The 66,831-nt window shown below is 40.7% G+C and overlaps 1 protein-coding gene across 2 annotated transcripts; it reads right to left on the bottom strand.

Annotated features, from left to right (window-relative positions):
- Positions 1-28,531: 28,531 nt before the first annotated feature.
- On the bottom strand, positions 28,532-65,831 carry wnt7bb (wingless-type MMTV integration site family, member 7Bb). 2 transcript variants are annotated; one of them, XM_051382358.1, is made up of 4 exons: positions 65,141-65,831; positions 58,015-58,241; positions 39,890-40,161; positions 28,532-35,321 (listed from the first exon to the last, which is right to left on the bottom strand). In XM_051382358.1, the coding sequence occupies exons 1-4, from the start codon at positions 65,209-65,211 to the stop codon at positions 34,842-34,844; spliced, it is 1,050 nt and encodes a 349-aa protein (XP_051238318.1). In that variant the 5' UTR covers positions 65,212-65,831; the 3' UTR covers positions 28,532-34,841. The 2 variants fall into 2 exon arrangements, with proteins under 2 accessions (XP_051238318.1, XP_051238316.1); XM_051382356.1 differs by lacking the exon at positions 65,141-65,831 and adding an exon at positions 62,518-63,014.
- Positions 65,832-66,831: the final 1,000 nt, after the last annotated feature.

Below are 66,831 nucleotides of genomic sequence, written 5' to 3'. Positions count from 1 at the left end.
TGCCAGCGGTTGTAAAGAAACTCATAAATGATATTAACTATGTATAAACAATTTTGATTAGTTACTCATGCTTTAAATGAGCTTTCATTTGGATTTGTACTATTTGATTGTTGCTTTAAATCAAGATGGTTTTGAAACCATCCAACTGCAACACTACACACACACACACACACACACACACACACACACACACACACACACACACACACACTACACTGTATGAAAATGCTGTCTATGTTTAAGAAAACATACAGTTTTTCTCCACTCCTGCCAGGTGTTTGAAGCTCCTTCAGCACTCTTGTAATGTTTAACTAGCTATTGTGACTCTTTTAGACTTGAGGGTGGTCATGGAGGGGTGCAAATTCATGAGCTGGGAAATACACACACACGCATTACACATACATGTATGCTGGATGATACTCGCACTCATATAACATGCACACACACTCCTTACTCTAACATCCCTGAGGGATTAGTAATAGTTTCTTGGCAATGAGCCTGGTTTCTAGCACCACTCATCGTTGGGATCCCATGTCGAGGGGATTTTCACTTCACCTCACAGTGTTTTTCTTGCACTAAATTCATATGTTTTCATCTTGACAGCACATGTTAAAAAAAGAATGATCATTGTTATCACGGTAAAACATAAGAAGAGTTCAAGAGGGGACCACATGTTTGTCTAGCTGTGGTTATAAATCGTGGGTTTTGTATTTTGGATGCGTGCATCCATGCTGCTTTCACAACATATCCACTAATGGTTTTATAGTCAGCAGTCGCCATGGCAGCACTGGAAGCCAAGAGAAGTGCACCCTAGGAGGACAATTTGAGTGTGTTGAGTGTCTTCAGGATTAGGACCACAGGGCCATTTTTCATTTCACCTTTGGGACACTGAACAAGGGAGTAATGGGGAGCAATGCCTCTCCCAGCATCTAATCTCCCTTCAGCACTTGAGGCCAAGCAGCACAGTGGGAGGATAGTGTGTGTGTGTGTGTGTGTGTGGGTCTGGGCATGAGTGTGTGTGTGTATTTGTATGAGAGTGAGTAAGGACCACATGATGCATGCTAACAAGTGCAGCCACAGAATATTAATCACAAAGTCCTTAGTCTCACCAGTGCTTTGGCTGAGGAGAGTATCAGCATTCATGACATGTCTACACTTGAACAGTAACACACAACCTGCTACCTTAACTCACTTCATTAGTTTGTATGTTTTCAAGCTGAGAAACACTGTCCCAAAAAATATATTTTTGGAAATTTATTTTCATAAAAGGTAATTACAACCTTGTTGTCAACATGGATCTTCTCATATTTGTATCCATTATGACTATTGGTCATACTCTACTCCTTCTTTAGAGAGATTTAGTACACATGAACTCTGGTAAGAATGACACTAAATGTGGCATAAACCCCCCAGGAATCCCTCTCCAGTGTTGCGCAAGTTCATACTTTACAAGAGATAGCTCAAAGTTCAGTTCACATAGATTAAAATGACCTAGATCCACAATGTACAGACATATAATTAATTTGTGTTTTTTAACACTTTGTTTTTAAAATGAATCTAAATTAATGTTTTAAATTTGACAGCATTTGACATGAAACTGGGGTGGCCAGACATGTTTTAGCCACCCTTATCGAGCCACCTCTGACTACTTCATGTTCATATTTCAATTTTACATTTTGAACTTGCCAGCTGACTTATCTGCTGCGTGTGCGCAAGCTGGTTTACTTACATTTGTGAGGGATAGACGATTACCTAACTTATGCACATATAGAGAAGGAGGAGCTAATGTTAGAAAATGGTTTGTATCATCCTGGTTTCCAAACTGCAACAAAAGAACACACAATGGAGTTTTTAGCCACTGCCAATATATGAAAGGGGAAAACCAGTTTTGGGTAATTGGGTAAACTGCTACATAGTATTGTGATGATTTACAAAACAGAAAGAAATGAAGTTCATGATTCTCTGATAATTCCTCTTTTCCTGAATGGGTTCACAATATTATTCAAATGAAACAGTCTGTCAACAGAAAGTCACCCTTTCTCAAACTGCCCAGGACTCATAGACATAATACACCTGTGACAAAGGGTCACACTTGACATTGATTGCTTTTTATGGGGACAAAGGCTTGTTGGCAGCTAGTCATCTACAACAAAGATAAGTAAAATGTTATCGTAACCAACAGTCAAAATGGACAAAAATATGAGAAAAACACGCAGATTGAAAAATATCAGAAGAGTAAAGAAGCTGCATTTTTTTAAATGGAAATTTACACTGCAGCTAGAGATATTTTCCATCACGACAGTGGTGGTGATGCATTTGTGGTGAAACATCTTAGGCACGGTTAGGATTAGCAACCCAAAGGACACTTTATCAGCCTGAAGGCAATTTATCATGCTTTATCTACTTTAAAAACATGGGGGCACCCCCCCCCCGAGTGCATCACATACTCTCCTCACCTGTCATAAAGCCTAACAATAGAATGGCACGGATGCACGTTGTCTGCAACTTTCTCAGTAAGTTACATAAAAACACTTTCTAACTAGAAAGGCTGTTGTGTCACCGTTAAAATCCAATATGGATGTCACTGCTGACGTCTTCAAGTATACACTACTGAACAAACTCTCCCCCAAGGGAGGTAGACTTATGGAGGAGACTCAGCTACCACTTTCTAGTGTGTTGTATCTCCAGCCAGGCGGACTGAGTGGTTACCTGGGAGAGAGAAGAGCAGAGCACACAAACACATACAAATACACTTGCATGCACACACATATACACAAACACGACCATGCTCATCATGTTTAATGGTTTCTGTGGAAAGCTGCCAAACTCACTGATGATCTTTCTCTTCTTCTCCTCCTTACTCCCTCTATTCCTCCCACTTTCTTGTCTCTTTCCCTCTTCCCTCTTACCGTCTCTCTCCATCCCTCTTTCTCTCTTTTTCGAACAGCACAGGCTCTTAACCCCCCCACCACCACCAAATTTACCACTACCGTCCTTTTGAAGGAAACAACCCAACATAGAAAAGAGACATAAAATGTCTGTAAAGTAATCTGTCATGATACATGGTGTGCCACACACAGGCCTGGAGACACAGTACCATCATCTTCCCCATTACCTAAAAGCACTTCACTCCATTTTATTCCTTGAAAAAAAAATATTTAAACACAGAGGTCGTGACTAAGGTTATTACAACAGGCTTTCACAGAAAGCAATTTGGTTGGGGGGGAGGGTCAGGAATGTGAGGGAGTGTCTTCAAATTGATAAAAGTTTGTCTTAGGCCATTCTGCCCACGCGTCAGATGGACTTGTACTTTACTGTTCTACGTTCTCTTTTCTGCAAAGTGATGTTTTAAGATGCAGAAGATAGCATACAGTGATGTGGTGGGTGGGTGAGACTGATGTCATCATGAAGCCTTTAATGGGTGCACCTCCGACGGTGCAGATCAGTGCATAAAGCATTAGTATATGTGATGTAATATCCATATTTGCATGAGAAGTAGTATCAGTGCGTACATGGATACTCCTTTAACACCTTTGTCAGTGATTTAACACAATATGACAAAGTAGATGCAGACCAGAAGCAATTGTGCAAGATTTTACATTGATTCATTATCTGTGTGAACTGCTGCATCATGGAACACAAAACAGGCCCATGATGCTAGGCTGAGAAAAGCTGGTCAAATGTAATCTTGTGTGAAATAGAACAATAGTTCAAGAGATCATTGCCTTTCGCAAAAAGTAACCGTGGTGGATGGGTGTGGGTGTGCAGTGTGTCCAACTTGTCTAGTCACAAACCTGCAATTAATGTTCGATTTTTATTATCTGTAACCAGTGTTTTAGTTACCTAACTGTGAGCATACTTAAACCAAAAGTTACTTGCCATTATCTTTCCCTAACCTTAACCGTATCCTAGCTGCCATAAGCAGATATTGTAGAAAATGAGCATAAAACATTGGCAGAAACCTTTTGTTTTCAGTTGTTGCTGTGAAGCCGCTCTTTTGGATTGCTAACTCAGCCTGTAAAAAAAACTAAAATCGCCCAGAGGGTTTACCCTCATTAATCACCTCTGATTACCAGTTCTTTGAAGTTACATTAAATTCTTCTTTAAAATGTGTTTTCACATTCCCTGGTCTGCATTCATACTCTACAGAACATGGACGCTGCCCAGTACTCTGCAGATGTGGACTATTAAGTTACTTCACTGGAGCAGCTCAGGACTGGCGCCTTACTGGAGTAAGTTTTGATCACTGTTTTTCTGTAGATTTCATCCACAAATGTCAAATCCCAGACTAACACCATCTTGTGTGAACACGATGGGAAGATCACAGTTCTTCTTCCATCCAGCCTTCCCCTTGATGCCCATTCAGTTTTTGCTGTTTGGAACTGCCAAGAAGCTTTGTTTCAGTTTCAACTCATTTGATACTTTGGACAAGATGACAAAGCTGATGCTTACAAAAGTTCAGTGCTGTAACATTACATTAGTGACTGAGAGCTGCAAGGTTTCAGATGACAGATGTGAGCCTGTTTGTCACTTGAAGATTTTTCCATCCTTGGTGTGCACTTGCAAACACCCCATCCCTAACAATCAATGCTTATGTTTCATAATTTGCATTGCAGTCAAGAATGTGAAGATCTTGACATGCAGCAGGTTTTTTCCTTGTGGAGATCAGTTAAGTGAATGGTTGGGGATGACGCAGAATAAACTAAATCAGATGTATGTGGTTTTGATCTGGAAGCTGAAGGGGAGCAACATCGAATACTTCCTCTCCTCATTGTAATACATGGATCTTGCCTTTCACAATATATTATGCCCAGACACAACGGAAAAACAGGCCATATAACAGATCCTTTGATAGCATTATTAAGAAAAAACGGCATTGTTGTTTCACTGCTGCAACACATCTGTCTACTTCCCTTCACCTCCAGATGTTTCTTGTTTTAGACTGCATGGAGTTTCTACATCCGTCAACATTTTTTACCATAAAAATGACTTTTTGATCTTGAGTCTTTGGTCTCACATCATGCAATTCTTGATAATGAATTTCATATTAGACCATACCAATTGTCCAGACTGTCATGGCCACATTGTGTTTTCTTCGGGTTTTCTCATCTCTCTGATTTGTGCATCCTTGTCTCCTCTCTCCTTAATGCTCCTACCTGTGACCCTGAAATCAATCCCAGTGTGCCATCTTGAAGACATATCAACTCCTAAATTGCATCTGGAGGAGAAGGAAGGCTTGCTAGAGCAGCTACGAGCAAGGATACACAGGTGAAGCAGCGGTGCCAGAGAATTGTGATTGGGGGAGCTTCGAGGGGGGCTGGATTGTTTACACCAGGTCCAAATGAATTCTGATGTAACAAACAAGAACAAATAATGTTACTACAGAAAAACACGATTCAGTGATCCTGGGATAATAATTAAAATACATGTAAGGCCTATTACATTTTTAACGCAAGAACAAATAATTCTGTACCAGCTGTAGCTAGCCAAAGTCACACAGCACGTGACAGAAGTAGCAGTTCGCTCAGACAGTGACAAGCTGTCTATACCATGGACAGCGACGTTTGCATACATGACAACCAGTCATAAATAAAAAAAGGAAATGTAGCACTAGTGCCACGTTCTTATGTGAGTTCCCTGATTAATACATGTATTCTTTAATATTAAAACAATAGCCTTCTGTTAATGTTGCATAATGCCTGTTGCTGTGATTTACAGCTTAGTCAATCACCGACATACTACTCACTTTGTTGTTTTGATGCCAGCTCCTAATCTGTGGCCTGTAGATCATTGGACAGGGTTTTCATGAGGTTGAATATGCTTTCCAGCATAGTGACATGAAGAACTGTGAGCATTTGCCTGGTTGCTCGCATCTGTGGTAGTGAGAGCTGTTATGACAAATATGTCAGTCCGATGCCTTTATATATGTATATGTTATTGTTTTATTCCATGCATATTTTTCATCACAAAATTGTGGTTGGGTAGGGTGGCTCAAGGGGGCTCAGCTTGTTTTCAGCACCTGTGACAAATAAAAGAGGCGTGACATACAGCTGGAATACACAAACCATGACAGGAGCACTCTACATGTATTGATGTATTGATAAGCTGTATTAGTTACTGAAGATGATCAAACTTTCTGCCCTTCACTGTTTGTCTAACCACATTCCTTAATGACATATTAGAATTTTGAATAAAGTATCTATCTAATCTAATCATTCACCTTCATACAAGTAGTTACAATGGTAATGGCCAAAAAAACTCCTCAAATATGGACACACCCATAATAATAGATGATGAATTAACAGTGTTATGATTGTTTATTCCAGCATATATTTAATCCACCAGTTAGCATGTTTTAGTGAGAAATAATAACAATTAAAATGGTCCGCCTCTCATTCCCACGGTCTTCATCCACTTACAACAGAGTATGGATTATATTGATGCCAAAGGAAGACTGTGGACATATGACACACTTTTTCTTGTGCTTCTAGAGTTACGTGTTGTTACGGACATGTAACGATTGTTAAAATGTCATATAGAGGGCAGTTTAGACAAAGAAAGTATAGAACACAATGAAAAGCTAATATTTGTATATACAAAAGTGCAATAAACTGAGATTTATTTTTTAAATTAAAAAAATGTATGACATAAGACTACATTCTTGTCCATTATGCAACGTTGTCAATTGAACTGAAAGTAAATATATAACAATTGTTATTAACACTATTATGCTTATCTGACAGAGATATTGAAATACAATCTAAAATATAAGAAAACATTGGGAAGATGGTGTAGCTGTCCAGTTGTTGAGACTGAAGCAAGGACACCACATTTTGCTAAATGCCTGTTGCCTTGACTCCACTTCCTCCGCTTGCATCTCTGAGGGAGGGAATAGGATGAGGAGGCGATGAAGAATCAAGGTTGTTAAAACTGGGAAATGAGAAGGGATTGATCTCTGAGGAGCTATGACTGAGCATCCACGGTAACAGCCTTCATGGAAGTCTTTTGCTCACCGATATCAGTTATTTGATTAGACGCTGCATTTGATCGGACTCAGCGCCGTTTAATATGATTGTAATTTAGTCAGAGACAATAGACAGTCTGTCATCAAGAAACATTCAGTCACATGAGGCTGAGCCTGAGTGGGGTTTGATACAGAGTAACATAATTTAAATTTTCTCTGAAACATCTAGCCTAATAAATATTTTCTATTTTGCAGAAGACACCACAGTCATATTCTGGGTTATACAATACTGATTTTACAATCACAATATCAATAAATACAAGGGCAAATGAACAAATAATATGAATGCATTCTGCCAGGAGAAATGATTCCTGTGCCTCTTGTGTCAAGCACTGCAAGGTTTCCTTTATTTATTCTGTATGTTATAACCCAGCTGTCAGATCAATTGTAACTGCAATCTGCCCATCACAATAATCCAGGTTTTTGTTCATATTTGTTAAACAGGTAACAGGCTGCTGCTTTGGCACTAGTAACTATGTCTTTGTTAATTTTACTATAGTTCTAATGTGCACAGACAATAACTCCAATAAAAATCTCTACAGCTGTTAAAGTCGACTGATCACAGCTGAATCAGCTGTCGCCATCATCAGAAACGGACTTTGCTTGACGTGATCTGCCTGTCAGTCTCTCTGTTAGACTTTGTTTTGTTTGTTTTCCCTGTCTTCAGGATTACCTGCCTGCCATCTCAAGTCTGTCTTAATTTGGATTTTGCTGAGGCTTATTCTTTTTCCACAGTGTGACTTCTGGTCCTACTTTAAGTATTTCATTTTGAATTAGTCAAGGTGGCGTTTGGTTATCTAAGCTCTCAGGGCTGTTTCACAAAACCTAGATATCCTCGCTGAGTTTAGCCACGACTCGGTTTCACGAAAGTGGCACCTATGTTACCGTGGAGTGTTATTCTGTGCAGTTAGCCTGCTCCAGACCTGGCTTGATTAATTGTGGTGCTTTATCTGTTTAGTCAGCAGTAACTACAATCAGAAACCAATGTGTTTTTTACAAGTCGGCTACATATTATCATTATTTTAACAATGAAATACCACAGGTGGGACTACTGTTTAGAAATCATTTGGATGGTTAAATGGCCTGTTCCGGTGTTAATGGTGACTTTCCCCTCTCCCCCTAGCGTCCCAGGTGGAAAACCAAGCTTGCAACTTTGGGACTACCGTCCCGTTAAGTTGGAAATAGAAAGTATCGTGAGAAGTGAGAACGAGCAAGAAACACGAACTGCTTTATGGCAATTCCACATAAACGCACACACCCCCCTCAATACCGGTTAGCCACGCCGGCTATAAGAACAAGCGACGATGAATGCATTACCCACCTCGGTAGACATTGCTCCACACGAAAAAGTTGCCCAGCAACAAATGCACATCAGCAGCGGTAAAAAGGGGGAGGAGGGTGCCACAAGTGAGTTTTTTTATGACAGTGTTTTAAAAAATACGTCCCAGAGCTGTAGGGGGAGCTCGTTGAGAAAACATGCAATGACAAAAGTGAAAACCAGCAAAGAAATGGCTAGAGTTCCCCTTTAAGTAGCCTACTGTTATTATTATATTATATATAATACATATATAACATATTTACCTCCATATTAACCTCCACTGCTCACTTAAGGCAAATGTACAACTGTTAATTTGTGCAAAGGACAAGCAATTTGCATAAGCTTCCATTATGTAAAATATGTTAATATGTATTGATTTCAGATCAGTAAATCTGTGATCAACCTTGTGGTCTGTTGAAGAAGCCGTGAATTTATCCAAATAACCTGGTTTCACCTAGCTGCACATCCTCAGCCGGGCTTAGCCTTCGTGAAACCCATTCAGCCCGGATGCACTGACTAGGCTAGGTCAAGTCTCACTTCTTTAGTTATCCTGGATTTCTCAATTCTGCTTTTGTGTACAATTTTATAACTTGTACAAAAACCTTACTTTATTCACTGATTTGGGTGAAACTGGATCATATGTATGAAATATATATATATAATTGTTTTGTTTTCCCTTTTTTCCCGTTTTACAGTGATCTGCAAGGTAAAAATGACTGTTTTGTCAATGAAGTCTGGGGGGTAATAGCACCCATTTGTTTTGGTTTGAGCTGATAGGGCTGTACTGCGACATCTAGTGTCAATGAAAGTCGTATGGAACCTTTAAAAGTCCAGTGTGTAACATTTAAGAGGATCTATTGACAGGAATAGAATACAGTATTCATAGGTATGTCTTCATTTGTGTAATCTTAATATAAGACTTGTTGTGTCTTCATTACCTTAGAATAAGTTGTGTTCCTCTACAGAGGGAGTGGGTCCTCAGAGTCTGCCATGTTTAACAGCCATGTTTCTACAGTAGCACAGCATACCAAACACAGACTCTAGATAAGGCCTTTCCCGTTTTTTTTTTTTTGCAAATGAATTTTGTGGCCACGGTAGTTTCTCCTACACACTTGGAAGGGAAGGGTGAGATGTAGGGTATTCAGTTGGCTGCAATCTGCAGCCTCACTGCGAGATGCCATTAAATCCTAGACACTGGGCCTTTAACATGTACATGCATAGGTAATCGCCAGTGACCTTTTATATTATACCAAAATAACAAACCTGCATCTTATAAGTCATGGTAGCCTTCAGTATAATTCTCCCATTCAATTGAGGCATTGAGTCTACAACTTTACAAGATTCATCTAGACTTAGGAGAAACTACCGGTTGGGTAAAAGCTGGGGAATGTGTCCTTGGCCAGGTCATGGGTTTCCCCGACCTCATCAACCTGTCTGGAGTGGACACTTCTTCACCTCCGCCTCCTCCTGCTTCACAGAGCCCCGGGGCTCCCAACAACACATAGGATTAATCCATATAATAAAGCAGGTGGCTGAATAGGTTTTGTGGAGAGCAGAAAGGAGGTAATGCTCTGTGTTTTCTAAATGGGGGAGCAGAGGGCCTTTCAGAGGGAAAACATGCTGATTACTGTATTGTAAAATGGCTTTTGATTCCCCCTGCCTGCCTTAATCCTCAGGACACAACAGTGGCCCTGTCTCGCACCAATGGCAATTGAGCCTCTAAGGAGACTTGTATTACAAGCAAGCAGGGTTTAATTGTGAACTCGATCAGTTATTAAAGAAGCCAGGGCCTGCTGAATTGGAGACTGGTGGGCCAGTCCTCCACTGCTTTTGACCGTTGTGCCTCTTTCTTCCTAGACTGTGGTTCGCATTTTGTTGTTTGCAATGCATAGGCCTGGGATGAATACAGGCTACCCACTATAGAGTTCTTTATTTTCCCCTCTTCCCTCTAAGTTTTTCCTCCTCCTCTCCTACTGGCTTCCAGGGAATGCAATTAAAGTGGGGAATTTTATGGGAGGATGGAGCAGTGGTGAGGAGTGGAGGGGGAACAGGCCAGCAAGGCTATTATTCGTCCCGTAGAGTTGAATGGCTGGCCCCCCTTAGCGAACACAAAAGGAGTGGTCACAGCCGAACTGGAGAGTGGCCCCATCTGAAGAATGGTGGCCATCAGTAGTGGCTGGTCCCTGTGGCTGGTCCCTGCTGGCTTCACGTCTAAGGATGTTCACACTGAAAAAACTTTTGGTCTCAATAATGACATATTTCTTTATTTTTAATATAAAAAAAAAAGAATAAAGTAAAAGACTTATTGGAAAGACCAATTTTTTTATTTTATTTATTTTTTGTTTTTTGGATGGGCTCACCACATTTAATTGTCACTATTCTGGAAGAGTTGGCAAATGCGTGTAGCTAATCAATCGTTCAATTATGTTTTATCTGTATTATTGTGAAATAAATATCTTTGAGTTATGGACAGTTGTTGGGATAAAACATGCATACCGTTAATGTCATTTTTAACTATTTTCCACATTTTTATAGATTAAACCATTAGTTCCCAACCTGGGGTCAGGAATCCCCATTGTTCTGTTTCCTAAATTTCTACGTAATTATTGTATTTTTTTCCTTTGTAAAATCTGAGATACTTTCACCTGTTCACGCCCATAAAAATCTACAAAACATGAATTAGAAACTCATGGTCATGGTCAAAATGAAGAAAAACAACACCAGAAAAACAACATTGTTCATATGTTTAAACACCTAAAATTAACTGCTACTGTACTTTTTGTGGTCATGTGAATTATGACTTGTTTGTAAAGAGTGTGATGTTACATTGCTGTAAAATTGCAAAACATCTTGTGGAGGTGGTCAGTGTGGATGGTTAGGTCAACATATTCTATGACTTTGACATGGGAAACGGGTTGCTTCCTGTTTCCTACAGTCTGTTTTGTTTTCTTTAAACCATTATCATTATTATCTCCTAACCATTATCACAAATGTCTAAACCTAACCAAAGTTGTAGTGGTGGTCATGCATTTTGGAAGGACCTCATCCTGAGAATAGCACTCATATGCATTGACAAGACAAATTACCTATTTTTTCATTTAATTTAGGAGATTTGTTGAAAAGAGCACAAAAGGAATACAACAAAACACACTCACCCTTTATTCACTGTACTGCACCTGCAAATGTACAGTAACAGCACAAGTGGGTATATAACATGACCTGAGTCTAATTTCTTAGCTCTTGTTTCCTATTATGGGTGAACAAGCCAAAGCTTTGTGAACAATGATAGAAAGAGACAACATCAAAAACTAATCAAAAATGTTAGTGTATAATGACACTATCCACAACAGAGCAGGAAAAGTGAAAATTCAGTAAATTTTTTCTGGCTTTTTATGCCTTTATGTATTTGTATGTACATATGTATATGTATATGTATGACAGTTTAAGCCTACATGGGGCAAATACTCTACCAGGTGAGCTACTGGGCACACCAATATACAGATGTTTCTTTTACACTGTACCACATTTCACACAGACCTAAAACAGAACACCCGTCCAACGCTTGATTTTTACCACAGCATTCCTTGCTATCCATCGCCTTGTTCTTCATCACCAGACAATGGTGAATTGAGGGCACCCTGGGTAGGCCAGCCTCTGTTAGCCTGTAAGCTCTGTGCCAATATGGGTAAATAGGGGCTCTTTAATATCCGCCAGAGGGCTGAGGGGTGGGAGTGAGGTCAGGGTATGGAGCTCACTGAACTGGCAGCCTTGCAGCCCATTGTTGCTGTTTGTTAACAGGTGTGTGTGTTTAAATGGGAGTCTTTCAGTGGAACTGCTACACGAGCCCATGGGGCCTGAGCACCTCTCACCCCCACACAGTGTTCTCATCAATGACAGCTTTTCAGCAGCCCTGGGTAGGAGGAGGAGGAGGAGGAGGAGGAGGAGGAGGAGAAGGAAAGGAGGACGATGAGGCTCACTGAGAGATTAAAAGTGAGAGGACAGACTGCACTATACAGTATGCGAAGCAGGTACATTACAGTCAGGGAGACTGAATTTCAAGTTGTATGGGAGAAATAGAAATATGCAGATGACTACAGCTCCATACACACAAGTACACATCTGTTTGTACATAATGCACACACTCAATCCACTGAAGGAATTATGAAACATTTTGGAAATGTGTTTGTCTACTTTCTTTAAGATGAGAAGATTAAGATCCACCTCACATCTGTGTGCTAAGTACACAGCCAGAGTCAGGACATGTTTAGCCTTGCTTAGTATAAAGATTAGTGACAGGGGGGATCAGCTAGCCTGTCTCTGTTAAAACATTTTTTTTAAATGCTACTATCAGTATGTCTAAAGCTCACTAATTAACATATTGTGTTAGTTCCCTTTAAATAAACAGAAATGAAATAACTATAACTACTAACTCACATAATATTTTTCTTCATGTCAAGAGATTGTGTTTATCTCAGCAGTGAGAAGGGAACAGGGGCCAGCTGGGCCTGTAGTTACAGAGCTACGCACTGTAGCCTCACAAGGGGACAGGTAGTAGAGGGGTGCTACCTTACCAATCAGGATTGGCTGCCACATTACAGAATGGTCGCTGTGGCACACACTACATTTCCCAGAGTTCATCACCACTCAGACAGGAGTAGGTGCTTAAGCCATCTAATAGAGGAAGTACTGAAGAACTGGAGGGAAAGCCGAACATAAGAGGCAGAAGGACAGAGAGTAGATGGCTGGAAGAAGCTTGGAAAAGAGCCTTGGAGGAGAACAAGTACGTTCAGGAAAGTACTTTAATTTCACTGATTAAAGGAGAAGAATACACAGTAAAAATTACATTTTATGTTGAAGGCTGTTTTGGAACCGTGTTAGGTTTAAAGAACCCTTTTTCCTCCTCCAGGTGTTTTAACTTAGAACTTGTATTTTGTTTTAGTTGAAGAGTATAACTTTCTGATCAAAGAATAAAATATAAAAATTTTTGAACGAGTTTTACAGCACTGTCCCACCCTAGCCTGCCCTGGTGACCTCTCACGACATTACAACACTTACTCATAGAACTGGAGTTACATCCATGTAACTACTTACTATATTTTGTACATACTAAGCCCTCTAACAAATGGAGGTGAACCACCGGAGGCGAACGCCCTTAATCCACTGGTTGCATAGAAACATGAAACATGAAGAGTGAGCACTACACTTCAGTGATAAAGCAGTCCTGTCACTGTGAACTGGGTTGGGGCGATCAGTTTTACCCACAGGAACAAGGCTACATTTAGAGTATCAAAATGGTGGTGATACTTGATACGCATACACATCATGTATCAGTCATGTACCAAGATGAATATTTACGCATAACCATAATGTTAAAAGTTGGATTGGACAGCTGGATTCAGATGTAATGTTTTTAAGAGTGGCAGGGGTCACATAATTATCTTTTCTTTATTTGGGGAATACTTCATCTGATTGCTGAGATCAGGAAAGGTGTCAGCATCCAAAGCAGAGACGCACCGTGGTTTTGAAGAAGGTTTGTATTTTTTCCTCATTTATGAAAAGAATCTTTTCAATCTCTTTAGTCTTCTCAGACTGGAACAAAGATCCAAGAACATCTTGATGTCATCACTTAAGAAGACTGGTTCTTCATCATTCAAATAGTGCCATGCAACTCAACCCCTTCTCTTGGTGCTTTCGACAAATCTGCCTTAAATGTGATCAGGCTGGATGTGGGTGTGTGCTAGTAGGCTTTATTATCAGTACAACTATAATGTACAAGTATAATGTTAACACTCTCCTGAGTTATTTAACCTGTTGTGTGAAGTCCAGTGTGTAATATTTAACATTTATATATAGGTATGTTACAACCTCTTGAAAATAAGAATCATTGTTTTTTTGTTTCCTTAGAATGAGCTGTTTTTTAACTATAGAGAGAGTGGGTCCTCTTTAAGAGTGAGTCCGCCACATTGAACCGCCATGTTAGTAGCCCAGAACAGACAAATGAAACAGAAAAGGCTTTTTGTATTCTTTAACAGCCACTGTAGTTTCTCCTACACATTTGGGAACAGTAGGGTGAAGCGAGGGTGCTGTATCCAGCAGCTACAACGCTAGATGCCACTAAAACCTATGCACTGGTCCTTTAAATAATACAATGTTAGTGTTAAATTTTCACTCTGTTAACTTAACTAGGGCAATAGCCAATTTAACACCAATTCTATAGAGGAACACCCTTTGAACTGAACTGAACTGGTGGTCGGAAGTGTCCCTGTTAATATTAATCTCATCTCACTCTCAGAAAGAAGAAGAAACAAGCATATATCCCAAAAGGTTAAACTCTCAACTTGCTGCCTGTTCACAAAGGATTTGATCTTTACATCTTTGTTACTCTTCTGTTGACACTTTAGAAAACTGTTTTGCAGTCGGCTAGCCATCACATTTTCCTTCCCATGTCACCCCTGCCTGTGACACACCGAGGCCCATGAAAAAAAGGTCAAGTCTTACGCATTTTCACCACGCGCGTATCAGGAAAAATCGTTACCCTGCGGCTGTGGAGGTTTAAAAACAGAGGGCAGTGAGTCTCCCCCGCTAAATTGGGCTGCGTGTTGAGGATTACTATACTGAGAGAGAGAGAGAGAGAGAGAGAGAGAGAGAGAGAGAGAGAGAGGCAGACAGAAGGAAAGGGAGAGGTAAAGCTGTGTGAACGATAACCTCGCCACACTGCTCCATGGAACCCTGCCCTGTTAATAGTTTCCACCATGGGCGAGTGAGGAGGAGACCGAGAGAAAATGGAGGGAAAGGAGGAGGAGAGGAGGGAGAGGGGGAGCAGTGGAAGATGCTTCCTGTGTGGCTGGATGGGTGCTGGCCACACCACGGAGAAGGAAGCAGCCTTGGGCACTGTGGAAGAAGTGATGAAAGATGCACTTTCCTCCTCATGCAAATAAAAACTTTGGTTTATTGTCTCGTCAACATGCTGCAGCTATATGCCTTCACTGGATACTATGATTATGGTAGTTTCTTATAGAAAGTGTGTTACATAAACATGTACATGGAACTTTATTTTCTTTGCACAGGAAGTAAAGTTATTTTTTAATTACCCTGTAGTCTTTGAAGCTTAGAATGTGAGCCAACAATTGGAACTACTGTTTGTTTTTAGATTTAGATTGGATCGTGCCGGGTCTACCTTGGACTGGTTTGGCCTGGCCTGGTCTGAGTAGAGCTGATTGGTTTCCAGGCTCTGTTTCTCACCACATGTCAATAAAAGATCAGTCTTTCAACAAGGTCCAATCCCACCTCAAAGTAGTTAGATGCTCAGTTGTCTCAACAGATTAGAAATAGAAGACAGACGGTATTGTTGAGTCTGGATATTATACCTTTGTTTCCAGTTTTCAGTCGTAACTATGTTTGACTGATATTTGTTCTTTGTGTGTGTTCTCTCTTATGATTTTATGAATGTTATGACTTCTACATCTGCTCGCTTTCTTTATTTCTCTCAAAATTAATTTGATGGATATGATTGCCCTGTATTGGCTTTGACTATACACTCTATAGTAAATAGTCCATTAGATTAGATTAGATCAGAATATATTACAGTACAGTGGATTTACATATTATGTTTAAAACACAGCATATTATCCTGTGACACAATACATGTGAGACAAACACCTTAAATACAAAAGTACTGCGGTCCATGTAATCCAAAGTGAAGTAACCGTCCTTCTTCAACTCTCCCACTGCACTCTAGTGAATTATGGAGCCAGGCACTCCTGTTCTCAGGTGGTGAGATATGATTTTGAAGCCCATGAGACTAAAACAAACTTCTGAGGCCTGCACCGCCCAAGCCACCACAGGCCTTGGCACTGTCAGGCCTCAGTGGCAGAACAGTAGTATGTACTGTAGTAAAAGGCAGCTGTGCATTACAGATTATACGTGTCGGGATGGCCCTGCTGATACGGCGGGTTGAGAAGGCCGTCTGCTCTCTCCCTCTGGGAGATCCTGACCCCAGGCAAAAATGAAGCGTAGCGGTGTTTTCCTCTATAGGGGAGAGCAGCCGTGACATGTTAAGCGCTTCAACCGAAATAGAGAAGAGTATATTTAGGGTGAGTCAACATCTCCAGAAAACAGTCCCCCATGCTTGAGTTAGCAAGCCACAAGGGTCTTTAACATCTGTATTGTAAACTATAGGAGGGAATAATTCCGGAAAATGCTAGAGGAAACAAAGACAGGGAATCAAATGAGCATTATACAGGACTGTACATAGTACTGCCCTTTATAGAAATGACCAGCTGTAGACATTTAAGTTGTCTGTTTACGCTTGTGCAAGGAGTGAGTAGTTTTTTTGCTAACAGCCGTTGTCAGACTGTATTGAATTTTGTTAGCTGGTGCATTATATTATGCATGACGAATACCTGTTGCTGTGCTTGTGTTAAAAGCTGTGCAATAATCAATATTTCTATATTTAAAATGGATCAAATAACATAATAAAGTGCAATGTTTACAGTGTTTTCATCCAATTGGCCAACGAAATCAGTTCAAGCTGGTTTAAAGCTGACTTTCTTTGCTGATTTAAGGAACAACTTAGCATTTTTTTTCCGCATAAACGTTCATTCTTGACCTTGGGGACATGTATCTGTGGTAAAAATATTCTAAATTGACACCTAAGCAGAGTAGTGATATATAGTATATTATAGAATATTTAATCACAAAATACATTTTCATGTGTTTTATTGAACCACAAAGTAGACTATAATAGATACAGGGGACTATCATCAGATGCAAGTGTCAATGTAAAAAGCTGAACATTAATCAGTGTCAGTCACTTTTAATTCCACACAGCATGTTCATTCAACTCCCAACTGTATGAAATCTCAGGATTCCATTTCTCAGGGAAGACAAGTTGCATTATTATAAAATTGGTCACACATCATTTGTCAGTGAGCAGATCATTTGAAAACAATAATCCTATGACAGAGATTGGTTGGATGGAGTAGCCACATAGAAGGGGGTCAGAGAGACCTTGCACTGACCCCTGTGACTGATGTGCATCTGGATCATGTGCCTTCATCTGGGAAAAATGTGTGTAACTATTGTGATGCAGAAAAACACATCTTTGAACTTCCCTTCACTCAGAAGTGCATGCTGAAAACAAGAAGAGGGCTTCCAAAAAAGACATGCACTTGAGGAGTAGCGGGAACACAGATTGACAGTCTTTGGTTTGGTGTGTGTTTTTCTAGAGCATCTGTCTTCCTGCTCTGGCTCAAAGAGACAAGCCGGAGGAAGCGTTTTGCTCCTCTCCAAGGCCTTGAATGTGGGGAGGAAATCATCCGCACATTGCGTGAGACCCGACCGTTGTTCGCTGGTGTCTGTGACAGCACTCATCAGCGCGGCATTAATTAAGGCTAAATACAAAGCATAAACAATAAACATGTGACCACAAAAGCCACAACTACCTCCCATACCAATTCAGAGCCTCGCCAAAGAAAGTAAATACAATAATCCTTTCAAGATTTGTTTCCCCCCCCAACCAGCCAGAGAGCCCCCCTATATGAGGACTTAAGTGAAATGCATTATTCAACAGATAGGAGCGTAAGGATGTCATTCATTGGAATCAAGCAGACCAGCATTAGATCATATTTCACATGGCAGCTTGGCAGGATCTGACTGCAGATGTGCAACTTGGCATATCATGTCATTTCTAAAATAACCTGTTTTTGAGTGCTGTGGGTCTGGGTCCATGTCTGAGTTTTGCTGGAGCACCCGTTGGAACTGATTTGTACGTGTTTATGGAGAACTGTGTTTAAATGGTTCTGCCTGTGTGTGTGTGTGTGTGTGTGTGTATGTGTGTGTGGTTGAATGGGAGTAAGTGAGTGCGTGCAGAGGGGGGATGGTTGAGGGGACAGCTGTAACGGAATCACTTCATAAGTGAAATACCACTCCCTGTACAATAGCCAGCCACAAACCAGAGCTGTGGTGTAAATGTTTTTCCAACATGGCATGGATCTATCCCTGCATACTGAGATTAAAAAATGCATTTTTCACTTCCTTCAAATGAAAAACCAAAGAAGGTTATGACTGGTACACTCAGAGCTTGGGGTTTCAGATGCACTTCATGCAAACAATTTTGAACAATGTTGGCTGTTTCCAATGCAGGAGTATTGTTAGCATTGCTAGAGCTTGAGTTGATGATCACATTAGTCTTCCCCACTGTTTCACCGTTTCATTTTGGAGACAAGTTTACCAAGACAGGCTTCAGAATGCCTGTGTCAATGAAGACAGTCTATTGAGGGGCAGATAAAGGGTGCTAAAATGCATTCGTTCTACATAGTTTCACATGCTGAGAGCTATTTTGCATCCTCCTGAAGAGTTAAGATTCAATAGCCTCTGACCCTGAATTTGTAGAATGGCTTCATTGAGGAGGCCAAGGGAATGAACTACATTCCAGGGGCCTGCTGGGAGAAAACAAGATGGCCGTGTGTGACATGTGGCTTTGTTAACGGGCGAGGGATGTCTCTCATGGCCATCAGGGTGTCAGAACTGGTTACCTCTAATCGTGCCTGATAGGCAGAGAGGGCCAGGGCACAACCACAGGGCCTCGTGATTCAAATCACAACCGCTTACAAAAACGCACCATGACCACACATTGACAGATTAACATTCCGCATGTTTAACTCATATCTCAGGAGCTGTGAACAAGCGGTGGCAAACTCCCTCCCAGATTCCAGATCACATTGTTCGACCTTTTTTCCCTCGCACCCTCCGTGATGTGAACCTGAGGGAACGCAGCATTGGAATGTCCGAGATGGAATTCCTCTGAATGGCCGTTTGACCTGACTCACCACTTAGTGTCAGCACAAGGAACACACTCAATCATTAACAACTGGACCATGGTGACCGCTGACTAGAATGGTTGTTGTGACCCAGGCCTCATGACTGGCAGGGCCACTTACATACACAGGCAGGGAAATCCTATGGCCCTGGTTTCACCATTAGCCATGACCTTCCTATTACAATGATGGAAAGGAAGCTTGGGAGGTATTTTGTTTAAGTTGTCCGCTGCTAGTAAAGGAACGAGTTATCACCATGGTAATGATCTGTTGGGTTCTGGTGTGATAAATAGTGTTTGTAACTTAAGAAACAGCTCTACAATTTCTAAGTGTCTGTGTTGTGCAAACTATGTAACTACTGTAGGAATGCACCAATTCTACTTTTCCTTTCCCACATACCGTTTCTGTTTCAAAGTATTACCAAATACTGATCCAATACAGTTCATTCTTTATCACAAATACAAACTCTATATACCTCATTGAGTTGAACTTGTTGGGATCATCAGTGTAGGTGACATGTGGCCGAGCATAGTACTCCTAAAAGCACTAGAAAGTCAGAGGACTATGACTCAAATAATGTAACTAATAGAAGAAATACTAAACACTCAAACTGTATTGAGGAGCACCAATATCGATCTTTTGAGTTAGATCATTGGATCCTACGTGTAACTTATTCACAAATCGAGTAATTCTCCTTGGTCCTTCAGCTCTATATTTCCAGTCCCTGCCCATTTGAGTTCATGTCAGCTACAACGGATTTCAATACTGACCACTTTTCACAGCGGAAAAAATGTCCATACCGACTTCTCAAATTACTCCTGCAACATAATCCAGTTCTCCACTCTCCATCTGAATGCTCAGTGTGCTCCAAACAGTAATATTTTCACCCAAAATATGGCTAAATACAGTACACAACGTCCAAGCTTTTTCTCTTTATAACGTTACAGCTCATTTCCCGCTGTGATGAAAAACATTTGTACGTCTCAAAATATTAAGATTACTGATCACACTGGAGGCCATACCAGAACCCTCATTCACAAAACACAGCTTGAAACAAAGTCAACAACAAAGCCATGAAAGTATGAAAAATATGAAAAAAAAATGCCATACAGCTTTGATAACTCAAATCCTTGTAACAAATTCCACGTGTTTATGCAGCAACTAATTATATTGACCACTAAAAGCATTCTTTAACCCACAAGCAGTGTCCAAATGTAAAATGCATGGCACTTGGACAATCTTCAAAAGAATAGTTAAGCTGTGACATTTGTAATTCTTATTTAACCAGTTCAGAAGGCCTGTGTGGGCTAATAAGTTAAGTTCTTAGCCTCACACATGATCTTTTGCAACTTTTGACATTATTAAAATAAATCTAAAACAAATCAGAGTTGAATTGATGTGAAAAACCAAGCTGATTTACACTGTGTACTGAAAATATATTGCAGTCTGGTTGGAATGTAAGCAGGTAGACCTTAAATCTGCAACTGCCTCAAACAAATGACAGTGGAAGCAGCATCTGGTGGAGTATAGCACACGTGGCTGCCAACACTGTGAGGCCTCCCTTCACCACTTTGACCACATGTGGCTCCCCTATAGTTCTTCTGGCCAGAACCATAATAGTATGCCATATCACTGTTTCATGTGATACATCCACCAGTGTCTTTTTGCAAAATGCACAAGGTCTTTATGTGGATTGGGAGTGATAGTGGGTTAGTTCTAGACATAAGACTCTTTCCATGAGGGTCGCGGTGGTGCACCTGTTTATCCAAAGCCCAGAAAATGTCAGAGCTACTGTGGTAGATGATGCCTTGTCTTTTCGAGTCAGAGCGAGTGTCAGTGAGTGTCGGAGACATCTCATTGCTTCGCCAAAATTGCAGAGCAGAGTTTTGCTCTCCACACGAAAACATGCCCTGTTGGTTTCATTTGATATCTGATCACAGATTATGTTCCCCAGTCATAATTAGGAAATATCTCTTTCAAACATTTTGTGCCAGCAACATTATATTATGGTTAAAGGAAACCATTCCTGCAATGTCAAAACAGCAGCCCTGAAAAAAATACGTCAGTTTTGAAAAATGTACTCAAGTGTTCAGTCACACTAGAGGCTTGTGTTTTTTTCTATGAGCACCCAATTAGTTTAACCAGCGCTTGTCAACAGCCAAACCAGCAAATAACTTACTGCAACATATTTGAAACCAAATGTGAGCGAGCTACCACAACAACCCTAACAAAACCAAGCTCTTCACAGGCAGGGGGCTGTAAATGAGTCCAAATAATGACACAACGCCACCCAGAAACAGCTGTTGGGGAATGATGGGAAAGGAAAGTGGACTGACAGGGAAGTGGGGACGCATGTGGGGTCCTTTTCAGGGCTGGGGAGGAGGAACCTGTGAAAGGGCCTGCCACATGGGAGAAAGGAGCCTCTCATGGCCCATTGTGCATGAATGCTCCAACCTCTAGACCTGTCTCTCCAGCTCCAGCCATCAGCCCCCCTCCTGACCGTTACCCAGGCTTGGCAGCTCTCACCCATTAGGAATGTTTGTGTTTGTTTGTGTACCTCTTTCACTTTCTTTCATCTCTGTTGTGATCCATTTGACACTTCACAGACATCAGACCTGCAAACCTTTCCATATAGCTAACCATACATCATTTTATATTGAGAAAGGAAGAAAACTCCCTTAAATCTCAAATTCAGACACACACACATACCAGTGGTAATAATAGCGTTTCAATCAAGTTCAACAAGTGAGTGAATTAAAGATACTTGTTTATTTTACCATGATATGTGATGATTAAGTCTTGACAGAAAGTCTTTGGTGCTCAAACTCTACAATATGAACCTGCTAAGACTGTCATGGGGATGGGGAGGTGGCGGTTGCATGAATGAACTGAAGCCATAGAGAGCAAATCATGTTTTTAAAAAGACAGCAGAAAGACGTTTGGGTAATGATGCAGGTGTTTCAATGTGCTATTGAACAGACGTGGCCAGCTGAAGAGAACAGGTGACATCTCCACTGACAGCCCCTGATAATGACAGCAAGGAAATTATGCATGAGCCTATATGCAAAAGAACTGTTTTCCTGACTGAACTTCCGCTATGCAGTCCCTCCACAAAGTTGCGATCTCAACAATCTCGACATATTCGAGCAATCCCAGGGAATTCCGCACAACCTTGTGTCCAATCACTGTCCAATTTGACCAATCATTGTAGTTTCCTGCAAGTTTCACCAATCATAGCAGTCCCCTGAGCCAAACGTTGAGCCAAACATCAACTATTTGTGCAATTTTCACTTTCTCCTACACTTTCATTGCAACAAAAAGCCAACTGCCATCGCAACATGCACTGTAATCCTTTGTTTTGCATTAATTTGATAATACTGTTGCGGTAGTGATGCATAAATGCCTCGTGCATAAAGCAGAAGCATCAGCGTTATATCATACGCAGTGCAGACAGTGCGTCATTCTGAGCCAAACAGTAGTCTGCTACACAACACTAGAGCAACAGACTTTTAGTCTTGTCCAGCACCATGGCTAAATAAACAAGTGACCAAACAAACTTCCTGGGGAAAAGTGCAGTGCTAACATCAGTTTTCAGGCATTTTTTTAATTTATTGGTTTATTTTAGAGGGGGGGCATTGGACATTAATAAACTTTGCTGTTAATTAACCTGTTACATGGAAAAGTTAACCAGTATGCTATTTTTTATCTTTAGTCCCTGGACAAATGTTACAAAGTTGTTACAAATGTTATCTGACTTGTCAGGTTGTCTGACCGCTCATGTTTCTTGCCATGTTGAATGTTGCAATGTCACTGTGTTCACAGATCTCAGTAGTTACATTCCAGAGTATAATGTTATCTTAACTGACCGAAATGATAGCCAAAACTATGTTACTAAGAACCAATTTGTCAAAAACAGTAGTTATCCTTTGAGTTAAGTAGGGAGAGAGCATGACTCCAGTGGATACGCAGGTTTGTAAGTCACATATTGCTGTGGCAAGCTTGAAAACTTTAGCTCTGTAGAGCTGAATACTACACTTGTGTTCCTTTACAATTACATCAGCACCTTGCAAATGCTAAATTCCTTAGTTTGAGGTAACATACTATACCTTTGGCAGTAATTCAATATCACATGGAAACCATGAAATTAACTGCACTGGTTCTTTAATTACATATGGCCACCCCCTACCTATCTTATGAATCTATGTTCATCAGATTCAGTTTCATGCAGACTCAGCTTGACTTTGATAATTAAGTCTTCAATACTCTGTCTTGGCATTGCAGCTGTGCAGCACTTCCACCACAGGACCTCTAAAGTACTAAGTGTTGAGCTTGCAGATTGTTTTGCTTTTACATCCAGCCTCTAATCTGCAAGATTTATACCTCGTCCCACCCCTGTATTTAACAGACTTCCTAATAACTCACCTCATACATTTAGAACATTTATTATCCCCACATATCAGCATACAACAGGACCTACTGAGATGTCAGCTTCAAACTGAAAACATGAGGAGGTTGCCATGGTGACTGCCATCATTCATATTCCTCTCAGACCAACTCCGCTTCAAGCTGTGTTCTCTATTTATTCTTCAGCCAGATCTAAAGATCTCTCTGAAGGAACTTCAAGTAGCATATTTTAGGAAAGAGAAAAGAAGGCATATGACCCAAGAACAGGATTACTGCGGGTCACAAATCACAGTTTGTTTAGCTGTGAAGTTGCTGTCAAAATTAGCCAATCCCGATGCAAGCAAGCACACCCAGGAAGTCCAGGTCATCCACACCATAGAGTTTCATCCATGCTGTCATGGACCCCGACAACCACAGCACGTCAACCAGTAGTCTGAGGCAGGCTTTGGGGTCAACTCACTGCCCGTGGCTCAGCGCAGCAGCACAAGTGTCTGGTCAGACCCGCTGGTCAGGCACCACGCCCTGCCAACAACCACTGTCTGACAGCTGCTGTTGCCTCACCAACCTGTGCGCATGGGAAAAGTCCACAGAAAGACAAGCAGACAGTTGGGACATGACAGGACAGGAGTGTCTGTGTGCCCCACCACTTTGACTCCAGGTGGAGCAGGCAGTAATTTTAAATGGCCTGAGTGATGAGAGGTGTAACTGCAGGTCGCAGGCCAGAAAACTGGCAGGAGTTAAAAATGGATTTTACTGCTGCTCCAAGACAGACCTAATAGCACTTCCCAGTGAGGTATAATGCGTTTATGTATTTGTGGATTTCATTTTATTGCAATTCAGCTCAATAAAACTGAGAAATGTAAGGGTAGAAGTTTTCTTTGGAAGGATGATATACAGGTCCATATGTAGAAACCATGATACTCAGAATTAGAAACATATTAATTTTTCCTTTGCTTTCTGCCCAAGCCCACTAATTGATAGAACATATCCGAATACTGGTAAGGTGATCCCAAAATGAACATGCTTGGGCAACTATTATTTCAAACCACATTTCATTTCATATGTTGTGTATGGCTAATGAAAATCATCACTGAGCAAATTCAAAGTAAAGAATTTATCCTACCAATCTTTCAAAACATAAAACAAACATTTTGTTTTGCTAATGTAAGAACATAAATTTGATTTGTTGTGTTACAGAATTCAAAGCAAAAGATCTGATTAATATAATAAAATGAACTATTTTGCTCTGATGAGATTTACAACACATATGGCACTTCAGAGTTGTGTTATATTCTCCCACCCACAGAAGTTAATTGTTTAAAAAAGCTAGAGTTATTCACAGACTGGCTTGAAAATATAATTTAGATGAACTATAAATAATTCTAAAGACCAAGTTCTGGCTTTAGGCATAACCTGTACCCTGGTTCTAAGAAGCACCATTGAATTGAATTACTTTGTGGTAGCACACAGCTTTCTGCATCCCAAGAAATATTGTGCTGTTTTAGTGCCAGTGTGGTTCCTACTCAACGAGTTGACACTTGCACTGCAAATAAAATTATTACTCACATTGCTGACAGAAACTGACTAATGGGACATGCTTCAAATGTATCTTTCCAGTGTACTGATTATACTCAAGCAATGTTGTGTACCTAGCTATAAAACAGCTGTAAAAACATTTAAAATATAAAAGGAAATATAAAAGTTAATTCCAAATGATTTAAGTGAATTCAAATAATTTAAGAAATGCAATGTTTGAGCCCTTGGCAGTTTGAAAATGACGTATCTATTTTTTGATGAATAGTTGATACAACATTTGTTGTTAATAAAGCAGTAGTTGGACATGTTGGGAAATACAGTATGCTTATTCACTTTCTTGCTGAGAGTTAGCTGAGAAGATAAATACCACCCCTATATCATTCTGTACAATATAAGCCTACAGCAAGCAGCTGGTTAGCTTAGCTTAGCACAAAGACTGGAAGCAGAGAGAAACAGCTAGCCTGGCTCTGTCCAAATGTGACAACAATCTACCCGCCAGCACCTCTAAACCTCATTAATTTTATGTTATGTTAATCCAAAACATGATAAAGGCCAAGACATTCTAACCTACCATTAAATTCCAATAGTTTTACAGATTAAATAAACAAGATATAACGTGTTCAAAAGGGAATTTAGAACTCTAGGTGCTGGTTGGTTACCTTCAGACAGAGCTAGGCTAGCTGTGTCCAGTTTTTATGCTAAGCTAACTGGCAGCTGACTGTATATTTAACGGCAGATATGACAGCCGTATTGGCCTTTACACATAACTCTCAACAAAAAAGCATATAAGAGTAAAATGTATTACTGTTGTTTTCTATTGGTTTAACAGTATGGCTGACTAGACAGGTCATTTAGGGAAAAAAACAGGAAGGTTTTCCCGTGGCCCAGAGGCTGGATCTCCTCTCTAGACCTTCTCCCTGGTAACTCTGGTAGGGTATTAAGAGAAGGAGAGGAGCTTGGAAGAGGACTGTCAGTGCCAGAGCTTTGCCTTAAACAAAGACATGTGTTACCAAAGGGATGTCAGCCTGCCCACTCCCCAGCACTGTGTAACTCAATCTCCCCACATCTCATCCACTGAGGGGGGTTCTTAGGAAGAAAGGGTTAAGTATGTTGATCAAAGGCTCAATGATGGACCAAAGGACTTCTCTAGATCATCAGTGTGACCTCGGTGCATCCATCAGCCATTAGGACGTCAGGGCTGCAGCAAGGCAAGGCCCAGTTGGTGTGGAGGCAGTGGAGGGGGGCAGCGGGGAGCTGAGGGTCTTTTGGAGCTGGGGTGCTGACGGGCCTATGTGGTAGATGGGGAGCTGGTGGGGGAAATGGGACCCACAGAGACAAGAAAAAGAGGGGAAAAACTGGGAGGAGGGTTGGCGGATTAAAGCCCCAACCAGCCTTTAACTTCTCCCAAACCACATGGAGCTGGTGTCCAATGCCCTACATATTCAAAGGCATGTACACTAGCCCACTTCCAGCCGGTGACACAGATGGAGACAGAAATATACAAGCGCTGGGCAACCAGTTTCTCTGATGTTGCTTTCCATGCGGTGCACTCTGCTGACAGACTGAGTTAGCCATCAACTCTCTGAGCAGGAGATGGACAAGTTCACTTGCGTTAAGCAAACTTTGTCACCATGCTGCTCATCATTACCTGCCACAAACATTTAAAATTTGACACAGCCGTAAAAGCCATTAAAAGTAGTAAGATAATTTTGGTTGAACAACAGGACCCAGTGTTTTGTGCAGTGCACTTAGCTACATGTTGAGTTGGAGCTGTTTGTGTGTTGTTCCGGTGACCTTCCATCCCCATGGAAAAACAAGATTCAGCAGAACTTTCCATGTATATGACCCACATCATGGAACCTCTTCACCTCCACCACTGCTCTTTCCACAGGCTAGACAGGGAAGGATGATACACTGTCACTGAATCTCACTGGCACTGGCTGTGTTCCTAGACTATTCTCTGGACCTGACTGTCAGTCTTTAGTGGAGAAAAAGAGTAATCGACTTTTTGCTGCTGCCACAACTCGCTGATTTACAGTAGCAAACTAACTCTGCTCAATCAAAGACTTCTCAGTGAGCTTAGAGTTGGAGTAAAGTTACTCGAGGTGAGAAAATTATTTCAAGACTGATTTTCTGAGCCTGTTGTTGACATTTGCGTGCTGTGTAAGTTAACCAAAATATTAAAAATGCCAATATTTTCCAAATGGCAGCTGTAGAGTGTCAAGTTATGTGGTCTCAGCTGTGTAGCATATTGATGTTGTTTTATCAGAACAGATCATTTAGAGTACAGCACTTTCTGAGTTTCTATAGTTTGGAGTAAATTATTTAGCAATTTTAGTAAGTTAATTTATTTATTTTTTGCAGCATTATAATTAAATGTCAAATTCAATTTGCTAGAAAGATGAATCATGGTTTAAAAAGATGAATTGCTGAGCAATTAACTGTAAAACTTCATGCTGTGTCCTTGGAAATACTTTACCAACAGGCCATGGAAAATGTATTTCCAAGATATTATTTTTCATGCGATCATCTTCGTGAAAATTGTAATTTACTTCATCCAGAATGTTTGTCTTCTGCTTCGTCTCATAGAGGGTGAGGGGTGAAGTGCTAAGAAAAGGGCCCTTAAGGGTCTTGTAGCTTTTCCCTAGGTGGAGTCTGCTTTTAGAACCCCGACCTCACTTCATGAAAACAAAAAGTGAGGAGAAAAATAACCTCAAGGAGAAGCCGTGGCCTAGCCAACCACTGGACACTGAGCAGCACAAAAGCGCGTGTGGGCTGTCCTCGAACTCCCTTCGCCAAATGTCTCCACGTAGAAACCCACTTCCCATAGAGATGTGTCTGTCTCACACACCGACTGGTAGACGCAAACACACACACCTATCGTACATAAATAAGTGGCATGCATACAGAAGCAAGAAGTGAGGTGAGCAGACAAATAAATGCTTAGTGCTCTTTAAATCTACAGAACGAGCTGTGCTTACACATCAACACAGACACAAATTCAGAAGTGCCTGGGGTTAGACCCATCCCATCGTCTCAGACTGCTGATGCTGTCCTTACTGTAGCTGTGAGGCCTGAGGGCGTCACCGCATAAGTATTAACCTCGCTCATATTTTACAAGCACCGCTTACTGCCCCAGTCCAACATAAACAGGTGTGAACGCCAAATTGGGCGTCATTGCTCCCCAGGCTAATGTCTTGTCTGCTTATATATATAGTCAGAACTTTCACTTTGCTATCTGTGAATCTAAAGTTATTTACAGTGTCTGTAATAAACATTTTTGAACCTGTTCAGTCAGAACCATATGTACAAGAAAAGCTGCTTTTGTCTTTAAACAGTTGTGTGGGTAAGGGATTTTAGATTAAAACTGTATTGCATCATTCCTCTTTTTTTCTCTCCTTTTCATTTAATCATCATGCACAGTCTTTGCTATTAAGTCTGACAGTTGATTTCAGTTCAGTTTATTGTGCTCTGCATGTTATTTTGACACTGAAGATATTCTGGAAAAAAAAGCCTCTCGGGTCTCTACTGTCTGTGCAGAAGAGACAACACACAGTTCTGCAAAAACCCCAAGCATGCATCAGAAAGAGAGACCCACGCTGGCATATTATTTGCACAATACAGTTGCAGATGGATGAAGGCAGTCAGGTAGTGTTCAGAGTCCTCAGTCTGGGGTCTTGACGATCCCCACTTTGCCTTGTGGTCTATGATGTCACACAGGGCTCTGGCTTTGAATGGCCATGTGTTCCTCACCACTAATATCAAACAGATGATGAGAAACCTCCAAATGATGGTCTTTCACTAAGACAAGCAGTCAAAACAAAGTTAAAGGAACACAGAAAAACACCAAGCGATCACATGAAAAAAATGACTATACATTATACCGCAACACAGCCTTAATTGCTGCAGGCTGTGTTGCGGGCAGCATTAAACTTTATTGTGTGCTCTTCTGCTTTCTTGAGAACTTTAACATTTTAAACCTGCATTATCACAAAGACTGAATGCATTTCCATGTTGAGGGCTGCTAAAATCTTCAGCACAGTAGTACTTCCATGTTTGTGTCACCTTAACCAAAGCCTTTACATCCTGGAATAACAAACAAGACTTAAAGGATTGCCCCAGAATAATTCATGATCCATGGGACTGTTAAATATCCTTTTCCTCGACTGAGCAGAAGTCTGTTATTGAAGTGCGGCGTCTGGAAAACAACAATCCTTTTCTTCTCACTTTGTATCTGGCTATTCTCAAGCATCAGCTCAGAAGACCTCTGACTCCTCGATTTTTTATTTCATCCCTTCATTTGGGTAATTTATTTTTTTGCCACCCTTGCTTCTCTTCTCCCACTCTCACAGATGTGTCTTATCTCTGAGAGGCCAAGCTTCTGATCTGAACGTTGCTGTTTCATTTTGCCAAAGTTACAAATTACAAGAGCAGGCAGAATGTTGGAGCTAATTCAAAGGAATTTGGGAGGGCTTTTGTCACTTCACAAAACAGGGAAGGAAATTAGAAAAAATGACTTGCCATAAAGAAATGTTGCTCTGAACAAGCACAAAACAATCCCAACTAAAACTTTTATATTTGCCCTTGGCTAAGATCCATTCAATTACACAGACAGCCATTATAAATTCTCTTTACTGCAAATAGTAAAAGATTTTGTCAGCCAAAGAAGGAAATCACTCAGGGGGATCGACCTGTTCTGAGCTACTTTATCGGTTCAAATCATTTTACCATCACTTGTATACACAAACTCCCACTGTTCTGTCTTTCCTGTTCTCTTCAATCTGTGTAAATGAAAACTGGCAGTCTCATGACTATTTCACATCCTTTCTCGAGTCTGTTGAAGCTACCCTGGTTTCCCAAAGCATTAAAGACTCTGATATGTCTTGCCAGTGAACTCTGAATAGCAGGATCATATGATACATTTGCATATGGTTAATGCGGGGCCTTGGCAGACTTAAGCTACATCTTTAACAGTGATGTCAGTGGTCATGTTACCTTACGACTATATTTCCTCCCAACTGGACCCTGAATTGGAAAAGTGGCTGCGTCGCTCCTAGTGTGAATTAGACCAGAAGCATTATCTTGCAGAATATATCCCAATGAACTAATGATCCCGACACCCAAACAGTAGCTGCTTTAGAAGAAGGCACACACAGCCGACTCTGTTTTTCTATCTCATATTTTTAATGACAAAATGTTTGTCAAAAAACAAATGGATTTATTTTTCTCAATCCGGGGCATAGTATGGGGAGCTTATGCGGTTCCGGTCCCCAGGGCTTCAGACAACTAACAAAACACATCTTACTTCTGCTCTGCTGCCTGCCTACAATGCTTTTCACATACAGGAGGACAAGTGGGAGCGTCCAGCAAATGAATGAAATAGCATGGCTCTCTTTCACAGAGCCACTTCATAGAAAGAGCTGGATGGAACCACTGACAGTGATCATGTCCAAAATGGTCATTTATAAATGATATAAATAATTTTAAGTATCAGATTTTGAAATCCGTCACTGCCTCAAAAAATGCAGACATCTATCAACTATATGCTTTTTATTTTTCTGTGATCAGCAACATTAACAATAAAAGTCAATGAAAAGTTGGAGAGTACCACAGAATAAATCACAAGCTGGAAAGAGTAAAAATGGTGAATTAACTGTCATAAAATTATTCCTAAACTGAAAACTGTTTTACCATATCTTCTGCCATGCTTTACAATTAGTCCCTAACTTGGTTCGACAGCTGCTCCTACTTATATAGTGTACCCACTCTTTCTCCAAACCACTCTCAATTAGCTCCCCTCCTAAATAACCATTCTTTTCACATGCAGTTTCCGGCTACACATGCACCTCCTTGTTTCATCAAGCCATCCCATCCATCTCAAAAACACCCTCACAAAAGAACTACACTCTTGTTTGTGTGTCTAAAAACAAGAGGCACACTGAGCCACTTCCTATTCACATCAGGTCATTTGCATGAAGGTCCTCTTCCCATTTAATGACTCCAAACGGCTCTGCCAACACAGAAAGTGTGAGGAGAGGCTCGAGTGTTCGGTTATTCTGTCATCCTAAATCTTCATTCACTTTATCCTGAGTATCATGGATTGTACCACATCGTGCTTTCAGAATACACTTCTAATATCATCTGCCGTTCCAACCAAAACAGAAAATAAACATGCAAAGTGATGAGTTAAATAGTTACTTGGGGTGTCACAGGTGGCTGTGACCACCCAAGTAAGACAGTCCCAATTACCCTGAAAAAACAGCATGAGTGCTTTTCATTCTTACACAAAAACCAATTGCAACTTGATGAATCACATTTTGCATGGTTACTGGGGATTTATTTTGTGGGGGGCATTGCTTTTTTCATTTTTAACGGAAAAACTTTTTTCCATAATCCTTGTAACTTCGTGCTTTTTCCCCTCTCGTTCTGTGTTTCTGATCACATTTCTGCTTGACACAGACATGGAGAAGAAGCTCCTTTCCATGCTGGGAGAAATAATTGACTTATGTTCCATGCGTGCCACAATCAAGACAGAAGACCACAGCATACGACGAAAATGTGCTGTGTACAAAATAACGTCAAAGTCAGCACACTGCTTGATTTATTTATTTTTGATTTTTAATGATTTATGCTTCCTAATGCATTTGCCAGTTACTATATTAAGCGTGGTTGGAATGTTTGAAAAACAGACCTCTACATAAAGTTTGGCATCAAATCTGGACACACACAATGACCAGATTTAATGTGTGTGTTTTCTTCAAAGGGAGGGAATTTATGAAAATAATAGCTTTGGATATTTGTTGGAACAGTCAACATGGGCAACTGAACACTGAACAGGAACATTCTTGTACTAACATGCATTGAGCAAAAAAATGAAGAATGCAGATTCCTCACTCAGGGTTCAAGAATAGGCTGTATGTTTCATAATACAGATCATTATTAAATTAAAGACACATCAGCTTTTTATGTGTGAAAATGTATTTGCATCCTTGTCAAATGAAATGCCTCCAGTTGGAGTTATTTTAATCTATTTCAGAAGATAATATAAATGTCAGAATGAAGCTGTATGCTAGATATGTTATATCAATAAGTTACTTTAACTGAGTAAATATGTAAATCTATTAACATGAAACTGTGTTTGATCCATCTGAGTAGCACCTCTACTGAAATAAAATAAGACTGATGCACATAATTCGATTAATTATGCAAAGTGAAAGACTAGGCTACCTCAGTCTCTAAATCTCTAAAATGTATGGGTATTGTTAATGTGCAAAAGTTATAATACATTCTAAACCTATTAATTAATATGTAAACCAAAATATAAACTGGCCTATATAGTCTGTAAACTCACATGACCTCGAAAAATATGGTATTAAAGCTGAATAGACGACAAGAACATGAATATGTCAACAAAAAGTGGTTATAACAAAGTGCAACAAAGCACTGCACATTCTCAGCCCAAAGCAAAGTGTTAGACTACGATTTATGATGTATGAATTCAATGAATAAATCTGAAATTTGCTTAATTACTTTCTTGCTGACAGTTTGATGAGAAAATACCGCTCTCATGTTTGGGCATCAAATTTGGAGGCGGCAATTAGCTTAGCTTAGCAGAGTGAAACAGCTACCATGACTCTCTCCAAAGTTCAAAAATACATCAACCAACACCCCTAAGGCTTAATTCACATCTGTCAAATCACAGAAATAAACATAAATATATAAAGGGTAATATATGGTTGTCGGGCAGTTATGCTGTAACATAATAATTTATTAGAGAACAACATCAGGGAGCACTGACTTATCACCAGCAACCAGTGGAGGTGCTGCACAGAGATATTGTTGTTTGTCAAGAAACACATACAGCAACTCATTTTTATAGTTTTGGCTATCATTCCTATCAATTATGATAACACTATCCGTACCACGTTCATAGAAATGATCTGGGAATGCTGAGACATAGCTAAAAGGAGGTTAGCTGAAGTTATAAAAGGTGAACAGTCATATTTTTGCCCAAACTGTCTGTTCATCACAGACTTGTCCATCACAGTTGACAGACATTTTTCATCATTTGAATTCTTTTGTTTTGCCCTGTCCGAGTTTATTGTATCACTTTATTCCCAGATTTCAGCAATTACTTGGGTGAGTACAAGTTTATTATAGCTGACAGAAATATTGTACAAAACTCCTAAAATAGGAGAACTTTAATGTTGTGGCAGAACAGAGCTACTATAGGAGCAAATTTCCCCTATAGCCCTAATGAGAACAAACAAGAGTTAGCCATCAGACGCAAGTTAGCCTTGTGTTCTGTGAAAAAAAATATTCTTTGAACTACAAACTCTTGATCGGCATAACAGACAAAATAATAATCTCTTGTATAGGTTTTGTTACCTCTGCTATTATATGCATGGGTGTGTAGTTGTAACTAATCATCACTCCACTGATCACAGCTTAACAAATATTTAGAAAATAACAATTTTAGTGTCTCTCTTAAAACTTAAGACAGACTGCAGGTTCAACTTCAACTGATATTTTAGCAATGAACTGCCAAACTGAGTCAAATGGGAGTTTATTTAGTTCTCATGAGTGGTATCTGAATAGAAAATATCAGTGCAGCACTCAACAACACATCCAGCAATATATCAGTTTCATGTTTAATTAGTCGAGGAAGGATCTCTGCAGTTAAATGATTATTCTTGCTACTGTCTATAAACTGAAATGGTAAAAGCATCCAAATAGATGTTACTGCTCAGGGGAAAAGGACTGCAAACAAACTATGCTACAGTAAAATGGAACCAAGGTGTTTGAATGTGAAACACACTGTAATGATGTTTTTTTGTTGTCAACACACCAGTAGAAATGAAACCTTTTTTTTTCTTTTTAAGAAAAGGTTAGGTGGTTTAGGGATTGGGGGGTCATTTTCTAATAGACACACATCTTCAGTCCTCTTCAGTCAGTTCTAAAAAGTATTTTTCTTTACACTTAGTACAAAAAAGACATCTCTACCCGTTAGTGCTTCGTTTTAAGATACTATAACATAAATAAACAATTTATTTTCAGTGTTCAGAACAGACAGTTCCAGTGTGACTGGAAAACTAACATACTCCACCATATTCCAGTTGGCAGCAGAGGGTTTAACAGAGTTCTCCACTCAGATTTTGGCGCACCCCGACGCACAATACTTACAAAATGTTCTTCATTTCTACAAACCTCCAACATAAGCCCCAGCCAATTTGCAGGGTCATGCATGTCAAGATTCACTTTTGCTCCCCTTTAGTGAAAATACAACAAAACCCTTAAAAGTTTTCAATAAAAGACTTGACAAATCTCTTCCAGTCACAACCTCATCAGCTGCTGTCATTTTGATCAACTCCCAGGCTACTGTGTTTCCTCTCCATGCACGAGTCTCTTGTGAATTTAACAATTACAAATCCCAGAGTGCAAAGCACAGTTCCCAACAAGGACCTCATTCATTACCTGTAGTCACAACTTTACTGTGGATACATCAGTATATGAGCACAATCTCTATGTGACAGTACAGTCTGGGGTATTACCTACTGATATTTAGCATTTACTTTCTGAAAAGAAATTAGATAGATTCTGCTGTGCAAAACGATGCCATGAAGAGCTGATAGTGTAAATTCCATTCCTTTATTTCAAAATCTTTCACTGGTCCAGGTCACACTTTCATCTTGCTCGCTCGAGTCTTCCTCATTCAGCTAGTCCTTGGTGCCTCCTCGCGTCCTTATTTGCAGGTAAACACCTCCGTCCTCTCACTGCACGTGTTGCACTTGACGAAGCAGCACCATTGGAACTTACAATTGCACTGCCAAACTTTGGTGTACTGGTGTGTATTGTAGCCCCGCCCGCAGCACATAAGGTCGCAGCCGTCTGTATGTGGCGAGGTGCGGTTGCACAGGCGTCCCTGGGTGCCCACGCTCCCCGTGGCTGCGTCCTCCTCGCAGTAGTTGGGTGACCTCTCGATGTAGACAAGGTCTGTCTCCATGGGCTTGCGGTAGCCCTGAGTCTGCTTCACCTTGAGGTGGGTGGGCTGGCGGAGTCGGCTAGCCCGGACTACCTCCACGTGCACAGCTTCGTTATACTTGTCCTTGAGTACGTAGCCAATCTCTCGGAACTTTGGAAGTGTAGTCCAACAGGTCTTGGTGGTGCAGGAGCCCGAGACGCCGTGGCACTTGCACTCTAGCTTCATCCTTTCTTCTAGTACCTGGAGAGTAATAGAGAAAACAAAACAGTTGTAGAACTGCACCAAATATAGACATACAATTTGACTCCTAAAAAGATCTGTTCTCCTCATAAAGAATATTTTCTCAATAACCTGTAGTGTGATCAGGCCATTCACAGTTTTGGATTTATTTGTCCAGATTTTGACACACCCCAATAGAATTAGGGCTGAATAATAATGGTAAAAAGACCATACTGCGATTATTTTGGCAGATATTGTGATTTCAATAATATTGCAATTAATTGTTCAGGCCTAGACACAATGGAGATACATTTAATTTTGAGCATGTGTAAGTAAATTAAGAAACAATGTTACATAGTTTGAGTGAAGAGGACACTAAACATTCACAAATAAGCAAGTTTTACCCAGATGCTGGCTGAATGCTAGTTTTGTGTTGTACCACTATGTAAGTGGAAACAAATGCAGAATAGAGCTCAACTAGACGTTGATAGTTGAAGATGTTTACTTGATTTTTTTGTATAATCTATGACGCCAATGGGGTATTTTATATCTGTCTTAGTAAGTGGTGATTGTGCTGTTGGCTCATACTGTAAATTCATTATGCCACAGGTACTTTGATTTGTGTTGCCAATCTGACTTGAGTACAGAGTGACAGATCTCTGTGAAGTAGACAAATCCAAGCATATCAGCATTTTGAGTCATGGATGACATGCAGTTTCATGTCCTGAAGGAGGGAATAAATTGCACTTACTGGTAATATTCCATCCTGTAATTTTGTCTACCTTCCCTAAACCACATCAATGACAGGGGGAATTAAAAACATGGATCTCATACAGCTATCAATCACCTTGGATAATTTGAATCTAGAATATTGTGTCATTAAATGTGTTGCACATGCAGTACAAAACAAAGACAAACTCAATTAATTGTTTACAGCTGAACAAGAGACTTGAGGTTTATTTGACTGCTTAAACAATATTGTGATAAATAGAAGAAAATAATGTTGCCACATGCTTGAAAGTAGATTACAGTTATAGATTCAGATGCTTTTAGTCAAAGAGTCATTTTAAATGCAATAATGTGAATTTTTTTTAGTCATGCCCATACTCAGACTTGGACTTAATTTCTCTTTGCGTTTATCTCCAACATATGGTGCACAGGGCAGAATGTATTTTCTTTGCTGCCTAATCCTCGGGCATATGGGAAATATTGTGCGCTGTCGTCAGTATTTAAGTATCAATCCTTTGCCCCATGGGACTAAGAAACTGAAAAACCTCAAAATAAAAACTATGCCCTCTTCATTTTCGGCTGAACTTTTCTGAAAGGCAAAGGAACTGTGGAAAGAGGGGCTGGACTCTGAATGGGTCACATTAACACATCTGTAATAGCCCTGACATGACTTGCTTGAACGAAGCATGTGTCGTTGTTGTATAAGATGTAAGTTTGGTTGGCAGGGCAATTTTCCAGTGCAGCTTTTTTCCTGGCACCTCAGCATCATTTCTATCAGACACTTACGAAATGTACACAAGAGAGTTGTTCAATATCTCTGTCTGTTACGTATTTGAGTTTCCCCGATTTGGCGGCATTTGATTGAAAAAACACGAGCACCCCCGGACTTCAAAAAGACGGGGTCAGTAATCAATCTCGCCTCGGATGTTGATTCAGTATGAGGATTTCCAAAAATGTATAGCACAAAAACCACAAGGAATGCCTGGCATAAGGAGTCTGACAGATGCATGGAAACATTTACTTAAACTGTGTCCATCAAAGCCTCCGATCTGTTACTAATTAGTCCAATATGACCAGATTCCCATCAAAAGATCACTTGTCGAACACATAGCCCCGACGCAAGATGAAAGAGATCTGGTGATTCACTGGGTGTTGTTTTACATTCGGTTTAGTCACAGAATCTATTATAATTATAGTTTTCTGTTCCAATGATGCTTCTTATCAGTCATTAGAAAACAATCCCAGCTGGATCCCACTGGACACCCCACATCCTCCCTCATCAGAATCAGGATAATTTTTATCAGCGCATTTATCTTAAATATATTTGTGCTCAGAGACAATTTTTTTATACAAACTTTTATGGCACGTGCTGGCAACGAACTGACCTCACCTGCATTCGGCAGGGGTAACAAACAAGATCTATAAAACATAGGCGTTAACTATTTTTTACAATAAAGAAAGCCCAGCAGAAAAGGGAAGCTAATCTTCTGCATAAAAACAACATTGTGTTCTGATTAATAGTAATAATAATCTTTATTGTCAACAAATGTGAAAATTTGCTTTTGGCTTCATAAGTTGGTTAAAACGCATCATAGTAAATCACAATACAAATTAATAAATAAAACAACATGATGAACATGGTCTCCGTATAAGAGGTGTTTATGAACTGAGCAAAGTTATTGCATTAGATATGACTTTTGTAAATGTTCTAGATCGCTGCAGCGGCTGTATGGCGTCTTCCAGAGGGCAATTTTATTAATTCAGGACTAGACAAAACAGGATTGGACTAAATTTGTCCGGCTTTTTGTTTCACCTGTGTTTCATTGTATAAAAACCCCACTGGTGTCTGCTCTTTCCCAATCATTCTACTGGCCGTGTTTCTGGACATATAGGCCACATGCAAATCCTGGTCCGCACTCCAGTCCAGTGGGTGGTGGTAATACACCAAAAGCTGTCAAACTGCCAAGAACGCAAGAAAAACAATAATGTGCACTGTAGCAGTTCAATTCAATTCAATTCAACAGTAAGCAATAATGGCAAGCTAGTAAAGAACTAGGACCGGTGAGCTACTTGGGTGCACCTTGAACAATCAGAATCCGTCCCCTGACCAGAAGTCTAAGAAAGATTTCAGCTTCCTACTGTCCCGGCAAAAAAGAAAATCTTACTTTTGCACATCCTCCTATAATCTGAGTTTCCAAGCCCCGGAGTGAGAACAGCAACAGTGCCAACTCCAACCCTGACAGTCCAACATGCCAGCACCCTGGCATGCAGCACAGACCCTATCAGTCTGCTGTGTTAACACCGGCATTGTCGGCCTGCTTTCACACCCTGAATAGACGCAGTCAAATGGCAGTGACATGTTTTGGTATTGTGCAGAGAACTGCAATAATATCCTGTTCCTGACTTTACACTTCATAATTCCATGAAAGGAACTAGAAAGAGGGGATGGCAGTCCTCCATCTGGCAATGCTTGGCCAGGCCCCATTTTCCCAGTGGACACGATAAAGCCCAAGTTATTAATTAGATCCATTTGTCAACATAACATCATATCTCTTCTATTTACCTCTCACACTCTCTCACTCTCTCTCTTTCTTTCCTCTATGACTTTTCTGGGATGACTAATAGCAAACAAACATGTCCATAATGAAGTTTGCCAACACACTCACTTAGAAATAAAAGACACCCTCTTAGAATGGAAAGAAATGTCAATAATTGGCTGAAGCAAAACCAGTTGCTGAAAGGCAAACTGGGTGATCAATCAATCAGCAACTATCACAGTCCTTTGTCACGTGTGACTTTTAGCTCTTTATCTGGGACTGTTGTTGTGTTATTAACACATTAACACACACATCTATTCATCCATACAGGAACACATGCATGTTTGTCAAGTATTGAGTCATAAATGTTTTGTTTCTTTAGAGGAAGATTATTTCCTAATTTCCTTAATAACCACTCCATTACAACTTGGGCCTGCTTTAGATGACTGCATTGGGATTGGGATCCTGCGGGTCCCGCAGGACCCAACGCAAATCTCATGGGAATGGGCGGTTTTGACTTTGATCCTGGAAGGAGCAGGCGGTCAAAAAATAAACTGCGGGTCCCAGATTTAGCTTGTATCCACTAGAAGGATGAAGACATAGCCAACAAATTAAGTTGAAAGAATTATTAAAGATATCACAATAAGGCAAGTCTGGCATTTGAAGAAGTTTCTCAGTTGTTACTGACAGTGAAATAAGATATTTCTACCTGCGGGACAAGAGAAGACACAAAATCTCTATTGTGTGGGCGTGAATTGTCAGAATGTTTGCGAGTGCGGGCAGGAATGGTTAAACTCTAGTTTGATTTCCATCATTTTGGTTATCACTTATAATAACTTTGTACTCAAAAAAGTAATTGGAGAGACGTAGGAGTCAAGACACATTTAGCAGCAGTAAAACAATCTGCCAAGTTGTAAACAAACTTCAACAGTTTAGCCAGATTATCTAACACCACTATATTTAAAGATGAAAACAAAAGGGAGCGCACCCAAAATCTTGGTAATAATATCTAATTGCACAGAAAAATCTAGGGCAACTACAATAGTTCCAAGTAAATGTCAGTCTGTAAACTGTGATGCCTGTTTATAACATAAGTTTGGCTTGGTGAGTACAATGTTAATATTACTGATGAAAACTATAGAAATCTGAGTTGTAATAAATCAGAATTATGCTTTAAATCAATTCATTATTTCTTAACAAGTGGGATGAGTTGCTTACTTATGTGATATCGTCCACTTATTCAAAAAGACTTAGTTTTGATTTTGGTCGCTCTGGATCACTTTGGGAAAAAGCAACTGAGAGTACAAAAAAAAAACTTTTTACCTTTCTCCCTGCCTCATTGTTATGTAAGTTCATCAGGCGGCGTGGGGTCTTTTTAATCTCGCGGGCATCCACAAAGCGGCGAGAGAACTCGATTCCGTACTTGATGTCAGCCGAGCAGCCTCCCCACTTCCAGCCTTCCTCCTGATTGTAATACCCCTGCTTCTCCCGGTCGCAGCCGCACTGGCTCAGGTTTCCCTGGCTGCACGCCGCTGTGATAGCGTGGGCCACTCCTGCCGCTGTGATGGCGTAGGTGAACGCTGCTTCCCGACTGCCTGAAAGAGGGAAAAGAGATCTTTGTTAAGAAATACTGGGATGAGATTAGATATTAGTTGTACTTCTTCCACTTTTACTAGAAAAATACAAAACCCAGACTCAGTACATGTTTAGCATCAATCAAAAGCATTAAAGGTCCATATTAACATTTTAGATGAAAATGACGGATTGGACAACAGCTCACAGCAATATTTACTAAAATGCACCGTGTTTAGTGAACCTTAAACCCAAAAATCGATATCTTTTTTTATATCAGCTCAACACAGCTGTAAACGTTGTTTTAGTGAGAATTTTGCCACACTTTTATAATACTGTAAAAATATATGTCCTTATCTGGCCTAACGCAGACCACTGTCACCTTCTGCAAAGCACACTTCAACAGGCCAGTCCAGTCCCATTATCACACGCAGCTGAGATTTTGACCTTGATAAACAGCACAGAAACTGCTACACTGTCTTGATAAGTTAGCAATTTTTCCTTCCCTCTCCTAAACAGCTTTCCTACTGCACCTTGGTAGAAATGTGGTCACATTTCCAACCGCAAAGTCCTTGAGCCCAGCCTGCGAGAGTGCAGTGTTGGAATTCCAGTGTGGGGAGAGCTGGTCTAGGACGGTGCTGTCCAAAGTGCTGAATTCCACTACAGGAGCACCTTGTACTGCTGCCCACACTGCAAACAGCTGGGGTCTGCAGGTCTCGCTGCCTAGCTCACACTGCTCACTGACAAGAAAGGAGACGCTCCGGAGAGCCAGATGATACCAAGACTGCACACGACAAGATCGCCAGCTAGACCTAAACAGGAGATATTTTTACCTGTGCTGTATGTTATACTCATGTACTGCTGTGTGAAAATCTAAAATCTAATTTATATTACACCTGTGCTTTCATCTGACCATGTGAGCCCTCAAATGGAAGAATCATCTTATTGAGTGAGTGAGTGAGTGAGTGAGTGAGTGTGTGGAGAAAATTCTCTGACTGCTTGGGCTCATGCCACTGGATAAAATGCAAAATGCACCGTCATCAAGCAAAAATAGGACACAGTTTCAGGGTTCTGAAAAAGAAGATATGTTTCATTTACTTGTAAATGTTGAATAAATATTTTTTTAATAATTTAGTTTTGTCGAAACAAATGTGCTATGCAACTAATGGTTATTTTGATTGTTGATTAATATGTTGGTTGCTTTCTCAATTAATTGCTTAATCGTTAAAATGAAGAAATAGGGAAAAATGATATTCAGAAATCCCCGTATCTTAACATGTCTTAAAATTACATGGTTTGTCAGGCTAAAAAGTATTCAATGTAGAATAATATAAAATGGAGAAGAACTACGAATCGTCACATTTGAGAGGGTGAAACCGTCATATGTTTCCTTGATAAGTGACATAAATAATTAAGCGATCTCTATCCATAACCGCTTATCCTTTGCAGGGTCGCAGGGGGCTGGAGCCAATCCCAGCTGACATTGGGCAAGAGGCGGGGTACACCCTGGACAGGTTGCCAGTTCATCAGAGAGCTGACACATAAAGACAAACAACCATTCACACTCACACCTATGGTCACCAATTAACCTGTATGTCTTTGGACTGTGTGAGGAAGCCAGAGTTGTGAAACGACAATACTAACCACTGCACCACCACGCCACCTAAATGACTCATTGGTTATCAATATTGCTTTTGATTAATCTTTTGTCGACTGGATCACGTTGTCAAATAACAGTTCTTTGGAATATCAATGATGGATTTAAGAGGAAAAGAGATCCAAAGGACTATGGTACACATTTAGCCAAAAGGTCAATGACAACAATCATGCCATACCATTCTTTTCTCTTTCTAAATATCTCAAGAGTTCTCTACTACTCTCCTAATGGCTACAGAGGGCTTGCTTAAAATGCCTCCTCTGGTCTAAAACAGACTGTGGGCTATTACAGCCCTGGTCTCCTTTCAACTGGCAGTAATCTGGAAGGGGCCAAGCAGCTGAAACAAGGCTAACCACAGAGCAGAGAGGAATGTTTTGCAAGTCTTTTGATGTATGTTGTGTAATGTACTTTGTTGCAATTATTTGAATCTCTCTAGGTAAAATGCACTTTTTTTTTTTAGCACAAAAGCCAAAGCCAAGAGCTCCTTGATTATTTAACATTTCGTCAGTGGCTTTCAGAGACAAGCCAAGAAGCTTGTCAGTTCAGTTTGGCAACAAACTTCACTGTATTACTTTAGATCTAAACAGCAACTCCAGTGCATTGGACATTGTGACTTGATGATTTGGGTGTGAAGAGAAATGATAATTCAAATCCTCTGTAGTCATAGATCCCTCAGAGACTTATTTATGTGTAAGTAAAGAAGAACCAATCATGTTTGATGAGTAATTACTGAATAATATTTGTTAACCATTAAATCATGGAGCACTCTGTTATACATTTTGCTTGCAACATGCTCAAAATTAAAGCAAAGCGAATATACAAAACTTTCTGAGTGCAAAAGGGAGCTACGGTAAAATAGTTATACATTGAACTTTGTAAACATTCAGTACCTACAATAAATCAGATACTGCAGACATACCTACAGTCGTGTCCACCAAAAACAGGATTAATATCCTAAAATTAGCAAATGGAGGAAATGTTTACATCTGCAGCAGCAAAGTACAACAATAAAGTGGAAATTATGAGGAAACAAAACACGTTTCAGACATGAGAGAAGAAAATACAGTATGGCCTGTGTCATTTTGCCTGACCAAATAAACTTTTAACAATTTTAAGTTACTAGACGTAAAATCTTTGCTTATTTTACCTTATTTAATGGGCCCAGACAGTGCGGTCATATGGCTGCTAGTGTTAGCTGGAGTCTACCCTAGGCATGACTGCTTGGCATTAAGCAGAATAGTAAAATGTTCTTATCGATTGGGGTTTATTTTTGTGTATTGCTTAATTTTACGGAGCTTTTTTTCAGCATTTTAAAATGTAATATGCATTAAGTACTTCCAATTGAACTGCTTATATGCAGCCATTTGCAGATGTTTTTTCTTTAATTTCCTCTTCCTCTTCAGAGGGACTTTTTACACTTCTTATTCTAGTCCCAGGAGCATTTACTTCTGAACTCTCAGAGACGTTTTCACCCAAAGCCACTGTTAATTTCCTATCTTGGCACTGGTGCTGCAGAGCTAATACCACGGCCACAGGTTTGCCCAGTGGGGACTGACTCACAACCACTTGCTTCTTTGGTTAGCAGCAGAGCTGTGCCCCACCAGCTTGTGGTAACATTCTGCTGCCCCCACCTCAAACACATGCACGGATGCAGGCGCACAAGCGTAATGTATGTGCATTCACACGCATACATCTGCACACAAATGTGACCGGCCACATAATAAAAATACACAACACACTCACGCTGCCCTCCACCCTACACACATACACTGTTAAAAACACATTTGCACATAGACGCACAAACAGAGCGTCACTGTAATGTTTAAAACGGGATAAAGGCAGTTTCCAGAGAAAGGGTGGTTCCCTGAGCCATAGATGCATGCCCATTTCTGGGCCCATTGAGTTGTGCTGCTCATGGGGAAAATGATGATGATGGGGCTTGTACTGGTTGTCACCCCCTGGTGGGTCTGCCACTGCCAAGGCTCTGCCTGGCCATAATGAAAGCCAATTACACAAGCCATGGAACTGTGGTGATCAAGACCCTCTTTTTTTCTTTGTGCAATGAACCAAAGAAGATCAGATTTTTAGCACCTAAAAAGTTGCTGCTAAGTATAAATATCCATGTGTATGAAGCCTTCTTGCCTATTTAATTAAAATAAAATCATGTTTGAAGGTTCTTTCAATCAGAAACATAATAACTAAAATCAAAGTTATTCACTCCATATAAATGCAGAGTTGTGCTTAAACTGTAGAGACACTCATTTTTAGGTTAGAATTTAAGTAAATCAAATTACTACTTCAGTAATTTAAGATGAATACAACATGCATTTTGGTGCCCAAAGTGCACTGAACAAATAAATATACTAATGTAGCCACAACCAGGAAACTTCATATTTTAACAACAATGCTCTGTTGTCTTGTGTTGCATGTTGTGAGTGCAACATAATTTTACTCCTGTGCTCTCAGCTTTGAACAGCTGTGTGGTTGATGATATGCGGAGGAGAAAAAGCACCCATAACAGCAGCAGAAAGCCCAACAGAGGCTGGCCCCAGAGTCCTGACAGCCCTCCAGGAGGAACCACCCTGGGATAGCCTCGCTAGCTGCCAGTGGAAAATTGGAGTGACCAGAAAAACCTCAATGAACTTGGAAACATCCAGGAGAGAAGAATGGGGGAATATTAAACCAGATGTCTAATGGAGTTTAGTGGCAAGTGTCTGCTACACTATCCAAGAAAGCAAGGAAGAAGAAGATCAGTCTTGCTTTGCTTTGAACAGATACAAGAGTTCATAAACAAAATAAAATATCCTGCTATAAAACCAAAGATGTAGCAAGGCTACCGACTCAGTATGCCTTGGCCTTCACATTAGCTGACCACACCACTTTGGACACCAGCCCCTGCTGCAATGCCCGTCATGTCTTTTGACCATCTGCTGAAAGTGGGACACAAAAAGAAATCTCTGGATGTAGTGGCTCGCCGCTAAGACGGCAATCTGTGTTTAGAGCCGGAGGCAGGCACACCGCTAGACAAATTTCACATGACACAGCACAGGAGATTTACAACCAACGACAGTATACAGGCAGCACTGGTGTAGTATAGGCTAGCTGATGTAGTAACACTGCCGCTGACCTCAACAGGCCTCGCTTTCTTCACCACTCAAAGGCCATGGTTAGGCTATTATGTCGACAAGAGAGGAAAGGGAAAATATACTGAAGGGACTTAGGAAAGGGTCAGTCCAAAAACCATATTCAATTCTGTTGCATGCCCATGCCATCATGAAATAAAGGGTTTAAACATAAACTGCAATGTTTTCTAGCTGGTGAGACACCAAATGGGCAAGAGACAGCACTATATTACATCTAATATGACTTTCTGAATCCTTTTTTGCATTTCTTGTTTAATCATATAATAAACTCACTTGCACAGACTAGCTACTGTATATGCTGTGCTTGGTTAGCTTTTTTATCTTGTTAGCTGTACGTTAATGTTTAGTTTCTGGCACTGAGAGAGCTTCTGAGAATCAGATTCAGTTTCCTTGTTTGTGCATACTTGGCCACAAAACTTGATTCTGACAATTAAGTTTGCCCAAGCACATAAGAAGGTCTGCGGCCTCAGTGATCTGTACTGAAGCATGCAAACACAGACATGTAACAGCACTGCAGCACAGATACGACTTCATTACTGCACAGGTGAGGAGCACCAGATATAGTAAGGAGGATAGGAGAGAATATTCAGCAGATGAAAAGGGCTAGAGAGAAGGAGTTTAGGCTGGAATACTAGTGGGGGTCTTGCCAGGCAAGAGGAAAACATGCACAAACACACACACACACACACACACACACACACACACACACACACATAGACCGGCAGAGCTCAGCAGTGCAGTTGAATGGCCTCTCTCCACACAAGACAAGCCTGTTGGTGGAGCAGTGAAGGGGAAAGCTTTTTAAAGGCCCCCTCATCCCGGACATGCACTCACACCCCGTGGACACAGAGGAGGATTGGATTGCATAAGAAATTACATCTCAACAACACAACGATACACTGAAGTTTTGGAGCTTCACATCCATTAAGCACAAGGACATCCTGTCACGGACAAATGGCACTACAGTGAACAAAGGGGAAAGTGTCACCTGCTGGTGGCCTGGAGTCTTTACACTTGTGGTGATGTTGACTGACGTTATATTACAAACAGGACAGGAAACTTTTTTTTTATTCTAGAGGACATGGCAGTTGAAAATTCATCAAACTTACTGGACACTCAATTCTCAGCCAACCATTATTTTATGGTGGAAAGGGAGACAACTAAGTCAAGATTACTCCTCCTGGAGCTGCTTGTAGCTGCACTGACTTTAAACTAACTCCTGTTTTAGGTTTTTCTACCTATTGCCCCTACTCTTTCTGCCATGCTGCTCTTCAACTCTCAAAATAAGTGTCTTTAAACCAAGTCCATACTGTCCATTCAAAGCTTTATACAGCAAGATAAATAAGTCAATCAAATAGAAATCTGATAAACCTTTAGGCATTTTTAGCACTGATTGTAAGTATAAGTTCATGCACACTCCATTAATTTTTTTCTCCACACTGTACATAACAATATAATAAAGTTATGACACCCAAAATACTAAAAACTAGCTCTAACCAATGCAGAACCAGCACTCGAACTGTGATTCCAGGGCCCCATGGAGGGGGAAGAAAATTGGAGGAAAACCCCTTGCTTTGTATACCAATCACTGAACTGACTAATGCACTCTCTACTACTGTTTTCCGTTCCGCTTTATGTACCGTTGCTATGAACATATGCTCCCAGCAAATTATAGACAAAGTTGTGGTCCGTGAGGTTTGCAGCTTGAGGAATTAGCACAGCCGTGTTCCTGTACAATAAAATAATATTGTTTTACCAGAACTAGGCTCCACATTCCCAGTGTACTCACATCATGGAGCTGGGGCAGTGACACGCTTTGGCACAGCCACTCACTGTAGGGTCCCGACTTTGATTCATATAATAAGGAGGGCTTTGAGAAGTAAAGCTAAAACAATTATGAGGGTATTTAACGTTGCTGGTATTAAATGCTGAGAATCTAAGTAAGCTGCCTCCCAGGCATAGAAAATTGGGCTGGCAGAAAACATCTCAAAACCATCCTTTTTCTTCCCTGATCTCCCTGAGGTGGAGATAAAGCTTTTTGACTGAATACCGAGACTTGCTAAAACAGGCACAAATCCTTCTTCCCACCCTTTCATCCTAATATAGAGACCGAATCAGGACCTCACCTGCTCAGATCTGGAAATGTAGGCCTGTATGTGCTGTACATGGTAATCATCAAGTTCATTTGAGGACAGTGATGAGGATTTTCCTCAATTTTGATCCCATTTGACTTTGTTTCATCTTCAATGGAAACATATTTACCGAGATACATATCAATCCCACACCATATTGTTGAAGATATCATTATCATCATTACTATAATCAGTGAGTCAAATATGCCACTGATGACATGTTTCCTTTCTCATTACAAAAGAACCCTCCAGACCTAACATTTCCATATTCGTTGATATTCATCAAACCCTCAAATAAAGCTCCAGGTCTTATAACGTCCTCTTCCTCCTACCCATGTCTCTTTGCTTCAAACCCACTAACTCTCCCTCTCTCTGCGCTCTCACCTAAGTGGGCCAGTAGCGGTGGGATTGTTGGCACATGTAAATGTCCAGTGGCGGCCCTGCATGTAGAGAATACAGTGATCGGCCTGGGATTGTGTGGAACAAAGCGCACTGTGAGATTACAGTTGATCCTCTCGCATCCTGTTTCCTCCTGCGTCTAGCGGCACTGGCAGACACAGACAGACGCAGATCCCACCGATAACACATCACCGCTTGGTTGGGAGGGGCGAATGACACACATACACACGCACAGGGGCCCGAGGGCCAGGACCCAGAACGACCCCGGGCCACGTCAGCAGACAAACGGTGGGTGGGCAGGAGAGAGAGAGAGAGAGAGAGAGAGAGAGAGAGAGAGAGAGAGAGAGAGAGAGAGAGAGAGAGAGAGAGAGAGGGGTGAGGGACGGGAGAGGGACCCCAGCTCCCGACACACCCACACAGTCTGAGACAGAGACAGAGCTGATGAATGAACAAGCAAAGGGGCCTGCCGATGATAGCGTTGTTTGGTCGCGTAGGACGAGAGGCCCCACCCTAGATACAGACACATGTTGTGGGCAGAGGATGTGAGGCTGAAACATTGGGAGAAAAGGAGTAAGAGATGACCTTTACCGAACCATGATGACCACAGCCCACGCTCTGTCGAACAACAAAATATCAGACTCTCCTATCTGATAAAGTTAGGGGAAAGATCCTACACACTGGGACACACACACATACACACACACACACACACACACACACACACACACACACACACACACACTGTATAATACGACTGCTCTGTTTTCTCTGAACTCATATAGAGGAGGGCAGTGAGGATTACGGCTACCCACATGATGATGGCTGAAAAATAGGCCTTTTATCCACCACCGTTCCACCATAACACAATGCACGCATCATTTCCACGCTGTTATCCACATGGTATCAAGTACTTAGCTGCCCGGGAGTGAGTCTGCAGTTTTGCTGGTAGACCAGCACTACGAAGCATCACAGATATGTTATGTTTTTGTGATTGAAGCATTGATAAAGAATCCTTTTATGATAATGACAAATATTTCTAATCTACACGGGACAACAGGATTTAGTGAATGATCACATATCTGAGTTGATAACCACAATTTGCCAGTAGGGTGTACAACCAACAAAAAACTAATCCCACAAAAGGGAAAAACCTTGGCGGCAGTGAGATGATTGATGGTTATTTGGGAGAGTTCAGCAGTGTCAAAGTATCCAATTGTGTGCTCTTGAAAATCCCCCGGTTTTGAAGAATGGATTTTTGACTGTCCTTATTAAGCTAGTCCTGGGTATAACACTCATAGCCAACTGACTAAGCTTGTATGTCAAACAGGGAAGCGCTGTAGATTTCTCAAGCTAGAATTTAACTGTGAAACACTCCGTAATGATGATAGCCTTTAAAATATGAGGAGCAAAAGAATCTGTTGAGTTTATAGATTGATTATTTATTTATTTTAAATTTTGACTAATCATTGGATTGACAATGTAGGTGGCTACAGTTACACTGTACAACTGACTCATTTGCTTTCAAGGAAAGAATGTTTATCCTGTAGTTGATATTGAACTTGAAAGTCTGTTTTTAAGACGGCATCACCACAGGATTTAAAAGGAGTTTGCTTAAAAAGTTCAGCTGGTCAAAATTAATATTTCAGCTTGCATTTCCTTTTACTTTGTCAAAATGAGGAAACAAAGCACGAATGGAACCACATGGTCATTTGAATAGATTTTCTCGTCCGTTCATTATTAGCCTTATGTTGGACTGTGATGTTGTACTTGCATTCTGCGGGGATATGATTTCACCACAAATGACCATCAACTGATTCCGAGAAGGGGAAGGAGCCCCGCCAATGCATTTATGCAAGTATTTTGTTGTCCTCAGAGCAGGAGCTTGTAGTGCAGCGTATGAGAGGAGAAATGCTTGATATGTGAGGGGAAAAGCAAATTAATGGCTGATTTAAGCTTTTTACAACAAATAAAATGTGAGGATTATAATCATTAATTATGACTACAACTGTAATCTTTTTAAATTCTCCCTGATTCTATGTATTAAATCACTGTGACTGGTAGATTTTTCCCTGTGAAAACTGGTGTGTGCTTCTGTTATAACATTAGTTAAAGTGATCTGAAAGGCCAAAGAATTGTCTTCACTAATTGATTAGTGAAAATAATTATACCACAATGATAAAGAGCCAAAGCTATCACAATCTTGATTCAAGAATATGGGGTAATATTAACTATAACATTTTGAAAAAATATTATACTATTCACAGATGTTCTGTTGACATAAAAACCAAAATCCAGTGTATCTATTGTGTCTGACACAGTGCATCCAAACTTACAGTAAAAAGACTCCAAACCCTTCAATCTTCAACAAATTTCTGCTTTTTTAAAAGGGTATGGAATGTAAAACACAAAGCCAAAATCCAAAAACTTCTATCAACCACATCCTCTTTGCACTTATCCTCCTCCACTGTTTAAACTGGGGATACAAAAACCGACCTCAGCACTGAGTTATGTCTGGCTCTGTCTGTCTGTAGTGACCTTTCCCCTCCTCTGAGAGGAAACTTTGCTCGAAGGAGTCCTGCATCTCCAGCTTCTGGCTCCCCAATTAAGTACATGCCTGTCTGGGAGTTCTTTTCACACAAGTGGTTTTCTATGAACCTGCTGACTTAAACATCCTTTATCTGACTAGACACTGATTTGGCCCCTGCAGCAGCCCTGCAGTCCTGGCAGGTGGATCGCTTGCTGCCTTCCCCACACTCTGAGCTTCCAGCGGGAGATTCGTAAAAGTGGGAGGAGTGAGGGAGGGACTGGCTGGGAGGTGATACTATAAGGAGGATGGGAAAATACAGACAAGAACACACCCTCTATTCTCCAACCTCCCTTCAGCCTAAGCTTCTACATTTGACCATACTAGCATTTGTTTTTAGCAACTATTCAGTTTGTCTGCATCCCCTTTCCCTATTCTCATCCTAAGAGTTTCTAGTCACAAAGCACAGCTTGGGGCAACAACTTAATGCCTAAACAAGAGAGAGAGAAAGTGAGAGAGAGAGCCCAGATAAGAATACATGATATGAACCGAATGAGGAAATGATATTCATATGCCAAAGTGAAGTAAAATAAAAATAAAATGGACAAAGATATTTCAAACACTGGAAAACTAGAATGCTATAATGTACTCGACAGAGAATTTCAATTAGCAAAATATTTAACCAAAATAAAAAAGTCTATAAAAAGACAAACCCTAATCAGATGTAGACTCAGTGACCACAGCACCAAGCTCCCAAAGGACCAACGACAGCACGACAGTAGGACTGGCAGGAGAATACGATACTGCATGTCACAAAGCAAGACTTATTTCAATGTATTATTAATATTTATTTGATTGTTTTGTAGGACACTGTGTAAGTAGACCTTTTGCTTTGGCAGCATGTTTGATTTAAAACGCCATGCCAATGAAGCCAATTAAATTGAAATTAAATTGAAAATAAGAGAAAGAGAGAGGGAGATAGATAGAGAGAGAGAGAGAGAGAGAGAGAGAGAGAGAAACTAAACTGAAGAGAAAGCGAGAAACAGAGAGGTATGATGGCACAACAAGAAACCTCTTTCAGATAAAAAGTATGAATCAGCACGGTGACAAACTGGCTGGAAAGTCAAACAGAGAGTAACCAGATCAGGCCATTTTATGACAAGGGGGCCAGTGTTGGCCTTTGATGCTGAGTGTAGCCGTTGAAAGGTGTCAATTTTCAAGCTCTAATCGTCAACATCAAGTGCGTTGCAATTTGAACAGAGCTGTAAGGTGTTCATAAGCAGGTCTTTAAAGTGAAGGGCATCTCAATTACAGGTGGTTAACCAAAGGAATGTCCGACAGTATACAAGATGAGGCTGTTTTTAGTCAAGTCAAAACATATCACTAAAGAAATAAAAGGTATGAATGTCCAGTAATAGTGGAATTTATTACCAAATCTGAATCATCACGGTTTCCAAATAGAATAAATGCAACAGGAATATAAAGTGTGTTCATTTGATACTATGTGTGTAAAAGTTGAGGTACGGGGCAAAGATCACTCGCTGGATCTAAAACAAGTCAACTTATTATGTGAAATGTGTAACAGAAACCACATGAGGCTTTCAATGCACTTCATGCGTGGGTGAACACACTTAAATATGCATAATAAAACAGCATCAACAAATCACAGCCATGGGATCAGTCTTGACAGAAATATTTAAAATAGAATGATTCATCCGGAAACCAGGCCAAGTATTATGATTGGAGGATCGACCATGTTTGCCATTCTTAACCTGAAACCCCCTCCTTTCCCCCTGACTCACTGATGGATTTGTCTCTAATTGTATTATTACTTCTTAATAGACTGCAACAAGCCACTCAATAACACCGCTTTCTGTTAGTACGGGATAATTCATTCCACATTTTTACAGACTGAAGGTACCAACTCATGCCAACACCAGAGCAGGGCACAAGGGGAGGACTGCTAAATCTGCTTTTGCAGAGGAAACAGAGACGCACTTAAATTGCCAGTTTCAAATCTCACTGGGAGTTTATGGTGTTGTTCTCCAATTTGTCAGTTAGAGCATAATAAGTGAGCCAACGCTCTTTGCAAAACAGAGAAACCGTTGAAGGATCGAGCTGCAACAAGAATGGGGATGCTTTCATTTTTCCATCAATCCATCTACCATCAAGTCTTGTGTTCAGCAGCAGTGTCAGGCAACAGGGAAGGTGCCAGCAGAAGCCATTTTCTGAACTGAATACACTTTTCTGTTGACAGTAGAAGAGCAAAATAAATATCAAATGAGCAGCCTTTGAAACTGAATCACCTCTGCTGAATGAAGATATATCTGCAATGCTCAATAACCCAACTATTAATGTGTGCTCTCTTGGAAAGCAAATGTAATACCATGGAGCGGCTCCAGAACAGAAAGACTGCCTCCAAGAGCAGGCAGCACAGAGAGAATGCATTAGACTTGCGGTCGGCTGATCTTTAGTTCTTGAAAAAATGCCGACATCTCCTCCCTCCAGTCCAAAACTAAGACTGGATCACAGAGCGGGGGGAAAGGTTTAGTGTTCATAATTTGGGGGATTTGAATGAAAAACTTAAATGGGAGCAGAACGGGAATAGCTTTTCCCCAGTACTTGATTATGATGATGTGGGAATTTGCAGATTCGGAGAAGGGATTGGAACATTTTCTTGAACGGGTGTATTCCATGATTTCATATGCCATGCTAAAGAATTCCATAATACATACAGACATGGTCAGAAAACATGGTTACATCTTCAATCATGAGCAACAAACACTGGAAACTATCACAACTACGCATGTCTTGTGCAAGCTGATGGCAGTTTGACAATAAGGTGTTGAGAGAAAACGCTAAATCGCCCACTTTTCCACAGTGTCTCGCTGGCAGTGGAGTTCTGCAGTAGCTGTGGTGTCTGTGGTCTCCCACGATGACCTAGTGGGACACTACTAAACTGAACGAGCACTGTCAGATCCCAACTGACTGCCTGCCCACCTACAGCAGTGGAGAGCTTGATCCCACTGCCTTAAGATGCAGCAGCCAATCACACACCTGTATCCAGCTCAGTTAAAGTTTAGGGAGGAAAGCCACAATATTAAGCTTTGAAAATCATGTGTCTTCATGCTAACAAAATAAAGCACTATATATACTGAGAGGAAAAGGCTAAAACACCAGTTAATGGTAAACTAGTGAAACAGTGACTGAAACTGTGAACACTCTAAAGGCTAATACAGTCATCAGTTAAGTTACTGCACATATAAAATCTGCATACTACTGCAGGATGAGCTCATTCAACCTGCAGTAGCTACCCACTACCTCATCCACAAAAAGTTCAGTTCAGTTTTAACCTGAGTTCTCCCAGTAACCAGTTTCCTGTGTGCATGTAAATGTATAGTGAAGCTGCAAAGACATTCATCAGATGTATATTAAAACTAGGATCACAATACGTAACCATTGTGCTCTTTCACACAGGATTTACCCTCCAAAGGGCAAAACTTAATCTCCATACCCTGGCACATTAGGGGACATTGCACTCTCCACATAACGAGACTACTTATAGTGAACAGCCTGATTGACTGTAGGTCAATGTAAAAGTCAGCTGGCTGCCACACTTCACCTCTCATTTCTGGTAATAAAAGCGGGTGATGGTGGGTGGCATGGCTGACACAAGGCTGGCAGTTTTAATAGTCCAACGAGTCTGTAAGACAGAAGTGCAACATATCTCTTGTAACCACAGGTCTCTTTTAGGTGTTGAGCACAGACACAGAGAGAAAAATGAACGCATCACCTGGAATCAGTAGTAAAACAACATCTGGACATGCCGCCCAGTGTCAGCGCTGTTAAACGGCAAATACATGAAGAAAAAAATAACAAAACGCTAATACCATTCTTTGGGCAATAATTGATTCTGATAATTATTCTGATGAACTTAACTGCTGAGACATGTTGGCAAGTCAATATTACAAGACAGCAAGTCCAACAGGATCACATGTTTCAAACAACTCTTCAGTTTAACCACATTTTCTACCACTTATTTATGAGTGAGAAGTCAGTATTTAAATTATTAGCCACACTGTCCACTGCAAATGGCCTGCTGTATTACCAAGGTTGTGCGTGCTTGCATGTTGACAATGTAGACGATGATAATGAAATATTCAAGTGCTTGCCCTCTTTCCTGTTCCAATAAAGTGGAATATATTATGAATATAATTACACTAGTGATTTATTTAATCGTCTGACTGCTCATATGTGCTACATCAATTAAATATTATAATAACCTAGTAATGTAGTAATACAAAAAAAATCAAGACGAACTCGAACAAGCTCGAACAAAATAAATCACAGTAGCAGCATTGATCAAGAGCTTTTAGATGATATAGAGGTTTGAGGTACTTTTCAGTTTCTATGTGGTGTCCCTCCAAATATACTGTCAATCCATTTTCATTGCTTTAAATGTGTAATGTCCAATAACAAATCTAACAGCTCACTCATCAGGTAACACTAACATATCTGTTCAAGCTGAAAATAAGCTTAGAAGAGGTTTGTCACATTTCATGTGTCCAGAATGAAGCAATGCCCAGTGGTGAAAAGATTTCTCAGCTCATTTCAGTTCAGTTCGATACTTTATTTTCTGTGCAACTAATGTTCCAGTCAGAGAGTGAGTTTATTGTTCTCTATTCATCTCTGAACTTTTGGTTTGCTTGTTACCTCAGTTTATCAATAACACATTTATTGCACAATAATATCGTGGGTGAAGGGGTGTGTGTTCCTGTTTCAATATCACTATCATATTGATACAGAGAACTCATTAAAATGTAAAATATTTGCTTAAATTCACTCTGCTTTTTCATAGTTACTGATGCTTTTAGCTCTACAGATTTTTTTTTTTGATTTTGCAACATAACTTGAACCTCTTTAGGACTAGTGCTACCTTCTAAAACCATAAACCCACATCCCGATCACCAAACCAGTGCACAATCCGCTGTTTATGTGCGCCTCAGTGCAGCCATGGGTCCACATAATATGCCAACACTGTTAAGAGGCACAAACGATGCGATATTTCCTCCCTTTGCCCCCATAAAATGGAGAAATAAATCTATTAGGTTGAAGGAGAGAGGAAGAACTCGGTGCCCCTGCATCCCCGTCACTGGGGACTAATCTTAGCGCAGAGGCATTTCTTATAGTTTTTACATACGATGAAAAACAGAGCTAATGAGTGTGATAACAGTGTGCCAATGACACACTGATGGGTCCATAGAACAATACATTTTGTAGTGCAAAACTGCCATTGAGTTAATTTATTATGTTAACATTAAAACATTTCACATTAATCTGTACAGTGTATAGTACTGTGGAATATTATATGATTGATTGATATAATCAAAATATGGAGAGTAAGTGGCAAATTTGTGGTGATTATCATGTAAAACAAAATAAATGCAGATATATATACATATATATATATATATTTTTTTTTTATTATATATTTTTTTCCCAATAAAAACTCAAATCAAAAACGTCTTTGTAAATCTGTCATGGGAACCCTGAGCAAAATCTAGTTCAACATCGGCCTAAAAGAAGACGTCATTGGGCTTTATTGAGAAGGCCACCAAGTCCCATCATTATTGGACAATCATGGCAGCCCAGCAGTCATGGCTCTCTGACCAGAACTGGACACCAACAGTCATGTGCTCAGCGTGGGTGCATGAAGCATTTATTTGTGCAGAATGGAAACTAAACAAGAGGAGCAAAGGCGAGCATTAAATTCAGATGACGCCATTATGGGATGTAGATGTTGCCGATGTCGCCAATGAAAAGTGGAAGTACGGCTGAATGGCCTGATTTAGCACGTACATGTAACTTTGCATGTGTCGTTGCTTACACGTGCCCATTTGAGGCAGATAGATATACAAAGTGCTTTAGGTAAACATTATATACGTAAAAACACAAACAGCAGCACAGAAATGAAGAGAAGACATACAGATGCGTCTGATGAACGAGTGCCTAATATTATTCCTAAATCTCTATGCCCTTCAAAAGGGAATAAAAGAACAGACCAATGAGGAAGAAAGGGGATGTTGAGTGTTGAGGAAAACAACATGAGTTCCATTACAAAAGAAAGCGCAACATTCACAACAAAGAAAAAAGGCTTTTGGAGAGGGAGCTGGAGCTAATTCAGCTACTCCTTAAGAGGAGTGATTGTTAACAGAGCCACTGGATTAAATGCACAGCCCAACCGCAGCGTAATGGCAACAAAGCATCTTCTAAATGAAAGGAAATATATAAAAGTCCCTGTAAAACAAAAAGCAATGCAGAAGAGGTTTGTGGAATGCCAAGTCTCTCAAACAAAAGAATCGTAAATGTAAATGTTTGTCTGTTTCTGCATGTATGTGCACACAGTCATGAGCCAGCCAGGCATGGACACAACCAATTTGGCTCGATTAACAACAGATGTGTCCATCTATTTTGGTTCGACAAGCGTTCTCTGCAATAACACCATTAGTTGTCTCCTCATTTGTGATATCATTTTTCAACCATACGTTTTCCCCATTAGGGCTCCAGTGCCTTTCGGTAGCTTTTCCATAACTTTGGCATATCCAGCAATGGACGGCATGCTGCTAACCAACAGGCTCACTGCAGAACCTACATCAACAGAAACCAGAGCGTGCTGGAGAAATACAACATTGTCAATTGAAAAGAGGACAACTAACATGGGCTGGAATCAGCAGTATATGAAGTCCTATTGAGCAATGCCAACGCAAAATGGTTATACAATAGAGAGTCAAAGGGAGTGTGTGTTGCTGGTTTGAGTTTTGACTGTGTGATGTGTGCAGCTTGGGTTTGGCTTATGAAGAGCCATATTTCATGGGGCTCAGAGGGTCGGGGCTGGTACCACATTTTTGATACTCTTCTTGTACTGTTTTCTTAAAACTGAGACAATAGGATGGCTCGAAACAGACATTACGTAATTTCTGTTCTCTCTTTAATAAGAAAGTCAGTGGTATTATCATTGTCAACTTCATTGTCATTACCAAATGACAGTCAGTGACACAGGCAGCGAAAAAAGAAATGAAGGGATGTGTGAAGTTGTAATCCCTTTTTTGTAATGTGTTTTCAACGTTCAGTTATTCATTTAATGATCCACTGTGAACAACGCACAGACACACACACACAAAGTAAAGATATATCACTAATAACATTCATATTCTCAATTACCTTATTCCTTACACAACACTCCAAACCTTAACCTCATTAACCTTGATATTGCCCTTATCCAGCTTCAAAGTTACAAAAACATGGTATATTCTGGTGGTTTGTTCCAGTGCTGCATTGTGAAGCAGTAGTTCACCCAAACTGAAGAATTATTCAAATCAGTTTTATACACAATTCTGTACACCACTTTAGATGCATGTGCCTTTAATTTGTTTACTTCAATAACAAATTTTGGGTATGCTGGTATTCACATGGAAGATCTGGAATCCAAACATTCTGGCTGATCGCAAATTTGTCTGAGAATTTGCACCACTGAAGTATAATTTCAATCAAGATCGATCCTGTATCAACATCCATTTCTGTGTCAAAATCAGATTTTTAGATCTTAACTGTTTCTGTTTTTTTTCACTGGTCCTAAATTGAGCTATGTTTAATTAAATTATCACAATCTAATTCACACACAGAAACAGGGGCCCATTTTTTGTCCTAGAGTTTGAACAGAGCTCTACCCAGAGAGTCCTGCAGGGTAGAAATCATTAACTCAAAACTAAACATACATAAAAACCTGTACCTATATTTAATCCTAGTTCTAACTAAATAAAGGTTTGACACTAAAAGAAACTTGACCATTAAAGGAGTGATTACTGGCAGCAATAGCATTACTGTGCAAAACATATACTCACTCCAACAGGTAAGGCTCTAAAAGGTTCTGACAAGGACAGCCATAAAGGAGCACACATACACAAATCCACACACAAGCGCACACTGTGCCCTTCCCCTTCTGTGATAGAACCCAGACTGACCTACTCGCAGCTCCTGACCGAAGACTGTCCTTTCTCCCAGCGCCGAACAGTTCCAGCGTCCATAACGGAACTGGTATTGACACTCATTGATGCCCATCTGGGCGCCTTCGCCCACAACAATGATGGCGTCCGGGCGGCTCTGGCAGATGGCCCGCTGGCGAGGTGCCAGCCCGGGAATCTTGTTGCAGATGATGTTGGCACCAAGAGCCACCACCGAGGATAGGGCCCTGCCAAGGTAAGAGAAACACATGTACACACACATTAGTGTACACACAGACACGTGCGCATACATACATGCATGCATGGTTGCACACACAGACACACACACAGACTCAGTTAGAACTTCAAGAGGATGGTCAGACTGACTCACTTAAGTGAGACTCTCCAGAAAAGGATTCAATTCGACCAATGATTGATGCACATTCCGTAGTGAAGTGAAAGCTGTACTGCATCAAAGTATTTCTATTTAATGGATTAGAGGTCAATCAAAAACCTGAAAACTTAAACCAACATAAACTTGCTAAAACAGCCCAGAGAGAGAAAACAAGATGCTTATTTGACTACTGACAACGCCATTCCACATTGGTTTGGATGGTGGGAGTTTGAGTAATGAGTTGTGGTTTATGTGTTAATTGTTAGGTAACTGCGTGCGGCATGAATAGTTGCCAGACTTCACTGTTACACAGATACAGTATATACACATGCTGTCTTACGTGTCTTGTAATGTAGATGCAGGGTTCACTTTTTTAACCAAATGTCACACAAAAAAAAAAAGATTTGTGTAATCATGTGTTTGAAAGTTTTCATAGTGTAAAGTGCTGCCTTTAAATTTCATTATAGACTACTTTTACTTTACCCAAATCCTATAACTCCTTTACATGGAATATATGTAGTGAATAGTAATATAGTGAATGTATAGTGTATAGTAAATGATAAACGTCCTTCTCAGTTTAGGGAGACTTCATCATATCGCTCGATATGATAATATCAGAACATATGTTAAAGATGGAACTGCAACCACGGAAAAAAACAAAACAGATTACAGCTAAACAAAGTGCTGACTTTCTCCACAACTTTGTTTTATAGCCCTTGAAACGATGTAGATACATACTTTTTAAACATGTCAGGGGCAGGGAGCCATAAATGAGCGTAGAGACAAACGTCGGCTTTGAAGTATGACGTCGACCTCCAAAGGCTTCACCACAAACGGGGCAAACTAACGAAGGCAAGTTGTGTGTCAGCAAAAAGCAACAGCGGCATCAGAGGAGCGAAAAGGAAGAATGCACAAGGGGCAAAGACACTAAAAAAGAGAAACAGACGCAAATTTCTGTGGATTCTAGTTCACAGTGATCTTGGTAGGACATCCCTGACGAGGAACAAAGATAATGATCGTTGATTAGAAATCGTTCTCGGACAATTATATTCCCTTTACGCTGGTTGTAAGTGTCTCCACAAAGGCAGAAAACATAAATCTCAATTTCAAACAGATAAATTCAAATAAATCCTAACTGCAGCGAGACGAGTATCTGTTTCCAGGCTGAGGACTGCACACAATCCTGGTCTTCTCAGTGCAGTCAGGGGAACGTGCTACAGTATATAAAAGGGAAATTGTGTATACTGTTGATTTAGCAAACCCTGCTCTGAAAATTACCACAAAAGTTAGGACAGCCAGTGTCTGCAGTAAACACTGAGGCCCGCTGCTGCTTTCGAACCCTCTTTGCTCTCTCTGCCGTTAAACAGGCTTGAACTCCTCTGACCCTCTGTGACCCTCTGCTGTATATGTGGTCGTTCATGGCAACAATGAGATGCAGTCTACACAAACCAAAAGGTCATGCTCATTAAGAAAAGTAATGTGCAACTGGAGAAATTCACTGTCCTGCATAATGAACGTTAAGGGTGAACAGAACTGGTTTGTTTGTATAAATCCAAAGGCAATAAAATACATTTCAGTTATTTAGATCGCCGATATTTCAGTGCACCTCTTGCAAAACACATTGATGTTTTCAAGTCTGACAAACAGAACTAATGACTTCCCCTCTTGGCTCTTTCTCATGTCATTCACCTGCTAATTCACAAAATCACAGTCTACCACTGGCAACCCAAACCATCAGACAACACCAAACAGAGAATTCCAGAGCTAAGCTTGTAAATCCCCGAAATCATCAGAGTGCACAAATGCCATTCTGTTTGCTTAGCGTATACTGTGTGTGTACGCCAGCAGCTTGGGGGCAGCTCACCCACGGTCACAGATCTACCACCAGATAGAAGGCCAACAGAAACTCTAACAACACTTGGAAATGTCACAGAATTTGTCTGCTTCGATGCTGCAGTCGCTATTAATAAATGGCAAATTTATACACAACATGGAGTGTGATATCATGTATGAGGTATTGGAGTAATGATCTAATGTATAAACTGATGCAAAGTGTGCAGATTGATCACGGATGACATTGGATATTAACACAGCTGTGATAGAGATGAAGAAGGTTTTCTTTATTAATTTCTAAGCAGCAGGTGGCATGAATTTTTGCCACGTTTGAGCCACATTAGAGTGATATGTTAGATTTTGATCAATAAACTGGTTGTGCACAAATTATTTGACAGCTACAGCTTCACCTTCAAATGTAGGCGTGAAACAGATCTTTAAAACCTTTATGTTACAAAATGTGGTTGAACGAAAAACATGTCACGCTAAACAGCCAACATTAAATGTCCGAGAAACAGTTTGAGCTGACAATAAATTGATTTCTTTGATAAAATGTAATTGAAAACATCAAATCAGTGCCAGTGTGAGCAGCAAGGAGCTTACAGATACCATCACAGGGTAGTTTGGGCTTAAGAGAAACTATAGTCATGGCATACAGCGTGATCACAGCCACCTACTCCATCACATTGAACACCTTGAACCTTACTGACACACTATTAAGCTCCCAGGCACACATCTTCTACCGAGGAATGCACTCACAAAAATGCCAGAGACACAACTTACCTAAGTCAAGTGAATAATGCTCTTCTTTTTTCCAAGAGCAGGAAATTAACTTTTATTTTAGTGCTGAATGTGATTGTCCCTCTTCTGCTGCTCGGTCACAAATAAGAGTTTAAGATGAACAGTGCAATGAGAGTGTTTAATTCATAACTAAATCCTACTTACATCTGTTTTAAACTATATCTGCAGTCGTGCACTGGTTAGGCCAGTGTGATATTAACAAAACAGAGTGAAAATGGTCAGATTATTGCCATTGGAACATTAAGTGTGAAATTCCTCAATATTGGAGTGTGAGGTGTGCAATGGCCCAAAAGCTGTACATGGTCAGATCCTCTAGCTGACAGCTCATTTACCACCCACAGCTCTACAAATATTACAGTTTAACTGCCAAACCATCAGTTGTTAGTGTAGTTTTGAGGCGCTGCATTATTTTTAATTCATATGTAAATGTTCTCCTCCGTATTTTGTTGTTAATGCTCAACAGAAAACATACATAAATAATCCAAACAAACAATGGTATGTAGATTTGATGTGCAAGCCATCACTATACTTAGCAGCCCACTTTTAACAGCAAACCAAAAACCACATCTATTTTAGCATCAGGTTTGGGGTCTCCGGGCAGCAGGGGAAGGAGCGGGGAGCACGGGTGAGTAATTATTCTGGAAGCTTTAAGAAAGCCAGAGTAATTCTCGTTTAATTCAAAGCCGCATCGCATTATATTGTCAATCACTCGCATGTTGCAGGCAGATATTGTAAGATGTGGGTCCTCAAATGAAAACATCAAAATACTAAGAATTAACCCAAAGTGAGGTAGCGCACAGAGATACTCTTTCACACTCTCTTACAGGTTAACGGTGCTCGCATGCGTAAAAACGGACCATATTCTCTTAAATTCTCCTCACAGGAAAAAAAGACGCTCAGCATCCAATTGTCTTGAACATCTCTGCCACTCTGTGGCCAAAGTGAATCCATGTAGCAGTTCCCAGAAGGTTTTGTTTTTCTGATCTTGCAAAAAAAATAACTGCCAGACACAAACCATCACTGCTTACTAACAAGACACGCTCATCCACCAGCAGACGGCACATTAGGTGGTTCAGGTTTTCGCCTAATTAGTTTATTCCCACATGGATCATTTCCCCAGCGATGTTTCCACTGATGAGTATTCTCTACGGGATATTTCGCTTGTATAACATTAGGACGTGTGTGAAAATATCATAGGATTAAATAACATTTACTGCGCAAGTTAAACTTCTGCTACGTCTGCTCCCTGCGCCGTTACACTTTGATGACACAATACAAACAACTTCAAATGAATCTTCAATCTGTGGACGCGGAGAACTAAAGAGATTCATGTCAGAACCGGCGTTTAATGATTAGGAAAAGGGAGATAGAGCCCGTTGTCCGGTAGGAAAGTTGAACGGGACCAAAACCAAACCCGTGCGTCTTTGTGTCGTTGAGAATGAGCGCGCGCACTCTCTGAAGGTAATTAAGGACCCCGTTAATTGGCTCAAACTTACAGGTAGCTGCCACTCGTCAGGATCAGGAAGATCTGTGGATAATAGACTGACAGCAGTACACTGCGCGACGAGAAGATGATCATGATGACATTGAGCAAATGGCCACGTTCGGATTGAGTGAGACGACGCGGGCAGGATGAAAAACTTCCTTAATTCCCGGCTTTTAAGTCCCTTTAGCACAAGATCAAAAAAAGAGCTGCTGTGCGTCTCCTTGTCTTTGGCGCGGTGGCTCTACGCAGCTCCAAGCTCCCAGGGCCGTGTGTGCGCTGAGATTGGCTCTGTCATCTCTCAGCGGCGGAGGCTGTTACACAGTACCGTGGGTTCCCGAGCCGGAATGATGATGGTTTTAGGGATTTTGCATGGCAGAAAAGTGCCTCTCTCCACTCTCGTGAGAGTCGTGCCTGCCATTGGGCAGGGAGAGACACTGCTATCCGCCCACTTTGCCACAACGGGACAATAGGGTGACACTGATCCGATCCCCGTTGGACGTGCAGGAGGTTTCATTCACCATCATCATCATCCCCCCCCCCCCCCACACACACACACACACACACACCCTCCCCTCTCCACATCCACCACCATCATCCAGCCAAAAATAAACAAACATCGACGCTGGCTGCTTGAGCCTCACACACGGCTCCATGTGCAAAAAATCTGCACATTTCCTTGGCAGGATGTCGTGCTGAATCAACTAGTTGGTGTCATGTTAACGCACAAAAGTCTTTGTAATGTGCCTGATGTGATTTTCGTAATATTTCTGTATGGCTGTCTATGTGAGCGTGAGCATAGAGCTGTCATTACCCTGCTGAAAATAGTTCTCCCTATCTCTTGTGATATTCCTATAATTGTTATATTACATTTGGGAACTATACAGTGGTATGTCCTCTGGTAACAGGTTTTCCTATAATACTTCCTTAGAGACATGAACTATCTTTGTGGTACTCAAATATGAGTTTATTATTTCCTGTGGTATATTCCTATAGGCGTCTATAGTATTTATGCCCATGTCTGCCTGTGCGCTCTGATGGCTGGGTTCAAATATTCGTTTTGTGCCCCTTGCTGTAAAATGGAATAATAATCTCCCCAGACTGAGGGACTGCTGAAGGTGAAGGTATAAGAAAATAACACCGTTGTTGCCCGAGATTGGATCTGAGGAGAGAAATAAAATACTTGGGGAGGTTTCGTCTCCGAGCTTACCGAGTGGAGGGCTTTTATCGCAACAGCATCGTGACTCTCACTCAACACCTGCATGCTCCAGTCATTGTAAATGAAGAGGGTACCATGAAAGATTTAGCCGGAGTGAAAGGATGGAAGGAATGAGCTAACTGCTCGGGCTTAGTAAACACGGAGATGGGAGACTTCCCCCCCCTTATTGGAGCTCTGTCATGTGATATGAGCATCTGTCAGTTACACGCTTCACTCCACCTGAGGTTCTCACAGGGAGGGCTGACACTTGTTTTGTTGGTTTGGTTCATTGTGGCTGCAAGAAGCATCGAAAATACTATGAGAGCAGTATATATAAAGCTTTGAAGTTGTATGGGCTCAGTCTGTTTTACTCTGTTTAAAAACTGGCTGTATGTGTGTGGCAGTTTATATTTCAGTTACTAACGTCTAATTATTTCATGCGCATTTTTTATTTTATTTTGCGGTTATTCAAGAGAACAAACGTGGCGCATAAAAAGTTGTCTGTAATATGGATCAATAATCTATAATAGTGTTGAGGGAAAAAATCCAATCACTCATAGATCTTGTGGGTTTACCCTCCACTGCATCCTTATCAAGCATGCATTGTTCCATATACCTGTATAAGTTTGGGCCCTTAGAGATTATTATAAGTATGTATAGTTATACATTTTAGGAAGGTCAAGGTCAAGATTAAAAATGTTAAAATTATAATGTTATACCGGTAATTATAAATGTTTCTACTATTTAGCATACGTATTTCATGAGTAAAGAACGCACACAACATTAACCGTCCCATGCATGTACAGCTTGAAGAAAATCAACAAAAAAAAAATGTCCCAATTGGATTCTCATGAGACTGAATTCGTCAAGATACCACAGTGTGTCTACCTGAGGGTCCTAATATGATTGCGGTAGAAGGAACGGATAGAAGTCCATCTGTGTTTATGCATCAAGGTGAGGTATTGCAAAACAGGTAAAAACTCCGTCTGGGCAATGGAATGTGGAAATACAACTCAGTCTGCCGCTATTAATGAAGGTATGCAGGGGTGAGCTGGATCTGGAGCAGAGACAGCGGCTCAAATTATCTTGTGCGACAAAGGAGCAGGAGTCTCATGAGGTGAACTTAATAGCCCTCTGACAGCGAATACGAATCGATCATATTGCCTGTTGGCATGAGACCTGATCTGCCACTTTTACGCACAACACATTCCCCAGGTGCATGCGTTTGGACATAATGATTAAAATAGTTGTTTTAAATACACCTGCTGCTGAAAAGTGGGGTTTTTTTTTCACAGCATGCTTAAGTCTGAGGTCAGAGGGCAGCCGATGCTCTCCTGTAAAGAGTTTCATTGTCAAGAGTGTCGCAATGACTTTCTTATTGCGCATGTGAAGCAAACAGTCTACGCATGTAACCACAGGTAATACAAAAAAAACTCACCCAAGTCTGAGGTATATGATGCCAAAACACAGGAACACGTAGAGACTCCGCTTTCGGAGGGGTTTGTGCATGATCGTTACCACTTTGTCCAGAGGCCATGCACTGTAACATAAAGTGGTCACGCTTTCCGTTCACATTGGCAGGTTTCCTAACCCTTCCAGATGCACGTATACCGCCTATTTTCCGCGACATGGAGCTGAAGCGACTTTGAAATCTTCGACCGTGTGAAATCCATGGTCCAGCAGTGCAGGTGAGATGCTGATGACGACCTGAAAGGTGGATAAGAACTCCAAAATGAAACTTGAGAGAGGGTCGGACTTGAAAGGTGAATGAGTTCTTGGAGGAAGTGCCTCCTATTTGTCCTTACTTTGACGGTGGAGCCTAATTAGCAATTCCCATTTGCTGCGCCTTGCAGGTAGAAAAAAAACAAAAAAACAACTAGTTACACTTACTGCAGTGCCCTGTCAACCCTCTGGATTTGGTTTTTGTTTAAAGCTTTTGTGCATCGCTCGCCGTTTCTATTCATCGAAGACATCTTAAACTCTGTCCACGTTACTAACTTACAACGGCCAGGTACTCTAATACAGGTAACAAAAGGGCTACACTCCTCCTCCTCCTCCTCCAGCATGGATATGCAGGGGATGGGACGGGCTTGAAGTCTGAGCTCAACACGTGTAGTTGTTGTACAGAAAACTAAAAGGAAACCAAGCGAAATGGCTTTTTATAGGCCTGTAGCCGAGGCGAGGCTGGTGCTTGTTGCTTGCAACATTGGGCATTGCCCCACCAGTGTGGGCTCCCCGGATGGACTTCACCACAACAGTAAACCCCATAAAGTCAAACAGACGAGGAATGGCTTTCCAGCTGTAGGAATAAAAATTACCATTGCATGACTAATAATGACTAACAATAATGAACTGGCGTCATGATAAGTATCTGCCAGTGAGGTTCTGTCAGTCACTTTGATTAACAGCGCAATGCATGAACAAAACAACACAAACATCCATGTTACCATTACTTGGGTTTGAGTCAGGGTGATGTGGATTTTGAGCAGATGTTCAGAATACAGTCAACCCCTTTGGGAGCTGTTATTTGACTAAGAAGACTCCCTCTGGTGGCAACATAGAGTACAGAGAAAAACCTCTTGACTGTAGTGGGGCTGCTGCATCACAGTCCATTCACAATCAGGAGTGAAATACTGTGGGCGCGCTGCAGACCAGTGCAGAAATGCATTAATGTGTGTGTTACGGTGAAATAACATTAAAATATCTTCAGAACAAAATTATATCATGGAATTGTTTCATCCTGACACTGAATTAAGTCACCCACTTGATAATTTGTGATGAGTTTATGGTCTTGTGGCTTCAAATTTAAGTGTAGTTGTGAGGGTTTTCAAAAAAGTTTAAATACTACTTTTCACATATTTAATAGAACAAAATTTCGCTAAATGTGTTGAGTTAGTGAGGAGGAACTTTAATATTGGGTGAAACACAACTTACACCAACTTAAATCAGAAAAGAACAGTTTTCCTGCAGCAAACAACACTCATCCTGATATTTTTCCCCTCTTCCTGACTAGTCTAGGAACCCCATTCGCTTTTCTACATTTTATGGTCTTTGTTCAATTTCTTAACAGAACACATAAACCATCAATTCAGTATATTTCCAAGAAACTGCATGAAAAATGGCTAACGT

Source organism: Dicentrarchus labrax, unplaced genomic scaffold, assembly GCF_905237075.1.
Source record: "Dicentrarchus labrax unplaced genomic scaffold, dlabrax2021, whole genome shotgun sequence".
In the NCBI taxonomy this organism is placed as follows: Eukaryota; Metazoa; Chordata; class Actinopteri; family Moronidae; genus Dicentrarchus; species Dicentrarchus labrax.
Note: the sequence above shows the minus strand (reverse complement) of the source record. Positions and strands in the feature narration are given on the sequence as shown.

Coding starts and splice junctions, on each gene's coding strand:
- wnt7bb (XM_051382356.1), bottom strand. CDS start 62,600: ATGATCATCTTCTCGTCGCGCAGTGTACTGCTGTCAGTCTATTATCCA. Junction 40,162..58,014: donor CGGTCAGGAGCTGCGAGTAG/GTCAGTCTGGGT, acceptor TCCCTCTTTCAG/GCAGTCGGGAAGCAGCGTTC. Junction 35,322..39,889: donor ACAATGAGGCAGGGAGAAAG/GTAAAAAGTTTT, acceptor ATTACTCTCCAG/GTACTAGAAGAAAGGATGAA.